Source organism: Globicephala melas, chromosome 1, assembly GCF_963455315.2.
Source record: "Globicephala melas chromosome 1, mGloMel1.2, whole genome shotgun sequence".
In the NCBI taxonomy this organism is placed as follows: domain Eukaryota; kingdom Metazoa; phylum Chordata; class Mammalia; order Artiodactyla; family Delphinidae; genus Globicephala; species Globicephala melas.
In genome coordinates this window covers 91,293,648-91,364,651 of record NC_083314.1, presented here as the reverse complement: position 1 = coordinate 91,364,651, position 71,004 = coordinate 91,293,648, and the positions used below count along the sequence as shown (strand labels likewise).

Below are 71,004 nucleotides of genomic sequence, written 5' to 3'. Positions count from 1 at the left end.
CCTGGATGCAGCTCATGCTGCCTGGACCCATATGCGGGGCTTCCCACTTGGTGGCCCAGATCGTCGCCTTAGAGTAGACTTTGCAGACACAGAACATCGTTACCAGCAGCAATATCTGCAGCCTCTGCCCTTAACTCATTATGAACTGGTGACAGATGCTTTTGGACACCGGGCACCTGACCCTTTGAGGGGTGCTCGGGACAGGACACCACCGTTACTATACAGAGATCGTGATAGGGACCTTTATCCTGACTCCGATTGGGTGCCACCGCTGCCCCCAGTTCGTGAACGCCCCACTCGGACTGCAGCTACTGCTGTGCCTGCTTATGAGCCACTGGATAGCTTGGATCGCAGGCGGGATGGCTGGTCCTTGGACCGGGACAGAGGTGATCGAGATCTGCCCAGCAGCAGAGACCAACCTAGGAAGCGAAGGCTGCCTGAGGAGAGCGGGGGACGGCATCTGGATAGGTCCCCGGAGAGTGACCGTCCACGAAAACGTCATTGTGCACCTTCTCCTGACCGCAGTCCAGAATTGAGCAGTAGCCGGGATCGCTACAACAGTGACAATGATCGATCTTCCCGTCTTCTCTTGGAAAGGCCCTCTCCAATCAGAGACCGGCGAGGTAGTTTGGAGAAGAGCCAGGGTGACAAGCGAGACCGTAAAAACTCTGCATCAGCTGAACGGGATAGGAAGCACCGGACAGCTGCTTCCACTGAGGGAAAAAGCCCTCTGAAAAAAGAAGACCGGTCTGATGGGAGTGCACCCAGCACCAGCACTGCTTCATCGAAGCTGAAGTCCCCTTCCCAGAAACAGGATGGTGGGACAGCCCCTGCAGCAGCAGCCTCTCCCAAACTCTGTTTGGCCTGGCAGGGCATGCTTCTGTTGAAGAACAGCAACTTTCCTTCCAACATGCATCTGTTGCAGGGTGACCTCCAGGTGGCTAGTAGTCTTCTTGTGGAGGGCTCAACTGGAGGCAAAGTGGCCCAGCTCAAAATCACTCAGCGTCTTCGTTTGGACCAGCCCAAGTTGGATGAAGTAACTCGACGCATCAACGTGGCAGGGCCCAATGGTTATGCTATTCTTCTGGCTGTGCCTGGAAGTTCTGATAGCAGGTCCTCCTCTTCTTCAGCCACCTCAGACACTGCCACCTCTACTCAGAGGCCACTTAGGAACCTCGTGTCCTATTTAAAGCAAAAGCAGGCCGCCGGGGTGATCAGCCTCCCTGTGGGGGGCAACAAAGACAAGGAAAACACCGGAGTCCTTCATGCCTTCCCACCCTGTGAGTTCTCCCAGCAGTTCCTGGATTCCCCTGCCAAGGCACTGGCCAAATCTGAAGAAGATTACCTGGTCATGATCATTGTCCGTGGTGCGTCTTAAAGTCCATATGTAACTTGTATTTAGTACTTTGACATGGTTCCTGTTTTGTGATGTGTGATGGGATACAGCATTGGATGAAATTTTCTTTTTAATTAGTTGTTTAGTTGTAGCTTTCTTCTTTTTTATATTTTTATAAACCTCTTTAAAATAGAAGTCAGGAGAGTTTAGCTATTATTTTAAGTGAAAGGGATGCCCTAAAGGTAGCAGGCAAATGGATTTACTTTAATTAGGAGTTCCCACTCTTATGAGTAACTTTTTTCCTCTTTTTCTGCAGTTTTTTCTTTTTTAAGCTTAAGCTTAAAAAAATCCTCCAAGTTACAAAACCAGAAATTTGAAAAGTCAATTTGGAAAACAAAGAGCCCACTGACTATATAAAGATGATAATATACACCTGAAAATGGCTTGATTGGTATGTAGGTAAATAATTCCTGTACCAGAAATGTTTGTGTGGCTGAAATTTGACCAGGAATCTCATTAGTATAAGCTGGTAAATCATATAGCATTGTGATTATTTTATTCAGGTATTTGAGTATTTCTCTTAAAATACGTGGTTTATTCCCAGAGAGTTTGCTTTAACATACACATTTTTATCATTGGCTCTTGAGTTCTGTATCCTGTATATGCACTTTTGGTTTGTAGCAGTAACTGTTCAGTAAAAATTGAGGAGTATGTTACAAACCACATATGTCTTATGCTTACACTAGTATGCAGGAAGTGAGTAGGTGCTTTTAAAATCAGAATTCTTTGGTCAGTTGTTGGTGTGTGGTGGTGGTTTCACTGACTTTTTCAGAGAGATGTAGCAGGTACAGTTCTAATTTAATTGTGCATATTTCAAAACTTGTGTTTTTCATCAGAGATGAGTTTTTATTTTTGTATCCATTCAAATTTCTGATTTCAATAATAGAAAGAAGAGTTGTCTGCAGGCTCATAAGTCATCTTTTGTTTCAGTGGGCATTAATCAGCCATATGTCATCGTGAAATGCCTTTGACATACTCTCCAAATTTTGCTTGTATTTTTATTTTCATATTTAAACGCTAGCAATGACATTACATTTTTGAAAATACTTTGACTATCTTTGAAATTTTGTGTTTATATTTTCACTGGTGTCCAACCACAGAAAATTGAAATGTCAGTTTAGGAAAACTCTTTTTTAGTGGTTTATTTTCTCAGACACCTGGAATGAATACAAAATAATTTAGCCCATCCTGACAGTTTTTTTCCAAAACTGAAGATTATATCAACTTCTGGTTCTTAACAAGGGTTTTTGCTGCTTAACAGTAATGGGTGTTTTCCTTGTTTGTCTTTTTTTTTCATCTACCCCCATCACCCCCACCCCTAGTTTCTCAGGTCATTTGTAGGTATATTTTCCCCTGTGATTTAAATGTTGAGGACTTTAGCTAAGGCCTTTGATATTTAATTATGATTAGAAACTTGAGGACCTTTGGATCATGGTCGTGTTTCTAGTCTGTGTAAGTGACTTCTTGAAAGCCTGGCAGAACCCAACTGTTTTCTTTCTGTTATCAAAGCTGATAGTTTTGAAATAGCACCAATAATAACCCAGGGAAACGTCATGTGATTTTTAATTGTCCGTTATGACAGGTGTCTAATGCATGTCAGCATGAAAGCCTCATCACTCTGTGTCATCCTTTTTGGTTTTCACTATGCATTTGTAAATTTTCTTTTTAAGTTTGGAAGTTTTTGTATTTTTTGTTTTTAAACTGGAAAAACTAGCCATTTTGAGAGAAGGAAGATACTAGGCTCTGAGCACAAAGGTCCTTGGTGTGCCTGTAGGGAAAATACCTGAAATCCTACAATTAAGACTTTTGGTCCTTTTTGCTTTTAAAAGGCTTTGCTTGACATGCTAATGTGGAGTAGACACCTGTTCAGAAACTTATGCAAGTGTGCAGTCTGTGCATAAGTGGGGTCAAAGTACAATTTGTGGCTAGATACATTTTTTCCAGTTTAAATAATCTCACTAACCATTAACTTTTGAATATCTTTTGATAAGATGGCTGGACAAATAATTTTACTCTTTTAGGGAGTGAAGTCCATGACATCTAATTTTACTCTAATCCAAAGTGTGTGTGGTTTTTGTTTTTTTTTTAAGTTGATGTGACATCTTACCGAAGAGCAGAGTACTGTGGGTTTTGCTCCATGTTTGTTTGAACCTTAATCTGACATTGTGGCTTTTGTTAGATCTGGGCAGTTTGTGCTTCAATGTTTTTGAAACAATGGCTTGATACCATTTCTAAATGTATGTATTATAACTATGTTTAGTTTAGTGTGTACCTGCAGAGTGCCATCATTCAGATGAATCTCTTAATTTGTGTTGCTCGTTCTGTTGTGCAGGTTCATAATATTGGTAAACTACTTAAAACTTCAGAGTGTAATGAAAACAAATGTCTAAAACTATCTGGTTCTAATTCTCATTAGCCAGAATTTCATAATCTCAACATTGGATGTTCTTTGTGACAACCAATTGTTTCTTTTACTTAAAAAAAATGTATTTGTTTAATTGATTTTTTTGGAACTCACTTCAAATGAATGGAAAGAATTTCTTCAGGATATCATTAAATGACTTATTAAGTATTACTGGTAAAAAAAAATAAACCATCAAGCTAATTTAGATTTTTAATCACAACTTCAAAGTTTATGAAAAATTAATCATTCAGCTCCTAGCCTATTTTTTTATATTATTTTGTTGGTTATAACTGGTATCCCTATAAAGAGTTTTCCATGCAAAAAATTTAAATTCCTGGTTTAAGATGTATATTTTGACTCTCACCTGAGGGTAGATAGAGTTTTCCCTTTAAGGATTCTATCTTAAAATGTCCATCCTCTGGCTGGTATAAGCTCTTGTCACATTTTGAAGGTAATATATATACTCTGGACCTTCTTAACTCAGATCATTTGAGGTACAATAGTAAAAGTAAGTTGGGTGTTGCTTTCTGAGTCAAACACTTGTTTAGGTTTATTTAAAAACTATTTTATGAGCAGGTTTTCACTGACAATTTTTGTGTTGTTTTTTGTCTTTTTGATTTTAAATCCACTTTCTTCAGACAGTGAAATTGCTCATTTGCAGATACAGCTTGAACTGCAGTTTGGTTCCCTATAGGACCCACTCACCAAAAACTGTGGTAATAGAACTAGGAAATCTTGTTGAGAAGAGGGCCTTAATGACCTTTTTTGTGAAAAAATTTTTGGAGAGAATTTCTGGACATTTTTTTTCTGTCTCTGCCACAGTGTTTGGTTTGGAGATAGGAGTTAGGTATGAGAACAAGAAGAGAAATGGAGCTGACCCTCTTAACATTCTGGTTTTAGTGATGTGCCTAAAGGGAGAAAATGATTTCAGGTAACCACGGTGAACTGTCTAGCTTAATGAAGAGTTTTACATGTATGATGTAAACAGAGTTGGAAAGTAAAAGTCGTACAGTGTTCTTTGGCTGTTTAGCGATTGTTTGTATGAGGGTTTTCTTAAAAGAAAATAACAGCTGCTGTCTTTGGTAACACAGATGAAGGTGGATTTTTAAAAGGCTTTGTATCTTGACCCCTTTGTACAGTAATGGAGTAGGTCTGTATTGCTCCATATAAATTACAGAATGAAAATAGAGGGGGTAAAAGTTTGACTAAACTCCACCTTTTTATAGTTTCATTTTTTAAGTTATATTTAGAATATATTGATTATAAATTGATTGTAAACTTGCTTTTTTCTGATATGTTTTACTCAGTTACATGAGTACCAAGGATATTTTCAGTCCTATAATCCTCACTTAATTGCAGTCTTTAAAAAAAAATCCACCCTATTGTTCTACTTGTTGTCTATTCATACAGTAAATTCATTTCAAGGTTTGTGCCAGTGGGTATTATTGGTGCTTTTTGAAGTCAAGGTGGACTATCCAGGAAGGTCTTGTTAATGTTATGTTTAGCTATAATGGCATAGGGGAAATATATATATTTTTAATATTGTAAACGTTTGTACTGAATAACCTTTTTCCCCTCCCCCCCCCCCCCCCCCCGCAAGCAAAACTGGTGAACAACGGATGAAGATACGGAATTCAAAGCTCTAATGGACCTTTTTGAAGAGAAGTTGTGGCTTATGTGGAGTTTACATGGGCCTCTTGATGGAAGAAAGCTAATCTGTTTAGTATTTGTGCATTTTACTAAAATGGCAGCTTAAAGTTGTGTATCTGCTATTGTGATGCCAATGCCGGTGTTTTAAGTGGAAAAAAAATGACCTTGCTTTGTGCTGTGTACACAAGATTTCTGGAAAAGAAAAACCCTTTTTATGGCTCACACAGCTTAAAAGTAGCTGTCACTCAAACGTGCGCTCACAGTTGAGCTGCTTTTGTTTTATTCTAAATAAATTGTTTCTTTTGAGGAAAATGTTTTTCTGCCTGGAAGTGAATTGACGGCAAACCTTTGACCCCTTTGTTTGCAGCTGAGGGGGTACTTGCTGCTGCTCAGATCTTGTATGTCTTGAGCAAGAAGCAGGGAGACCATCATTTTGACTATCACAGTGTGTCAATTCTGAAGGATCACTAGTGTTACTGTGACCCCCTTTGTTTGCAGTGAAGGGGATCGTTTGCTTCTCAGTCCTCAACTTGATGAGGAAATGGTGCTGTTTGCTGGCACGCAAGAAGCCGGGGCAAGCACCGTAAGCCTCACCACAGTGCACGAGTCGGGGGCTTTGCTGGTTTGAAGAGCCGGAGTTGCTGAAATTTAAGTTTTGATTTATTTTGTTCACCCATCACGTTTGGCCTTAGTTTCATTTTTAATTTGAAGAAAAGTTTGAAATTGCTTTATCTTGCTCTTAACATTTGCACCAAATTGCCAAAAGAAGGAGAAATGCTCCGCTTGCTTTTTAAATGTTAATGATGATGTTAATAAAGCCTTTCCTGACACATTTGAGGAGCTCCTCCATCTTCAGGGGCTTCTTACCAGAGTTATGCAGTGATGGGTTTAGTTCTGAATGGATGAAGAGTTCCTGAGAGCTAGCGTTTGTAATTAGAACCGTTACTTGGTATCTGTGCCTTATTTGACCTGTGGTTCCACATGCCTTGGATGTGCATGCACCGTGACGGTTTCATAGGTACGAACGCACACTCAGGCCCAGTCACTTCGGTTGGTAGTACAGATTGTGAGGAAAAAATGGAGGCATCCTTAAGGAGGAAAAAGTGTTTGCCTTTAGTTCCTGCATTATCCTGTACAGGGGCTCCTGAGCTTTGGAAGCTGTTTCCAGTACAGGAGAACAACTCCCCTGTTTGCAGCAGGAGACTTCGGTGCACAGTGACAACGCTGGAGTTCAAGAGGAAGCCAGCAGTGCTGCACCATTGGCTTCAGACACCATTGTTGTTTGCCAGTTTTAAACTTAACTAGTTGCAGACGAAGACCACCTTGAAATGCAGGCTTGTTGGGCTTGTTTTGAATTTTAACCTCGGATGGAAGAGGCCTAGTGCTGTCTGTCTCCATGCGGGATGATGATTACTTAGGCAACAGGTGATTATCAACAAAGGATGCCACGCTTATACTCTGCAAGGTGGTGTTCCAGTGGCAAACAGCTGTATAAACTCTTGTAAACAGGTAAGAGGGTTTTTAGAGGTCAAAATGCATTATAATTATTAGGGTGAGGGCTTTTAATGTTTTGGGGTATGTTTCTCTGATTGGAAGTCTTTAGGTACTCTGCTGCTGTTACTAGCTTCCTCCCCTCACCAAAGTGTTGTATTAACAAAGTTGCAGGCCAGAACTTTTGTTCTACTTGATATTTTGAGTTTTAAGTTTTAAAATTTGTTTTAACGTTTGAAAAAATTATTTTAATGTGAGAGCCAAAGTATTAAAATCCTGGTTATGGATTTGGATCTACAAAAAATTGACGTTTTCTTTTAGCCATAGCCTTCACCCTTAGTGGTGATTTAATGGTGCTGGAAGAACTCAGCTGGTGTAAAAATGTTGCTTATTACAAACACTGATTTCTAAACCTCCAAGTTAAGAATATTTTAGTATGTATAGCAAAAAAGTGTATTATCAGACTGGGAATGACAGATAACTTAGCCAAAATAGTTAATTTTGTTCTTTTTCCACAGGGAGATTTATTTAATTATAAAATTAGGTAGCTACAACGAACTTTAGGAGGTGAATGGGCAGTGTTGAGGAAGATCTAGCGCTTAACCATTTTCATTGTCCATTTAGCCCTGCCAGCCTTCTGAGCCCTTCCAGCCCCTCCCTCCAACATTAATCAAGTGTGAGGCTTTGGCCGCTTAATACAAGCACAACTTCTTGAATGTATAATACAACTTAGGTTTCCTTGCCTTATTTTAAATGGGATCAAATATTTTGAAGAGAATTTTTCTTTTTCATGAGATTTTTATCTTTCATCTCTTTCCAGAGGGGAAAAGTGAAGTGCGATGGTGTTTAGGTTCTCAGTATGTCATTTCAACAGTTTTTAAAACATGAGTTGGTAAATGATCTCTCATGTACATTTCTTTAAACAGTTTATTCCTGTTGGAAATGTTAATTTCCAGTGTGTTTTCTTTCTCTGACTACTGAAAGCCCGTTAAGTAGTTTTTACAATTAGTAAAAAAATATTTAAAATCACTGGCAATTTGAGGAAGATTTTGTTACACTCTACATATTTCTCCATGTTTGGTATCTTTCTAAGATCTCAGGCTTCATCTTTCAAGAAGAAGAAAAAATGTTGCAGACAGTGCATTTGTTTATTTGTATCTGAAACCATGTCATGCAAAATGGAAGGATACACAGTTTTTTGAAACTACTCATGAAATCATTTTATTTCCAGCTGTACCATGAAGAAAAAATATTAATTGGATTGAGTATTAGATCTAGAGTTCTGGTTTTATAAATTGGAAAGTGCCCTTTGGAATTATATGTGTGGTTTTTCCAGTGTCTTTTGTATGATCTAAATTTAGGGTTCTCCTATAAAGGAAATAGTTCCAAGAATACCCCTGAGTTGACTTGTGCTCATTTTGAAAAGTCTGGTTGTATTAAAATTGAAAATGGGGATTACCCTGAGTTTAGTAAAACAACCTAGATTTTATAAATTGCCACTTCAGTAGCTTAAGGCACATTATTATTTACAAGCTGTTTATCTGAGGCAATAAATTTAGTGCTTATGGCTTGTACAGCATCTATTTTTCTTCTTTGCAATAGGATATATGGTTATGGCTTATCTGACCATCACCACCATTTCCCATTCAAGTTTGCTCTTTTTAAGCTTTCCTGGTTAAAATAGGATTTTTACTTAAAAACTTGGATTATAACCTAGTTATACGTTCTAAGCAGAGGAGTTTATTGAGTAACAAAATTCCTTCAAACCTCAGACAAGATTGTTGCTAAGAAGCAACCAAAAAGAGATTTTGATTTTGAGGTAAAATTACTTAGCATGCTTCTGTACCCAAATGCTGTGATATTAAGCATTCAGGTAGGGTTCCTGTATAAATTAAATGCTGGCTGTATGTTAAGAACTAAGATGCTGAGTATGTAGAACAAAGTATCGAATAGTGTCTACCCCTGTCAGCAACTTGTACTCTAATTGGAGAAACTAGATATAAACAGGTAAATAGTTAAATATCAGGGGAAAAAAGTTCATAGTTTAAGACAACTATGAGAGATGTCACAGGTCAAATTTGATTAATTGAATTTTTACTGGCCATATGGGTATATGATTGAGTATATGAACTTTAAGCTGGGGTGGTCAAGAAAGGCTTTACAAAATAATTTGTTAGTTAGAGAAGGATATAGAATGGTGGAGGGAGGTTGGGATTGAGATGTCAGGCCAAGAAGCATGAATAATAATAGAAGTTGATACATGGAAAAGATGCAGGCTGAGCCTAGAAAACTGGTAATGTAGTTGGGTCAACAAAATAGGGAGTCCTGAAAGGCAAGCCAGTTTTAGGCAGGTGGGGAGTGAGGATGGATAATCAGTTGAGGGGTGCTGATGTAAAGCAACAATACTAATAGCAGTCACTTATTGAATAGCATTCTGCCAAGTCCTCGACAAACATTGTCTCATCCACTTTTCACCACAGACCATAATCTGACAGCTAGTAAGTGATAGAGCCAGGGTTCTAACCAGGCTTTTGTTCTAGCTAGGGCTCTTGGTCACTGTACTGTCATACCTCACTTTTTTTCCAGCGGCTGGGATGGGATTAAAGCTGCAAACTGGAGAAAATGTCTGGATAGTGTATTTCATACTATAGTGTATCAGCATTTGAGGTTCTTGGGAAACATACAGGCCCTTGGCTCCAACCCCAGAAATTCTGGGCTTTGTTAGGGCCAACATGGCCCAGGAGTCTTTGTTCTTTTGCAAGCCCTCCGGGTAATTCTGATGTAGTCTGTGGTCAGTGGCCATGGGTTGAGCAACACTAACCCACAGAGAGTAGAGTGTTGAAGTTATGAACTTGGGGTAATGTCATATTTAAGGCATGGGAAGGGAAGATGGTGCTAGAAAAGAGGCTCAGGTAGGAGAGCCAGAATAGTGTTCAGATTCTGAAGCTGAGAGGAGCTTCCAGAAGATAAATTCAGAGCTATTGAAGAGACAAGCAGAATGAAACTGCAAATGCCGTGGAATTTATTACTTAAAATTGTCACTTAAGTAATTGTTTTATAGTCATGTAATTATATCTCCCAGGAATTCAATCTAGCTTAGTATTTAATTTTACCTTATAACTGTCTGTGAAGAAGCGTTGCTGTTGAGTTTATGAAATGCTAAAGGGGTACCAGAAAAGTTTTATGACTTGGCTGAGGGGTACATAGCCAGAAACTGATTGAAGTATCCTTGAGTTTTCAGTTAATCTAAAAAATAATGTGATTGTAGTCTATCTTGAAATTGAAAGCAATTGTAGGATTGAGTATGTGTGTGTGTACACAACGTAAGTTGTTTTCCATCAATGAACCATCACTTTTCTCTACTACCTCCTAACTAGGTTACTAATAGGATTGAGATACAATGGAATTATAGGTAAAGTTGAGTGTATCTTTGACTTGTAAATGGTTGAAAGATTTCCCATTTTGAATTATCAATACTTGGTTTGTCTTTGATTGGTGTAGCTAATTATTTAATTCTTCAAATATTTAGCTACCTGTTATGTATCAGGTAGTATTCTAGGTCTTGGGAGTATATTGGTGAGGAAAACAGCTCCTTATGTCTCATGGAGCTCATATTCTGATGAAAGAAGGGAGGTAGGTAGTAAACTAAGTTAGGGCCTTGTTGCCAAGAACAAAGGGTTTAGATTGTATTCTAAAGCTGAATGCAATGGAAAGCCATTGGAGGTTTTAAGCAGGGGGATGAAGTGATTTGATCAAGATTTGACTACGTGTCTCAGGGAAGTAACAAATAAATGTCTTTCAGATTTCTTTCAATTATTCCCAAGATCTAGAATACTGCCTCGTATATAATAGGTACCCAGATATTTGAAGAATTAATTAATTAGCTACAGAAATTGAAGACAAACAGTATGAGTAATTCAAAACAGGAAATCTTTCAACCATTTACACATCAAAGATAAATGAACATTTCAAATTCTCTGCAAGACAGTGAATATGTTATTGCTCAGAGATAAGCAGTGTTCTTTTATTTAAATACTGTAATAGAGATTTTATTTCTTCTTCAGGCTCATAATTGTTGACTACCCTGAGTTCTTCCTCCTTGTACATCCTCATTTTCTCAACATGTCATTTTTTATTCTTTCTGCTTTCAGCAAACTGTCATGACAGTTTACACTATAGTCACATATAGTTTCTGCTATAACACACTGACCATGTTTTCTGTATTTCATAACTTGTAATTTTTCTAGTGGTGTCAAACCAAACTTCAATACTAAAAATCAATTTAGAGGGTTTTTGTGGAATGGCTATCATCCTATGCAAGCCAGTTACATGTGTGTATACAGTTTTAAAGTAGTGAATTAGTATCTGACCTTTCTCACGTAACCAGCAGATTTTCCTTTTACCCAAGCAAGGGGCTTAATAAAAAGCTGTCATGCATAAGCTTGTTATTGCATCTATGTTCAGGGTAGAAATATTATTACAGGTAAAATTAACACTTTGAGGCACCATATACATATATATTTTTATTACATATTTTTAAGGCATATTGAGAAAAGTGTTGTTTGATAAAATTGTATTTTAGCATATAGAAATTGACTGTCAGTAGTTTTACCTTGCTCCCAAGATAAGCATATTGTTTGTGTATATTCTTTTATAGAGAAACACTTCAATAAATACACTCTTTAGAATTTTTCTGCATTTTGTAGCAGAGGTCTCAAACCTGGCTATGCATTAAAATCACCCGAGGAACTTTTCAGTACCAATAGCTGGGAATCTCTCGTAGATTATTTAAATTGATCTAGGTACAGTGGGGCTCTGCCAAGGCCCCACTGTTGTTTTAAGTGCCCACGTGATTCCAGTATGTAGCCAGGGTTGAGAACCACTGCCCTAGAGACAAATCTTAAACATACGGACCAACACACGCACAATCAGCCTCTTAAAAACTGTTGGAACATCAAAGCGAAAAACTTTCAGAGTATAATTTGGGTTCAGTAGAGTATGTATATTGTTTAGTCTTCTAGAATTTCTGCTGTTGAAAGTGTGGCCCTCAGACCAGTTGTAATAGCATCACTTAGAAGCTTGTTAAGAAATGTAGAATTGCAAGGCCTCACACAGACCCACTGAATGGACTCAGATCCCTAGGTGATTCCTCTGTACTGGAAGGTTTGAGAAGTACTTATTAAGATGCAGATATATAAATGTCCTTTGTAATAAAAATGGGTGATTAGAATCTTATCCCTCATGCATAAGATTCTCAGATTTGTGCATTAGTCAATGACATTTACTTTAAAGATTTTAAAAAAATATTTCAATAAGAAAAGTAAGAACAAGAGTTCATAGGTAGTGAGCTTCTGGTGACCAGAGAATTACCAGAGGGTCTCTGCCACCAAGATAGGGGAGGGGTTATTGTTGTCTATCCTAGTTGGTTGGTTCTTGCTTATTTTGTTACACTTTTATTTTTTTCTCTCCCTCCTATTCTGTTCTAGCCCACTTTTTTCATTGTGAGATAGAATATGTTATTTTTTTATAGATACAGATGAGGATATTTGAGACACTGTACTGATAGGTACCCCATAATTTAGAAAATTTGGTAGAGGTAGGTTCAGAGCTTTCTATGGAGGGGATGGATATGGACAGGACTGAGGAGTGGTTCCTAATTGCTTTTGTTTTTAATTGTATGATAATAACTTCATTAATAAACTGATTTTCCTCACATAGCAACAAGAATCTAATTATGTTAAAGTTCACAGTGACAAATAATAAATATTAAGATTTGTATATATTGAAGGGAATGGACCAATGTGAATGTTCAGAAAATACTGTAAATTGCATGATATCAATTTAGATACAGAAATGCTATTTTTAATGCATAAGTTTTTATGATAAAAAATTCTAAAATACATTAACCAAGCAACCATGTTGATATCAAATAAAAAATTGCAGCCAGATTATTCTCATCCCACCATTTTTAAATTTTTAAATTGGCATGTGTTTTAGAGGGATTTTTCATTAAGCACAGCAATGTCAGCGTCTCTAGAAAACTTTGCTAGGGTGGTTTTATGATTTATAGATTTCTCCTGAGACATGAGAGGTGCTTTTTTATTTTTTAGTGGAGACTTAACCTGTATCATTTATTTCTCCTGACAAATTTCATTTGTGAAGTTTACCCTCTGCAGTGTTATTAATCTTACTGGAAATTCATTCCACGAAAAGGATGAATTCATCTGAACTTTAAGGTTTGGTGGTTGAAAATACTTTATTTCTGTGATACATGAGTGTTTTTTTCCTTAATATTAATGGTTTAAAGTTATTTTGAACCTTCAGAGACGCCTTTTCTTCTATTTGCTGCTCCTTAAGTTTAGAGATATCTGAAGCCCTAATTTAAAAAAAAAATTTAACACATGGTATTGGATCTACCTCCTCTATTTTTTTTTAATAGCCAAGTTTAAAGGAGGGAACATTTCTAAGTATAGTAATTGGTTAAAATGTCTTTTTTTCCTCCTGGGTTTCTTTTTAGGAACTACTGACAATCAAAAACCTATAGCCGACTTTGGGATATGGCTTTATTATTCAGCAACTAAAAGATGAGTTCTAATTGGCAGACTTCTGGCACTGGCACTTGTCCTTCTGTTTCTATAGAAACTGGGTTGGAAGTCAGAGCTGCACAAAGGGAAAGGGTAAGTTTCTTTTAAACTCCATATTTATAAACCCGTATTAACTGTGGCATGGTATCAGTTTTCACATAAGGATATATACATTAGTGTACTAGAACGCAAATATGAACTACTGATTTTTACTTGAGTGGAAACTGACATCAAGTCATTAAATGTAATAGGAGGGTTTAAATATGGATTTATTTTTCTCGTGACTCTGACTTCACATTTCTTGAAGCAGTGAACTCAATATGATAATTTTCACTTTCACTTATATCTCATTTCGGGGTGATAAAATTGGTTTTTATCCTCTTAGATCTTTATTGTCGTTTTCTGGTAAGTGATATAAAATATGTACAGAGGACATTTAAAAAGTCTGCATGAATTGTAAGTCTCTTCTCTGGGGCAAAGTCTGATTCTTTCCATTATAAAACAAGTACTGTACAACTGACTAGTTTTTTAGCTTCTCTCCTCTCTTAGCCAAGCAGGACGAGGTCGTCTGTTGGGCACATACATGTGTTCTCATCCAGGCAGACACCCAAAAATCGTAGAACCTAAGACACCTGGCAGTTGGTGAGTTATCTTATTACTATGGCTTCAGAGGACTATGCTGCACAGCTGGGGCATTTAGCCTTGAAATGGTTTAATCAAGTGTGATAAACTCCTCTGATCTACAGGTTGGTGTTTGTAAATTAATTTATACTAAACTTTGACTAGTTGGGATATTGAAGGAAGGTAATATTAGCTCTTGTTCTTTAAAACTTATCTATCATTTCCTTGCTCATGAAATACTGCTCTTAAGGGATAGAGTTCTCTTTTCCTTACTAAGAGAACGTTGAAGTTGGTTGACACCAACCAAAGAGTGGGACATCTTGGCTTTATTTTGGCCCAAATTGTTAGTTTTGTAAAAATAGTGTAAAAGCGAAAGTTGGAAATTTTTCAATAGGGAAAGTTAATTCAGTTTTTAAAATTTCACTTCACAAGTCCTTGGTCAGTTAATGCCTGAAAGTGGATTTTCATTAAAACTGTATGCCTCCCTTCCTTAAGTACTACTGTGTATCCTCTTTGTTTCTATGTGTTCACTGGAGCTTGAATGATGTAAAAATAAATTGAATTTGTGACTGTTGGTAAATGTGGACAGAAAAAACTTTAGTCTCTAGCTGCCTGCTGTCAAGTATCCAGACATCCAGATGTGTCTTTACTCCTTAGTAAGGGTGGCCAGCTTGTCCTGCTTTTAAAACGGAGAGTCATAGGTCGCAGGAACTCACTGATTTCCAGTCAAGCCAGACAGTTGGTCACCCTGTCTTATTCTCTGCATGCCTGAAACAATGTCACTAGGTTGTTACTGATCATCATTTTGGATAGAAGTAGATTTTTACGTTATGTTAGCTTCTGTTGGAATGTACCAGAGAGTAAGTTCATCTTTTTAAAGAAATGATAGTCTTATTTGTCTCAGTGATCCTAGGTAATGCCAGCTTCCCTCTCATAGAAATAAAACATGAATTTTATTTTATTTATTTATTTTTTGCGGTACGCGGACCTCTCACTGTTGTGGCCTCTCCCGTTGCGGAGCACAGGCTCTGGACGCTCAGGCTCAGCGGCTGTGGCTCACGGGCCCAGCCGCTCCGCGGCACGTGGGATCCTCCCGGACCGGGGCACGAACCCGTGTCCCCTGCATCGGCAGGCGGACTCTCAACCACTGGGCCACCAGGGAAGCCCTAAAACATGAATTTTAAACTGACCGATTTAAAGGTGATTACAAGGACTTTTGTCGTTTTTCATTTGTGTCCCCATGTTAAGACCATGGGTGATAAATGTGAGACATTTAGGTAGATATTTGTGGTGAATGAGTAGCCAAATGAGGCAAATATTTATGTATATATGTCTTAAAGCCGTATACAAGTTGATTCTGTTTTAAGAGAAACCCTCAAGGCTTTTAATAAGTATTGGGCTTTGGTTTTATAATGAGGTCCTCAGAGGAACTAGGTTTGGATTTTTAAAAATTAGATCTAAAATCAAATATTAATACACAGTGTGCTTTTTTTTTTCTCATGGAAAAAGCCAGTTTTACAATTAGGCAAGTTTATGTGCTAAGGAGCTAATTTTTTGCAAACAAACATAGCATCACATATGTTAATATGCCTAGATTATTTGAAAAATATCACAAATTATTTCAGTCCATTTAAGTAATTGTTGCTTTTATTATACTTTTAGAAAATCATTAAAGAAGAAAAGCCAGGGGCTGTGATCTAATCAGCGTTGTTAATTAGTTTTCAGAATTGGCTCCATTAGGACTAGCTTTGTAACTTTAGGCAAATAACTTGGTCTTAATTTGCTTTTGTCCTTAGGTGTAAGACAGGAATATTAATACCTATCCATCTTCCTCATAGGATTGGCATGATGCTGATGAGGTAATAGGTGGGAAAGAACTTTAAAAACTTAAAAGTACTATAAGGTGGAGTTTTATTTATTTATTTATTTATAAATTTATTTATTTTATTTATTTTTGGCTGTATTGGGTCTTCATTGCTGCGCGCAGGCTTTCTCTAGTTGCCGCAAGCCGGGGCTACTCTTCGTTGTGCGTGGGCTTCTCATTGCGGTGGCTTCTGTTGTTGCGGAGCACTGGCTCTAGGCGTGCAGGCTTCAGTAGTTGTGGTGCACGGGCTCAGTAGTTGTGGCTCACGGGCTCTAGAGAGCAGGCTCAGTAGTTGGGGCACACGGGCTTAGTTGCTCTGTGTGGGTAGAGTTTTAGTATCAGAAATAGTATTTCCTGAACAACGTATATAGAAAATTCCTTTTACAGTGGTGGTATGACATTTTCTTAGAGTAAGAACAGCAAGAAATGGTATCTTAATTGTTTTAAATATCTCAGCAAGTAACTGTGAAGAAAGTATTATTGAACTTTTATGTTCAAGTTATGCTCTACTAAATATGTATATTTATAGATAATACTTTATATACTTTATAAACATTTCAACTAATATTTTAGTATTGAGGAATTATAAGTGGCACATACTTAGGCATTACCTTCTTTGGTCAGGGTTGGTGAATATTGGAAGACCTAAAAAAGTTCATTATCTTTAACAACTACATTATTATTGCATTGTAGCAGATGTGTTTTGTGGCTTTAATTTGTTTGTTTTGGTTCTTAGGTATTTTGCATCCTCATTTTCATTTCAATCTAGATATTAAAAGTTTATGCCAATTTGAGTTAGAACAAATTTATTATAAGATAACTGCTTACAATTAAATTAGCTTCGTAATCTTGTGACACTGCTAAGCAGCCAGGGTTGTCTGAAGGGGAAAGTGTAGGGTTTTTTGTCAGTTTGAGTTTGAGTTATGACTCCTCTACTTACTGGGTGTTTAATTACTTTGACCTTAAGTTTATTCATTTGTAAAATAGTCATCATAGTATTTTCTTCCAAAGTTTGTGAATATTAAATTAAGATTAAATATAAAATGTGTCTGCCTCAGTGACTAGTATGTATTAGATGTTGAAATAAAGTTCTTCACCAGCCTACTCCAGACACATGCTAAGCCTCTTTGTTTCCTCTTTGTCCCATGGGATATCTTGAGGGGGAAGGAGATAGAAAATCAGTGTACTCTTGCTTTTCTTGAAACCCTGTATCTGTCCGAGATAGTATTTGTAGATTATGGTTACTTAGAAATGTGTTAACATCTTATAATATTGTTCAAGGGCAGGAGTAAATGAATAGGAACATTTAAAGTTAATTGTTAATATAGTGAATACATTAGTTATGAAGTCTTTAGCTTCCTGTAGTCTAGGGAGTCAGTCTTTCTTGATCCATACCGCCCAGGTTTAGAGGGGCTGTTAGCATGGAGTAGGATGAAGAACTGCCCTGTTGTGTAAGAGTCATAAAGCCTATGTAAATCAGAATTCAACTTGGAGTTCTTTAGTTGGTTCTACTTTTACTGTTTTGTGGGTTATTTTATTTTATTTTTTTTTGGCCGCGCGGCTTGCAGGATCTCAGTTCCCCAACCAGGGATTGAACCCCGCCCATGGCAGTGAAAGCCCTGAATGCTAAGCACTAGGCCACCAGGGAACTCCCTGTAGTTGGTTCTGCTTAAAATGTATAGTTTGCTTTCATAGGAGGAAAGAATCTAGTTGCCCTAGGTAGTTAACGTCTTTTGAGAACAGTTATTGCTCAAGAGGGAAGGGGGGACGGATAGAGTGGTTCCTAGTAAATCATTGATTTTCTTAATCTTGTGCTTTGATGTAGAAAGAAGAAGAAAGGAAATTATCAGCTACTGTGTATGAAGGGTATTTTGCTTGGTACAAGTATGTTTTCATTTAATCCTCATAGTATAGCTGTGAGGTAGCTTGGTGGAATCCTCATTTTACAGAGGAGGAAATTGGGACTCAGAGAGGCTAACTTTCACGAGGTTACATAGTAACAGGTAGCAGAGCTTGGATTTATTATTATTTTTGCTGTTTGTGTGAGGCGGTACTGTTTCTGCTCTATTCATATTGTCTTACATCTGAAATGTAAAAAGAATGTTAGACATTTACATTTAAGTGTAAAACCTATACATTTTAAATAGGACCGACTGCAGTTTTTAAGATAACGCAGATTTGAACCCAGATTAATTTGGTTCCAGAATTGGTGCTGGCCCTTGGGAAATAGATCCATCTTGTTGATCTTGCAGACTGATGGAAAAGATTGACATGTCAGCTCATATATAGTGCTCTGTTAAAAGTTAGATGGGGAAAGGGTAAGCTGCGACAAAGCAAGAGAGAGGCATGGACATATATACACTACCAAACGTAAAAGAGATACCTAGTGGGAAGCAGCCGCATAGCACAGGGAGATCAGCTTGGTGCTTTGTGACAGCCTGGAGGGGTGGGATAGGGAGGGTGGGAGGGAGGGAGACGCAAGAGGGAAGAGATATGGGAACATATGTATATGTATAACTGATTCACTTTGTTATAGAGCAGAAACTAACACACCATTGTAAAGCAATTATACTCCAATAAAGATAAAAAAAAAAAAAAGTTAGGGCTTCCCTGGTGGCGCAGTGGTTGAGAATCTGCCTGCTAATGCAGGAGACACGGGTTCGAGCCCTGGTCTGGGAGGATCCCACAGGCCGTGGAGCAACTAGTCCCGTGAGCCACAACTACTGAGCCTGCGCGTCTGGAGCTTGTGCTCCGCACCAAGAGAGGCCTCGGTAGTGAGAGGCCCGCACACCGCTATGAAGAGTGGCCCCCGCTTGCCACAGCTAGAGAAAGCCCATGCACAGAAATGAAGACCCAATGCAGCCAAAAATTAATTAATTAATTAAAAAAAAAGTTAGATGAGATTACAGAGGAGAGAATGACAATGCTGGGGGAGGTTTTCCAGAGGCTTTTGGTGAGTCAGATTGTGAAGGATAAGTGAGACCGTGCCTGGTGGAGAATGGCAAGCCATTGGGATTGTAACTGGTGGCACAGCTTGTACAAAGGCACACGTAGAGAGTGAGAGGGTGTGGCATTTTGGAGCTAAAACCAGGCTTTCAGTTTAGGATTTTTCTCTATAGGGAATTAGTAGATATTTCAAAGCAGAGAGGAATGGAAAGATGGAATAATAATAGTAATAATAGTCTTGAGGACCATTCTGAAGGAGATTCTAGAGGAGGTTGGTATTGCAGAGAACTCTAGGGTGGTCTTTTTTTCCTTTTAAAATCACCCAGATAATGAAGAGCTCTCTATCCACATGTAGTTGCTTAGTCTAAGTGACATTAATTAGTTAACATAATTATTCCATATTTAAGAAACATCTTTTGGTTTATCTCCCGTTAAGAGCCACCTATTCAACTTTCATATAAAACTTGTTCTGAAGATATGTCTAGATATTTAGCTTGAACATTCCAGATAATTAGATATAGTGAAAAAGTAACATTGTTTGGATGAGTAGGAATACTATTCAAATGATCTTGCAATAAAGGTTTGTTGTTTGTGGGGTTTTTTCTTTTTTTAGCAGTTCTTATTTATTTTTTTATTACATAGCAATACATGTTTATTATAGAAAATTTAAGAAACAAAATAATGAAAGAAAACAAAGATTACCTCTAGTTAAGAAGCAAAGATAAACTATTTGGGGGGTGTATACTCTTCCAGTCACTAAACAATGTTTCAATGTTCATTCACATTCCAGAGTTCAATGACTCTGTTTAATACTGCTCTATATGAAGGAAAATGGTTTTCTGTCTTTACATATTTTTGCGACTGAATTACCATGGCACAGCTGAGAGTTTGGTTAATTTATTATTACAGTACATTCTGATTTTCATTTAATATCTAAAGTAACTGCTTCAACTGATTAAAATTTTAGCCTATTTGATTAAATACTAACGGAGTTTAATTTAAGTTGCTATTACTCTTTTCTTACCACCAGTTAGACATTCTTCAGAGTGCTAAAGCAAAAAGGAACCTTAAAAAATTATGTGGTTCACCTTCTTAGTTTACAAATGCGGGTACTTTTCTTCCATGCTTTTGTTTCCAGTGACTTTTAGTTTAGACTTTGTTTTGTTAAGCTCTCACTTGATTGCAGTCCTCTCTCTTTCTGGTCAGACTGTTTTTCCATCTCTCAGCCAATGGTACAAAGAAAAGGGAAACTGAAGAGAGGAGATAGCATATGCCCGAGAGGTAGAAGGAGCCGGTGTATGTCTGGGTATAATCATATAACCAGCCTATACGGAAGGAAGGATTTCTGTTAGTGATGCAAACCTTTCCATTAGTAGTTCCCAGCCATGAACCGTTCCTTGAAGGAAGGAGCCTCCTGTACTTACTAGTCTGTATTGTGACCCATTAGAAAGTTAGTCAAGCTGCTTACCTGTCTTATTTTCTATTGATGAAGTTAAATCAATTCCATCTGAGTTAGGGGTTTAAACGTTGGGTTAAAAGTAATCGTGAACCCAGAGCCCATCTCCAGTCTTGTAATGGAAGTTGGAGAAAATTAGGAACACGTACCATTTCATTTTACAATGAATTTTATTAGAAGACCACTATTCTTATGAAGAAAAGTATTGTGAATTACTGTTTTCCAAAGAAAAAAGTGAGAACTGATTATTATCTTTTTTTCCTTCACTGAACAGACATTTGAATTCTTACTGTGTTCCCAGCAACGTGCTGGGTGTTGAGGATATGATAATGAGCCAAAACAGACATGGTCCCTGCCCTCATAGACCATATAGTTTAGTGGGGATTTGGTATTAACCGCATAAATTACACCTGAGATAAAGGCTGTGAGGGGATGGATGGTTCAGGAGGTTATGAGAACAAATGAAAAGGAACTGACTTACTTGGCCAAGTGGGTTAAACAATGACGATAATTCCCCCTGAAATCTCAAAGTGCTCTTTTAAAAGCAAGAATTGGGAGGGTCCTCAAAATCATTTGGCTAATGGCACATACTAGAACTTCTTAGGTGAAACGCTTTTTTTAAAAAAAAGTGTGAGTTTGTGGTGGCAAAGAATATTGTGCAAGGCACCAATGTTTATACGTTATTGCAAAAGTCAACCCTGTGAAAAAGGCAAATAATGTCTCAATATTATTATGAAAATAGTTTTGACCTCAGGCTCCCTAAAAAGGGCTCAGGACCTCTCGGGGAGTCACAGTCTTTTCTAGATTATTGTATGCATGTTATGTTTGTAGATGCAAACTTACAATATGACTTTTATAAGTTTTTATATTTAAAATCTTGAAAAACCTTAAGTCAAGGATGTTATTCTGATCATTTATTCAAAAAATTTTGGTACTCCATGCCAGCACAGTTCTGGTTACTAGGGATAAACCCATGGACAAAAATGGATGAAAATATCTGTCTGCATGGAGCTTACATTGTACCTTTTGATTTTCACTTATGTCTTGGAACATGATTTCTCACTGGATGTGTAGAGTATACCCTTTTTTTTTTTTTTTTTGTCTGATTGTGTGTCTCTATCTCCTCTCCTTTTTATTCTCTCACTTGGCTGTGATAGAGACTTTCAATTTTTGTTTGTTTGCTTCATTAGCTTTTTGTTTCCTTTTCTTAATGTAATGAATGAATGGAATGTTTTATTTAAATTCAGCTAACTTTAACTTGCTTTTACTGTTTGATCAGTGACCTCAATTAAATGTTTCTTGGAGTTAAGCAAAATAGTGAAACCGACTGGGACAAGTCTTTGTATTATGTTGATTGACCTTTAGATATCTAAGAAACGGTTGACCAATCTGTCAGTTTTTCTAGAAATTTCTATGAAGGAGGAACTGTGGAAAGCAGCAGCACCCCCTCTTATCCTTTGTCATTCTTGCCTTCGTCCCTTAGTATAGCAATTTACCAGTTTATATATAACCTGTGAATTGTAAGACAGGGGTATTTGAAGTAACACTCTAGGAAAAGACTACAAATTCTTGGAGAGGGAGGTAGATAGTGCTGCTGAAAGGTCAGGAGGGTAAAGCTAAAAATAGTGAAACTGAGTTGTTTTATAAATCCTGGAGGGACTAAAACAGTTTAAGAGAAAACTGCTTATAAGCCTTTCATTTCACATACATTTAAAGTCAGAATGTTGTTTCTGAAATGTGAAAGATTAAGATATATTTAGTGTATTTTCTTACCAGGGCAGGGAATTACTTAGCATGCTTTAGAACTGTTTCCATGTATTTCCATGCAAAGTTTTTATTTATTTATTTATTTATGCATGTATGTATGTATGTCGTGTCGCACAGCTTGCAGAATCTTAGTTCCCCAACCAGGGATTGTACCTGGGCCCCTGGCAGTGAGAGCGCTGAGTCCTAACCACTGGACTGCCAGGGAATAACCAATGCAAAGTTTAATGAAATAATTTGTTTTAAATCTGTTTCTCCCATTCATGCTTGATTATTGAGAGATTAGTGTATTTTAAAATTCTGTCTCTAAGATCTAATTGCCATTCCATACGATAATAATGTGCAGTTGAGTATTTAGTTTTAAGATGTTATTTATAATAGCAAATATGAGGTGAAATGTAAGATGCAGGACTATAGTGTACTATTATTAATTAATTGTCCTATGAAAATATTAGCTTCATAATCAAGCTTAAATTTAAGTGGCTACTAGGTAAGTTAAATTCATAGCTTTGCTGCTTTAACCAAACATCTCTGTTTGGTTGGAATAATTAGCCTTTCCCCACCATTGAAAGTAAAATAAGACTGTATAGGGAATTGGCTGGCAGTCCTGTCGTTAGGACTCCTCACTTCCACTGCACGGAACGCGGGTTCGATCCCTGGTCAGGGAGCTAAGATCCTACACGCCACGTGGTGCAGCCAAAAAAAAAAAAAGAAGACTGTATATTTGATCTGATTTTATTAGGTCTTTGTACTTTTTTTATAATAGCACGAAATAGATGTATACAAATGCACTTTCAACCCTAAACAGTTTCAGGGTTATTGTTGGTAGTTCAGAAACCACTGCATTCTAATCATTTTCAAATGGAAATACACGCATAAGTTGACATTCAAAAGACTGGGTTTCTTTGTGGTCATAGCAAAAGCATTGTGAGTGGCAGAGAATACTAGCCACAGTCCAGGAAAGCGTGCAATGGATCTGAGCCTCCACTCCATGCTAAGGAATACTGTATGTAGCCAGCATTCTGAGGAGTACGCTGCCTACTGGTGCAGACTTCCTAAGCTGAAGTCCCCTCTAAGCATTTCCTTGGTGTCTCCAGACTACCTGCATCAGATTCACTTAAGATGCATGTTAATTGTGCAAATTCATTGGCTTCCTAAGCATACTTCCTCCTAGGTGGCACCCAGTTGATTCTTACATACAATAAAGTTGTTGTCCAAATTACTTCTTTATAGCTGTAACCCTTGTTCTGGGTAGGAATATCTAATAATGTTTCCTGTGATAATTTAAAACAACTAAGAAGATAGGCCTCAGCTTCCTTAAACAGTTTTGCAAACCAGTTTTCTTACAGTCAACAAAAAAGGGATTGGAATAATCTTTTAAGTTTGATGTTTAATATAGAATCTAAATTCATTTTTTTAAATGTCAACATTTTAAAAACGATACTCTATATCATTTTATGGGTTAAGCCATACACGTTTAAAAATGAGTTTAACATCTTGTCTAAAAAGTATTCATATCTGATATCTCAGAAGTTGATTTTTAGCTGATTTATGAATCCTTTTCAATAGGATTACTACTGTAAGTTTATTATTGGTCATCTTGTTAAGATTTGAAATACCCCTAGAAGGCCGTTAATTCCAAAGTTCCTTGATGGTAGTTCAAATTAGTTGTTGAGGATTCTGTAAGTGACTGGCCGGTGTTGAACCAGAGCTTCTAGCTGTTCGGCTGTAGAATAGTGGCAGACTTCCAAGGTGTGCAGAGACAATGAACTTCTCACATTCTTGGGGTCACTGGAGCTGCCCACTGGCTGTTAGCAGCCTTGTCATTTTACTTAGGGTGTGCTGTACAAATATTTCCTGTATGTACCATGAAGGGAAAAATCTTGGGAAACATGGTTTAGCAAATATAAACCTCAGTGCCTTTTAAGACAGGAGCTCTCTAAAGGCCTCATGATAGAAATTTGCCATAAGATTTACTGGTAGTGCTATAAGTATTGGCTCTGTGTTGTAAGTTTTATTAAGAGGATTGTGGTCTGTGTTAGGATTTTGAAACTTGATTCCTTGGCCTTGCAAGGAAAGGACTACCTCCCCCTTCTCCTTTTTAAACCACAATAGAGAGCTATTTGGAATTTATTTTTGATGCTTTTGTAGGGATTCATTAATCCTAGGAATGCTGTATCAAAGTAAAATTCTGTAGGTTTTGTTGCTTATGGGGAAAATAACCACTGGATAAAGAAATGATTTACATTGTTTCCTTTTGCCTCTTCAGGGTATAATATATTTCTCAGGATTTAAAGGACAGAGAACTTTGTTCTGCCTTCTTGTCCCCCGTATCCCCAATCTCCAAAATGGATTTATAGCAGACCAAAAGGTTGAGTTGCTTGTGTGTTTGTTTTCCAAATAAAATTTCAGGCCGTAGAGAAATTCTCAACTGATAGGCCAAGATGACTGATAAAACTCTAGAGGGCATGGTTGATAAAAGGTGGAGTGAGGACTGGGTGGAATATCTGTTTAACATTGTATCTGAAATGAGGATGTAATAGAGATAGGAAATGACCTGTCATTTCATGAGGAGATGAACTTGTCTGTGTTCATGGGACAGAGAGACAAGCTTAGATGGATGAATTTCCATTTTAGCCATTGTCTTTTCTTGTAAAAAACGCAGATGAAGAGTTAATGCAGGACTTCCCTGGTGGCGCAGTGGTTAAGAATCCGCCTGCCAATGCAGGGGACACGGGTTCGAGCCCTGGTCCTGGAAGATCCCTCATGCCGCGGAGCAACTAAGCGCATGCGCCGCAACTACTGTGCCCGCATGCCACAACTACTGAAGCCCGCGTGCCCAGAGCCCATGCTCCGCAATAAGAGAATGAGAAACCCACGCACTGCAACTAAGAGTAGCCCCTGCTTGCTGCAACTAGAGAAAGCCCATGTGCAGCAATGAAGACCCCACTCAGCCAAAAATAAATAAAACTACATAAATAAATTCATAAAAAAGAAAAAAACTCGGAAAAAGTTAATGCAAAATTACCAGTTTTGCCCCATGGTGTTTCTGATGAATTGTGAGGTTGAATAATAATAGCAAGAGGGCTTCCCTGGTGGCGCAGTGGTTGAGAGTCTGCCTGCCGATGCAGGGGACGTGGGTTCATGCCCCGGTCTGGGAAGATCCTACATGCCGCAGAGCGGCTGGGCCCGTGAGCCATGGCCGCTGAGCCTGCGCGTCCAGAGCCTGTGCTCCGCAACGGGAGAGGCCACAACAGTGAGAGGCCCGCGTACCGGAAAAAAAAAAAAAAAAAAATAATAATAATAATAGCAAGAGAGAGATGTACTTCTTCTTTAGGAACTAGTTACCTTTAGCTTATTCTGGAGTACAATCAACTTATAATTATTTGGCATTAGAAACAACTCTCCTTGAATTTATTGAAAAAAATTATTTTTGTGAAATATCTGCTTGATTGAGTGAAGCTTTACTATATTTTAAGGTCATTTTTATTATACCAAAGCTTAGGGTGCCTTCATTTAAAGGTAAGAAAATGGAGACATGGGTTACAGTGGCTCAACCGAATTTTCAATTAATGAAGTGGAAGAAGAATGCAGGTTCTAACAATTCTCAGTTTTAGACATTTTAGACTAAGTCCTAATGTTAAGCAGTGTATGTGGCTGACAGAGTGAATGCTATACCATGATCCAATAAGGTATGAAAGAACATTGAACAAATAATTTTGTCTTCTCTTTGTCCATGTGGCAGCTAGTAGAGTTCTGTGCTAATAAGTTGCTTAATAATTATTGAATGAATATTGAGTTACAATCAAATAATTATTTGTGAACCAAACAAAAACAAAATAAATGAACAAACCAAACCAAACAGACATGTAGATAAGAGAATAGGGTAGTTGTTATCAGAGGGGAAGGGGCAGGAGGGAGGGCTAAATGGATAAGGGAAATCACCTGTATGGATGGAAAATAAATTTTTGGTGGTGAAAACAAAAACAAAATTATTTATGGCATTTTAAGGGAGTTTTCAGAGATTTGTGATTTAAATTTTTTATATTAAAATAAATATTAGCATAATATATGCACTCATCAGTTGGGAAAGGGGGGTGTATGTGGAAGAGAGAGGAACTACATTCGGTGGTTTTGTTTTATAGGCAGCTGATATGGGCTGTTGGTGGTTTTATTTTTATTTGTTTATTTATTTGTTTGTTTGTTTGCGGTACGTGGGCCTCTCACTGTTGTGGCCCCTCCCGTTGCGGAGCACAGGCTCCAGACGCGCAGGCTCAGCGGCCGTGGCTCACGGGCCCAGCCGCTCCGTGCCATGTGGGATCTTCCCGGACCGGGGCACGAACCCGTGTCCCCTGCATCGGCAGGCGGACTCTCAACCACTGTGCCACCAGGGAAGCCCAAGTGGTTTTATTTTTAAATGAAACTGAACAGCCCTTAGCATTTTGAGCTCATATGTCAAATACCTCAGGTACAGGACTAGGAATTTAACATAAGTAACTTATAGCTGTCTTGTACATGGGAGAATACGACTGTATACTTGTTTTTTTTGCCAAAGGCACTATTTTTGTATTTAGATTGCTTTCTGCAGGTGTACTTTTGTTAACAGGGGTCTATTAGAAATGTATATTAAGTTTTAAAAATATTAATACTTTTTATTTTTCCACAACCTTCCAAGGCTTCCATCTTGGTGTCAGTGTATAGTTCTGGATGCCACCTACCAGCAAAAAACAGCATTTGGGTTTGGATGAACAGTGACATTTGGTCTACCCTTGGGTCTACTGACCACCTAGGTCAGGAAACTAGAAAAACCCTGAAACTGGTCCAGTCTGAAGCAGGCCATATTATTAACTAAAATTGAATTTGTTGCTGAGTATTGGCAGGAGTAGGGAGAGCTGTGGGGTGGAGCGGGCAGGGTGGTCACTTGTGGGGAGTGGCGGGGGATAATTTTTAAACTATTATTTATTTCAATGCCTGTCAATTTTAACCAAGATCTGATGGAGAATTTTGTTGCCACTGTATTTCTTATCATAATCACCATTACAAAAGATGTATAAATAATTTTCTTGCCCATATGCTCTATTTACGTTTTTTTTAAGAAAAAAGTAACTTTAAAAAATCTCGGTTATATGATTCCTTGGGTTTCCTGTGCTTTATATTCCCCTTTCCTTGAATTTTTAAAATATGCTGTATAGAACTAACTTGTTTTTCTTCTTTATTTCCATACAGGAAGGAGAAAATTATTATTCATGTACCATTTTTAACTAGTCTTTTGACTGAGGATTATTGTGAAACATTTTACTGTTTGCTAGATTCCTTATTTTAAATGCCTGTAATCTTTTATAGGAATTTCACCTTTTGTAATTTGGTAATAACAAGTCTAGGTAAGTAAAAAATGAGGATCTCATACAGTTCGGAAGATCTAAGTTTGGTTTAGAATTTGATATTTTATAACCAGTAAGCCTTTTGATTTAGTTAAAGCTAAAGACAGTAACGTAACTTGCCTGTACCAGTTGAGGGTTGAGTGGATCTGTAGCTCAGTATTTCTGATGTTCTTTAGTAGTTGCTGCTGGAGTCAGAAGTTAGGAACAAATCTAATGGCCTTTGTAAAACCCTCTTGTCACTTCACAGAGCAAGGACCTACAGCAAGGGCTCTCCCGAAGTCTCCCTTCAGCAAGAAGCCTAGCACTACATTGTAGTCAATGAGAAACCGTGGTACAGAGCAGGAAACTTAATTATATATTATTATCATAATCTTGTTTAAGATACTCTGAGCAACTCCCAGACTAAAAACCTGTACTTAAGCTTTCAGCAATAGCCTTATCACTTCCTTTGACTTTTTTGTAGAACTTAAAAAATTTATGATTGCCTAAATAACATTTTCAGAGTTAGCAGGTAAAAATTCTACCATGAGCTCTGTCTTTATCCTCACATACAGTGCTAGGGTATCATGGATATTGGGTAATAAAAGGCTTGTAACTTTTTTTTTTTTGACTCACTAATAGTAAGAAATGTGTTTTACATCACATATGTTTTCTGTTACATAGGTGTGTGTGCGTGTGAAATAAGTTTCACAATAAAGTGATGCACTCTGATTTGTAATCTGCTCGTGGTCCTTTTTTATTAAAAAAAAAAAATTTTAAAGATCATGACCAACAAATTGGTTTCAAGACCCACACATACATCTATAGCTTTTTCCTTTTAAGTAATACTCCTCACAAAACTTGCTTTGTCTTCTCATACATTGAACTCTTTAAATATTTTTAAATGTATACAAAAACATTTATCTCTAAACATGTTGTAGTTTTGTTATTTGCCTTCATCATTTGAATAAGATATTCTGTGCCCTGGTATTTGTTACTTCCCTACACTTTTGGCCTAATAGGCTTGAAAAGTTCCAAGGCATCATTAGGACAGCCAGTGAAGAAGGGTCAAAATTGAAAAAAAATCATCAGCAAACTGTATTTGAACTCTGTATTTCACTGACCTGGATACTAGCCATAGAGTAGCTCTGCTAGCCACCTCTGGTGCTTGGTCTTTTACCACTCCCTGTATAACAATTCTGGGCTATAAAATTCTAGCCTGTTTTCCAGTTACGAAGTATTGGCTGAGTTAGAGCTCATGGGAAGAGGTGTGTTCATAAATGCAAATAAGGACTTAGTTGTGTATTTGTGTAATTTTTTCCTTTAGATAGGTATACCTAAATTGAAACTCAGATAGTGGTACATTGTTTTACCTTCAGTAATAATTTCTTTTATTAAGTTTTTATACTTTTGATATGTGCCTTTAAGTCTTAAGTTCATAGAGGTGTAAATCTAATGTCATTATAAAACTTAGTTTAAAAAAATGATAGTGGGACAAGATCAGACCCTTTTTCTGTCTTCAGGACTGAGGGAAGCAGAAGTAAGTTTTAGGCTGAATTCCTTTTTGTGGATGATTGGAAATGCTGTACTAATTTGTAATTCAACTATATTGAGAACCTATAGTGTAAGATACTAAAGCTTAAGTCTGTTTCCTAAAGAAATTTGTGTGAGTAGGCAGTCTTTTAATAGTCTTAGATTAAATGTTCAGCAAGCACAAAATGTCCCAATAGGTAAAAAGTGAATGTAAAACAATGCTTCAGTCTTAAAGTTGACTTAAAAACAGAACTCCCCCAAGTTTTACTCTACTTGTATTTAATGTTCTCCAGTGGCCCCACATATCCTCTCCACAGATTCTGGCCTTAATCCAAGACAGCTTTTGTTTGTTTTTGTTTTTAACCATCATAGGTCTTTGGGCATCTGATAAAACTCTGGATTGTCTCCCCAGAGAAGTAGATATACACACAATCCCTGCTCTAAGACTCCCAAGAGAATGTAAGAATCTGCCTAGTGCACATCTGTTGAATTAACCCTGAGATTCTCCTGGATTAGTGATGGAGTTGTGAGCGTTGGTATAGGAACAGCAGAGATAATCATCAGTTTCTTTTAACCTGATAACGTCATTACGTGTTACCATTAATCATGGATCAGCATTTTGTTTCATTGCTTTTCAAGTTTACTCAGAATGTGGGTAAGCTGTTACCTGCTAAAGGTGGTCCAGAAAGGACAGCCATCCCAGCAAAGAAACTGGCAAGCCCCAAGAACCTGTGTACCATAGAATTCCCAGACAGATCAACCTGCAGGGATTAGAATCCAATGTTAGCCATATTGAGGGTGAAATTCTGTGGAGACCTTTGCCTACAGAGGGGCAAATACTGTGTATGTCATCTGAAACTGTGAACAGTTGACTTCTGAGGTGATTTGGATGGCATTTTACTCTGATATTATGAAAGAGCTGAGGCAGATAAGGAATAGTAATTTCAGTAGGCAGACAGTGTTTTCATTTTATTAGTAAGGAACGTTGGTTTTTGTTTCTTTTTAAAAATCTTTTAATTGGTTCAGGGATACTTTTTTCCCCTGAACCTCACTGCTCTTCTCTGTTAGGAAATGGTATTTACAGTTGGAGCTGACAGTGGTATTATTGAATCCACCTATGGCTGAATACCAACCATTGGTTTATAAGAAATCAGATATCACAGGAGTTGATTTCAGCTTTAGAAAGTTTGATTTTTGCTTAAGCCTCATATAAGATCCTGCAGCACTTATGCTAATATTGATATCAGGTCAGAAGATTCCGGGGGATTCTGTTGCAGCACACTGGGTACCTAGTTCTAAGAACCCATGGGGTTCCAAGAAAAACCCAGAAGTATTTGTATAACTCAGTTCCGTTCAGGTCTAGGACTTTATGTCAATTTGGGGTAAAGATGGAGAGGAGTTAAAAACACAATGTCCTTATTAAAGTATACAGAACTTCTCTCTACAAAAGAGAAGCCAGTGCTGGTCAGGAAGCCCTTTTTTCTTTTAAGGAACTCTTCCAAGATGTGTCTTAGAACCAAAGAAATGTCTGGACCTGAAGGAAAGAAGTGAACAGAAGTCTAACCTGGGAGACTGATAAGCAAAATGGAATCCTTCTGATCCCTATTTTGCTCTTCTTTCCTGTCCCACGTCCCATGGGGGGATAGTCCTCTCACCCCCCCCGGCCCCACCCCCCCAAGGTGAGATGAATAGCTGGATAAGATATAGCTACAAGGTTTCTGAGTATGTTTTTAATTATAAAATTAATACAAAATATGTTTTCTCTTTTGGGGAGGTGATTGTTAACACTTTTACTAAATGGTGTAAGAACATTAATGAGTACGTCTACTCACCAGTACAGGAAGTATCAATGCCAGGTAACCACCGGAGAAAATGGCAAAGAAGGTGGTATAGGTCATAAGTAGTGGAAATGTGGTGGCAAAAGGAGCAAGCAGGTTAGTGATGCCGCAGAGGATGAGGTAAGACTTGTGGTAATGATACTTCTTGATCCAGTTTTGATCAGCAACCCATCCGGAGATAATCTGACTGACTGTCTCAATGATACCTGGAACAATATTGAAAAGGTCTTATGAAATCCTAATTCCATTTTCCTAGCCCCTTTGAAAACTGTAAATGCATAAGGCATCTTTTCCTAAGTAATATGACTTCATCCTGAGGCTGGGACATAAGAGAAAAAAAAACGGTTCCATTTGTCTATCAATAGATTCTGTCATTTACTTACCTATTCCAGACACATCAATAAAATACCAGAAAGACTCCTTCAGAGTTGGGTAGAGGACTCACCAGGTATTTTTTCTCACTGTGTTTGGGAAACTCATACCACCAAACTGGGAATACCAGGTTATAGAGAACGCTGGGCTCAGTAGGCCTCCCTTGAAGTGGTGAGGAAGTGAGATTTCTTGAAGATTAGTAAACCCACAGGTTAGTGTCCTGGGGAAGTCATATGGTGGACGACTGGAGTATAAATAGTAAAGTCTTATGGTGAAGAAAAAAAAAACAGATGTTGAGACTTATAATTGTATGAGGTTTTGGTAATTAAGTCCTTCTCCAAAGGCTATTATGTTTAACTTGAAAATATGTAGAAAGTCTGGAAATGGGACATCATCTCTTGAACACTGGAACTATGGTGTAACTTGAATAAAATTTAAGAATAACATTTTTCACTTAGTTTTATGATAACAGAACATTCTTATCCTTTATCCTATTATATGTTAATATAGCAGTTAAATACTGAAAGAGATTTTCACCAAGAGGAGCATGAGCTGCAGTTGTTTTATACTTAAAATTCTCCTGTGGTTCAAACATAAATTGCTCCACAAAAAGGAATTAAAAATTCATACTGCCATCTCTATATTTTTACAGTTATTTCTAGGATACATATTGAAACTTTATTATGTTCTTTGGTCCTGCTGTAAAGCCCTAATCTGATCTAAATTGATACTACCAGACACTTTAGTGGAAAAAAAGTCAGTTTAGCTATGTATCTTTTTCTTGTGTACACAAGTTTTATTTGACTGAAGCAGTTGGAAATGGGGTGCAGTCAGTTTTGCAAGGGCTTGGTAAATAGGCTTTTCCAGAAATTAGCAAGAGAAAAGTTAATGTTGAGCTACTGAGAATTTCCAGATAGAGCAAACCAGTTCCATTTCATTCATTTTCATTTTTTTAGACTCCCTATTTTGTCAGTTGAAAGAATCCATATCTTCTAGATCAAGCATTCTGTTTCCATACATTTTTATAAGTACTCAACTAAAATGATTTTTTTTTTCATTCTAAATGTCAGCCTACCCATTAATGACTAGCCTTAGTATGCTTATTTATCTTATCCGCTTACTTTGAGTTAAAGGGGGGAAAATTCTTAGCTACGAATACTACTAGAACATTATTGAATGCTTACAGTAGTTCATGTACTATTCTGAACTCTACATGCATTACTTGCTTAATCCTAATAACCTTCTGAGAGTAGATGCTATTATTCATATATTACAAGGAAATTGAGACACAGAGAAGGCAAGTATCTTGCCCAAGGTCACACTGTCATACACTGCAAAAACTTGAACCTGGAAAGTCTAGCTCCAGAACCAATCCTTTCAACCACTGCACTGTACAGCCTACCTAGGATTGTTTTTGCTTGCTAAAATGGCTGTTGTCACTGAGAACCAGCTTTCTAAAGTTCGGTATCCAACAAATACTTAGATACTGACATATGAAAATAAGACTTGCTTTGGGGTCTGCTGTCTGGTAGGGAAGAGCCTGTGTGCAAGATGCAGTGACAGGTTGGAGGGAAAGTCCTGCTGCTCCCACCAGCCTCAAAAAACTTGCTTTTCTGGCCTTCCCACAACTCTTTTTTTTTAAAAAAAATATTATTCTTAAGCTTTTTAAAAATTAAATTTAATAAATTTTTGTGAAATTAAGTTCATTTCTCCTTTTGAGGGTGAGGTTGAAGTAGACTTTCTTACCAGCTACAGAAACGAGGTAGGAGGCGTCCATGATATTAATCCCCAGTGTTTTGGCTCTGGCTACCAGGTGAAAGGTAGGGATGAAATATGCCAACTGACTGAGGAGAAAAGACCACGTAAATATGTAGAAAAAAGGATTCTTAAGAAGAGAAAAATCAAAGAGTTTTTGTTTGCAGCTCCACAAAATAGTCTTATTGCCATAACTTTCTTCATTAGTTTTTTGGAAGAGTCTGTTCCTGTTAGGTTCATTGTTGAACTCTTCATTTTGATTTTGTGAGACTGTTAAACTTATACCAGGTTGTCCATCCTGCATAGTATTGTCCCTGATGGCAGACTCTTGTATCTCATTGCGGCATGATGTTTCTGTCCCACATGCTGCCTCTGGACTACTTGCAGAAAAACTGCTACTTTTATCTTTAATATCGGAATTGCTCTCGCTTTTGATATGGGTGGGTCTCAAGAGCATACTAGAAGGCACCAAATGCAATGTGATTGCTCCAAATAATATAAGGGCACCTAAACAGGAGAGAGAAATTGAGAAGTTAAGCTAAAAATTACCTCTCTCATTTCACAATACTCTGTATGCTTAGGCTCAGAAGAGGCCCCACCACTAAATATTCAGTCATAGTGCAGTAATTCCTGAAAACACTGCTTTGTCCTTGTATTTAGCTGAAAGCATTTAAATCCATTGACTTAACTGTTAGCCGTACACACTGCTGTATCCTTGTGAAAACGGAGTCCTTGCAGATAGAAAAGGGGAAAGCTGTGCCACTAGGGGGCATGGAAGGAGAGTTATTTGTGCTAAAGGAAAAAAATGGTTTGGGGTGGGGGGAAGTCATTTCAAATGTTAGAAAATTACAGTGTGTTTTAAATATCCTGAAGGGAGGGTGTAGATTTAGGTACAGAAAATACAGAATTAGGTAACGGGAATCATTTGGAAACTGCCTTAGAAGAGGAGATAGCCTGTCATCCCGTGATGTTTTAAATGTCCTAGAAAGAAGACATGCCAGTGTTGCCTTTGAAGCTGAGTAGTTGCTTGACTTCAGCATGTCCTGACCAAAGCTGTGACTTGGGTGTGTTGCTTCTAGAGATAGAATTAACTGTAGGTTCTGCTATCCTGTCTTACGGATTTGTCAGCTGGTCTTGTTCACCATGAGACTACTGGTGGTTTTTTTAATCAGGAAAGGAAAAGTTCAACAAAACTGCTCTGTAGATAGGAATAGGCTTATATATTCACATATATGTACATATACATAGATTTTTTTTCCCCAATACTTTGAGGTTATTTTAATCCAAATGTTTTATCTCAGGTATGAAGAAAATTGTGGAGTGAATGGTTTTTATTCGTGAAAATTTATAGTTGACAGTATATAAAAGATTAAGTATTAAGGAACATAATCCTCTTTTCACTCAGTTTTTTTCCGTCTATTTTAGTGAATCTGATGGAGGAGACTTTTTTAAATGCAGATTTTTTTCTTAAAGAGAAAATTTGAAGAGAATGCTTTGAGTAGAGGATCCTTGTTTCCGCAGGAGTACCGCTTTCCCTGCAAAGGTGTGTTTCCCCAGCCGCATAGATTGCCCTCCATCCCCTCAGACTTGAACTCTATGGTGAACTCTGAGTTGCCTGCATGGCGGGCAAAGCCTGCAAGTAGTTCAGAGTCTCTTTTGCCATATATTCTCCAAGGAAGAATACTTTACTTTAGAATCATGCTCACTTCCTCTGTAGTCATCATAGAGAGGGCTCAACATTAAATCTTACAGAGTTGATGGTTCAGAAACTTAGAATGACTCACCTGTCCAGTCATATAGATCTATCAGGACTTTTGTAAAAGGCGCTAACAGAAATGTCAGTCCCATCCCTGAACGGGCAATAGCTGTAGAAAGAGCTAATCGTTTTTTGAAGTATTTGGTAGTGACCACAGCAGCGACTTGGTACAAGAAAGCAGAACCCAAACCTAAAAGAAAAACATAATAGCTTGGAATCACTTTCACATTAAGTGGCTTGGTACTGGACAAGATATTCTCCTGGACCTGAGATAATATAAGTAGGTCTTTTGAACTCATGGAGAGTAAAAGGGAAGGTTCCTGGTTCCATTTTTTTTTTAAGTCTTAACTTTTACAATGGACTCACCAGGTAAAAATCCCATAGTCACACAAAGAAAGGGAATGCTTGTAGCCCAGCTGCTGATCAGATATCCACCAGTAACAAGGAAAGCCCCAAGAATGGAGGCAGTTTTCTCTCCAATTATGTCACAAGTAACAGCAACTAGGGGACCTTGGGAAAAGAAACAAATGCTAGTTAAATGTGCTCTGGCATCCCTTGTCTTCTGGTGTGCAGTTTAAATGGGCAACTGAAGGGAAATAAGAGGACTCTACATTTGTGTATCCTTCAAAAAGGTGTCTGTATTGAGTTTCTTAATATTCCCAGCCCCACACTATTTTGCTTTTAGGAAGAAGTTTTGTTGATTTTTGTTTGTTTTAAAGAAAAAATTGTAAATAAGCAGGTTTGGAAAGGAAGCTTGCTGAAAATGCATTATGAAACCTCTGCAAAAAAAGGTTGCCTCTAGTGACCTATGACTAGAACAAAGTTCAATTATTTATCTACACCATGTTCTAGCTCCAACTAGAACTAAAGGAAGAGGAATTGGTTCTGTCTTTTAGAGCTTTATGGTCAGAGCTTTATGGTCGACATTCCAGTTGAGAGACTGGCTCACTGGACCTATATTAAGACAGTGTTGAAAGAAACAAGGCATGAAAATTGAATCATGGAATTAAATAGTTGGATTCTTCACCTTTCTTTGTTTAAGCACTAATTTGTCTAGTTTTTCCAAGTCAAGCGGAGGCTAAACACTGCAAGTCCTTTTCTCAGCTTTACATGTTGATAAATGAACCTGAATTTTAGCAAAGCTTCAGTCTTGATTGACTGACAGGTGAGTCTTCTTGGAATTGCCCTTTGGTGGTCCTTTTCCTTGGACAGCAAGCTTATTGATGGCTTTATACCTGCAGAAAAACGAAGCGATGACATGATGGATCCAATCCAACCAGTTTGCTCTGAGGTGCCTTCAAACTCTTCTTGAAAAACCACAAAGAAAATTGCAAAAGTCTTGGTCATCCCCATCACGAATACATTTACCTAAATCAAAGCAGACCAAAGAGTCCAAGTCAGGTGGTGAGTAAGCCATTACAGGGGAGGTTGGAACTGCTGGAGGCTCTGATTCTCTGTGTAACCTGTATTTTACCAGTTTGTTTGCCAGTTCCTCTTTGTAACATTTTAAATTTTAGGGGCGGGTTGTCCACTTAGAGTGTCTAATCACTTTACATGAAGGCATCTCATTTAATTCTCATTACAAAGGCATGGAATAGGTGTGTCAATATTGTATTAGAAATTCAGAAAATTGAGATTTAGCTTAAAAGTTGCTCAAGTTGGGGATGCTGGAGCTAAGACTTGAACCCAGATAGACTGACTCCAGACCAACCACTGTACCATCCTGTTACAGTAGCATGTGTTAAAAACAGCTAATTCCAGTTACCTTTGTGAGAGATGTGTGTTGATCCAAAAGAATTGTTCTGTCAGTCCTTAGGTTAGCTTTGCTTTAACTCTGCTTTTGAGCTGAGTACCCTCCCTCACCTGGTATATAAATACGGCAACCATAATAATTTATCACCCAGCTGAAGCTCTTTGAGAGTGAAAAGTAGTGCTATTAATTGATGCCTGGACAGCAAGGGTAATGAGGATGTATGGTCACCTTACGGTTGGGTCATGTGCCCCCACCCTTTTTTTCTGTCCCATCTAACCCTTTTGCCCGCACCACCCTCATTCCTTCCACTAGGCGGAGCGCCTCTTTTGAGGTCAGGTTTTCTTTCAGTGGAGTACCAGCATTTGTTTCTTGGAATTCTGATTAGAAGGGGGGCAGTGAGGAGCAAGGGTCTGAGGGGAACTAGAAGGGAGGCCTAGCCAGGCTCTGCAGTCAGTCAAAGCCCAGGAGCCACATGTACTCACTCTTGTCTCCAGGGGCTTCTTAGTGGCCCCTTTCCTTTCCTTTTTTTCAGTGGCCTTGGTGTTTCAAGGCCACTTTCTCTGCTGTCAAGCTGGCTATGCATTGTGGAAGGACCACAGATCCTGGGTTCCTTTTCACTGATTCTTTCTCTGTTCACCTGGTGAATATTTCCCCCTGTGGTTCTGCAGTCATCTCATTTTATACCTGCCCCATAGACAACCATTCAGTCTCAAGGTTTTAATTACCACCCTTGAACTCATGGTGTAGTTGTGAATACTGTGTTCCATCTGCAGTCAGCCTGCCTCGGCCAGAATCCTGGCTCTGCTTCCTGTTAGGGGTGTGACCTTGGGCAAACTACGGAAGTTAAGCTTCCTCTTTTATAAAGTAGAGGAAAAGTAAATGTCACCTAGCTCATAGTACTGTGAAGACTGAGAAAATTCTGGTAAAGTAATACTTAGCACTTAATACTCAAACTATTAACTATGTTTTTGTTATCTTGTGTAACCATTCTGCTCTCCCAAGAGCTCGAGACTCATATTAATGTCTACCATATCTTTCTAACTCAGGTTAACTTATCCAAAACTAAACTCATCTTTCTCTTATCCCATGCCTACTCTTCCTTTTCATTTCTCTTGATTAGTACCATCCACCCACTCACCCAAATCAGAGACCTACCTCCACTTAGGAACCTCCTTCCCTCAGCCTCTACCTACTGAATAAAATAACCAAGGCCTTCCCCTCCAACCTCTCTGCTAGACTCTTACTTCAGACAAGTATTATTTCTTGTTTGGAATAAGGGACTAGGAATCAGTGGTGGTGCTCCAAGGTTGCAAAAGATGGGGTGGTGAGGAGGAAGTCCCTTAATGTTCTTTTTCCCATTCTGATTTGATAGAAGCTACAAGACTTTCCTTATTTAGAGTGAACAATGCTATGGACACCAGGGCTATATATTCAAAAATGGAAAAAGCATTTTATCAAGCACTTTGTAATCATAACGTGCCTTAAACGCACCCCTATCAGGAAATGAGGCTAGAGAATATACATGAACCTTAAATGACCCAGACTTGTTTCTTTCAGTTTAAAATACAGGGCGGTGATTGCCTCCTCTCATGAGCAGGGAATGTGACAATGAGGCATCATTCTGTAAAATTACCCTTCCTCTTTTTCTGTGGACATGGGTTCTGTGCTGGCATCTACACGATGCTGGCCTCTATGTTCTTAGCCATCTGAGTTTGGCTAGCTACTGGTCCCCCCAATTTAGTACCTTTCCTCTCTGGTCTTTCCCTGGTGTCTGGGCATAGCAGCTGTAAGTGGATATGACTTGTCTCTAATAACTGGGTCTGTGCCTACCACTGTGTATATCAAGAAAGCCAAGGACATAGCCTTTTTAGCCACCCTGCCTCCCTCCCTTAACTTGTAACCTTCCAACTTTGTTTCTGTTTTGACTCAGAGCTATTAAAAATCTTTTCCCCAAGGTCCAGATATTCCCTTAGTTAACTAAGCAGACTAGATAAATCTATATTATACTATTTCATCTCGTGTTTTGGACCAAGGTTGATGGGTTTCAGTCCTGTTCCAGAGTCCACATCAGACACTGTACATGGGCTTACCCCGTCATCCATCCATCCATCCTCCCATCTGTCAACAGGTATATATTGAGTGCCTACTGTGTTCCAGGCTATTTACTAGGGCTTACAGTGGTGAGCAAACAGACTTGGCCCCTGTGCTCATGGAACATTCAGTCCTGGGACACAGGCTGAATACAGAAAACAATCATGCAAATATGTAGTTATAAAGTATGGTAAGTTAGAATATGAGTCATTTTTTTAAAAAAAGTAGAGAGCTCCTGAAGAACATGTTGTTATTGGGTTTTTCACTCATCTTTTCAGGAGCTCATCTATTATAGAAAAGTAGACTTGTAACTTATGCAGACACAAAAGCATCGTCATCTTAAGTACCCACATTACCACTGTGGGTGATTGGCCTGAGTTAACTGTTAACATTTTGAGGACCCAAAATGTTTTTTTTGTGTGTGTGCTTTTATAAGTAGCATCACACCCAAAAAAGTGGGACATTGTTTATTAATCTGGTTGTTAGACAGCTTTTCTTACCAGCAACTAAATTGATCAAATAACTTCCTATCCTCAGAGGATAATACAGGAAAAGGAGTTATTGGGGAGAAAGGTGGGAGAATTAGAGATCCTCACCAACAATGCCAGGTCTGCAAAGCCTGTGATGTGGGGAGGTGGCCCAGTCACAGGAAGGCTCTCAGACCTAGGGTGTCCTTAGTTTCCTTTTTAGTAACACTTCTGGGAGGAAAAAAAAGATTCCACATTCTTTGGTAATGAAGCTAATGTTTAACAAATAGTCCTGTGGTTCGGAGTTTTGTATTATGTATATCCTGGCTGAGGACTTCTTGCCCTCCTTTCCCCTTCTCTGTCATAAGGGAGGAGGTGTGGTATTTCCACATTGTGGGCTTCAGGGTAGTTAGTAGTCACCAGGACCTGCACTCCCTTCCCTGGGAGCTTCTTACTGTAGGGCTGGGCTGGGGAGGAGGATCAGGAGGGAAGGGTGTCTTTGTGAATACATCTCAAAGTTAACTTACTTGGGAACACTTAAGAGGAATTGGGGAGCTGGTGCCATTCTCAGGGTGGTTTGGGATATAGCTGTGATGGGATTCACCAGTCCCATCAGAATAAGCATGCTGAGTCACATCACCACTGCCTCACATAACGACCCCAAGAGCTTCTGGGAGGAGGAAGGAAAGAAGTTAATTAAAAAACAGAGTGCGGAGTCCAGCTGCTTATGGATGAAGGAGAAAAATCAGGCTCCAGTTTCAGAATCCACATCATTCTCTCCCTTTCCAGACATGTCAGAAATATACATTGGGCCTAACTCTAGCATAAGTTATGGTTGGCGGGGATGGGTTGGGAAGTGGACAGCAGGCAGAACAGAAGAAAAGTCCCTGCCCCCTAGGAGAGACGGAGGATGCTTCCAGCAGGGTTACGTCTATGCTGGGCTGAGCTGGGGAACCCCCTCCCCACCCACCCCTGCAAAAGCACTTTTTAGTGGTTTCCAGTGCTACTTCTGGGATGGTTAAATGTACGATTGTCCCCAAATCCTAATTGCCATGCAGCGAGGGCAGAGCTGCTGATGGTAACTGGAGCACTCTGTAGGTTTAAGGAGGGGTGGGAGACAGGATGGAATGCTTCTGCTTTCACTCAAGGAGGACATTTTCAACTTTCTCTTGGGTTCATTGGCAGTTCCTGGCCTTGCTCTAACCCCCTTTCCATTCAAATGTCAAGGATTTCATAAGTGATCTTAGTCTGCTCTGAGCCTTTCTCAGGGAGCCTTCTTTCAGGCAGTAGCAAAGGGGAAAGTAAATTCTTACCAGGAAGAAATGAAACACAACCATCCATCCCCAACCTCCATCCAGGGTTTTCGTGTAGGGTCGGACCTTCCCCTCCCTCTTCAGCATGATGCTTCGTTTGTTTTAAATGCAGAAGATTCCTGTGACGAATCCAAGACAGAGTTGACTCAGTCGACAAAATGATCTTAACTTTTATTTCCTCTGTGGCATAAAACCACTTGTACTGTAATTTTTTTTCAGCCCACCTCTGAAACTAGATGATTTCTCCTCATTTCTAAAGTTTACAGACTCTCTGGAGTTTATAGACTCTCTGATCTCAACCTCAAAAATACAAGCAGGGCTTTGTACCATTTGGGGGATGTTTGTGGAGGTCTGCTGCCTGGCTTCCCCTGGAAGTCCACAGGGAGCTGACAGTTCTCTTGGAGTATGTCCTTAGTTACATATAAAGTCTGCCCCACTAGACTGTCCCCTTATCCTCGTTTATTCCATAATCATGATCCAGGCAGAACCATGGGAGAAATGAGAAAAAGATAACAAAAGGCTGTGATGTGAGGGACATCAAAGCCACCACATAAATCTCTCTTCCACCAGTTTGAATGGCCTCTGAAAGATGACCACTCAGTTCACTTCAGGCAGGAATAGCAAAGGAGTTGATCGCAAAGCCTGACCTCACTGATTGTGGAGTGGCCATTCCTTGCACTATTCTCCCCCCAGGTCTGCAAACCAAATCCTAGGGCAAACTGTGCACCATCCTCTGGGTAAGCTCTTGACTTTAGAGAGATAAAAAAGGGATGGGGAACTTCAGGTTTGGAAATTCCCTTTCACAGCACTTGCTAAAATGAAAATATTCTAATGGACTAAATAGACATGACAACAACATGTTCCTCGAATGGATCCCAGGCCAGAAAAAAGTTGGAAAGGACTTTAGGAGCTGCGTTGGGGAAATTGGAATGAGGACTGTGTAGCAGACCAGGTTAGATCTCTTAGGGGTGATGGTGGTCTCGTGGTTCTGCCGAAGAATGTGCTTGTTCTTAGGAGGCGTGTGCTAAGAAGCTCAGGAGTGAAGTGTCATAGAGTCTGCTACCTTCTCACAAGTGGTTCAGTAAAATAAATATATAGAGAGAGGAAAAGCAAAGAGAAAATGTAGATACTCTGAGAGAGAGGGCGGCATTCTTTATTTGCCACCGGCAGGTAGGCAGGCAGGCTCTTTCTTCCTGGGAAGGAGAATCTGCCGGCATGGCGTGTGGTATGGCCGTCTGTCTGGTGAGCAGGCCGCGCAGGGAGAGATGCCGGTTGTTCAAAACACTATAGAGGACCAACCCCAACACACAGTCCCATTTTCATCCTACCTTTGATGTGGTGTGTAGCAAGGGAATCCTCCACAGACTTGAGACAATCTGGGAAGAAAAAGAAACTATACAATTTTCCAGAATGTTGCTCTTTTTCTAAGGCGTTTCATTCTTCTGCCCTGTGAAAACAAGCAAGCATTGTGAGAGCCCAGGGTTAGAGCCAATTTAGGCACTCCTGCCAGTGGACTTTACTTCCTGAGGGGAGGAGGAAAGACTGTAATTTGACATCATCCTAGGCCCTCCCTCCACCCAAAAGCAAGCATCAGAGTAAACCAAGTAGAAAATCCTTTGGGTAACTGTTGCTGATTAAACCTGGAGGCCGTCGCACTAAGGTGGCTCTAATGCCAAGTTGGCCTATGTTAGCAAACCAAAATCAAAACAGGGTTATGAAATGGAAACCTAAGGATGACCAGTCACAAACAGCCAGTCAGGAATTAAGCTGTGGCCCATTAATGACTTCCTTGCTTCGCTTCTGCCCTCTCTATAAAAGCCTCTCCCTGAGCTCCCGTTGGTGGAGCGCTCCTAACATCTTCCAGTTTGACACTGCCCGGTTTGAATCCATTTTTGTTCAAACAAACTCTTAAAATTTTTAATATGCCTCAGTTTGTCTTTTAACAGTTCTGGTGTCAGAAGAGGGAACAAAGGAAGGAGACCCCGAGCAGCCAGAGATAGGTATGTGCTGAGCCCCTTGGCTTGCTGGTTTCTAGCTGCCTCTGGAGGTGTGGGTAAGTCCCTCTCCCACCCCAGCTCCACAAGCTTTTGCAGTATGAACTGTCAGACTTTAGTTGAGCCTTTCTTCTTCCAGACTGGGTCCAGAAACTGGCTGGAGTCAGCCTGGGTCCGGGGTCAGATGGGTTGGACTTAAACTGGGCTGGTCCTGTGTGAGGTCTCAGGTGAATGAAATTTTGTTTTAAGGGTGAACAAGTAGGCTATCCTTACCAAAGACAACCTTGTACTACAGTAGCCACAGTTTATCCACTTATGAGGTGCCCTAGAGAAAAAGGGACCCCAGCCAACCCTTACAATAAGGGTAGAGGGAAAATTATTCTTCCTCCTCTACAGTTTCTGGTGACCAGGATGACACCTGCTGGGACACTCCACTTGCTTTAGAGCCTGCTGATGGGATCCCGGGAAAGCTGGCAGAAGCCCATAAAGGGTGAGAATTCTTACCAAAGGCAGTTCTCCTGGACCTCCACCTGTGGTGCCTGGTTGAGAGAGCAAGGTACAATTTCACAGTGTTCCTTCCATTCTAGATTCAGATTGGCAGGAGAAAAGTGTTTGTAAGAATTAGATCTTTGGGGGCTTCCCTGGTGGCATAGTGGTTAAGAATCCGCCTGCCAATGCAGGGGACATGGGTTCGATCCCTGGTCCAGGAAGATCCCACATACCGCGGAGCAACCAAGCTCGTGTGCCACAACTACTGAGCCTGTGCTCTAGAGCCCTCGAGCCACAGCTACTGAGCCCATGTGCCTAGAACCCATGCTCCGCAACAAGAGAAGCCACCACAATGAGAAGCCCGCGCACCGCAATGAAGAGTAGTCCCCACTCACCGCAACTAGAGAAAGCCCGCGTGTAGCAATGAAGACCCAATGAAGCCAAAAATAAATAAATAAAATTTATTATAAAAAATAAAAGAATTAGATCTTTGAATGGTGGCTTGTGAACTTTCATTTAAGTCCCCACTGGTTCTTGGACTTTTTACTCCCAGGGACAGCTATAGCTTTCTCATTTATCTTGTTATGTCCTGAGAACTTGGCTTGGCTTTCTGCCCATCAGGGCACACAGGTTGGCAGTTCTTATGTGTGCAGGCAGCTCAATTGTCACATTGGGGACCCCCAAAATATGGCTGGACAGAAATGTGGGTCACCAGCCACCAGGGGAATTGTCTTTCTTTCTTTCTTTTTTTTTTTTTTTTTTTTGCGGTACACGGGCCTCTCACTGCTGTGGCCTCTCCTGTCGCGGAGCACAGGCTCCGGATGCGCAGGCCCAGTGGCCATGGCTCATGGGCCTAGCCGCTCCACGGCATGTGGGATCTTCCCGGACCGGGGCACGAACCCGTGTCCCCTGCATCGGCAGGCGGACTCTCAACCACTGCGCCACCAGGGAAGCCCTAAGTCTGTCTTTCTTTGATTATCTTTGGGAATGGCTCTGGATCTTGGGGCTGGGGGAGTAATATCTTTTGTACTTTCTTTGGGGATGCCTCTTGCATCCATGGTTAAACTATGGTTTTGTTTTTGAGTCATTTGATAGGGATACCTTTGGTTTAAAAGTAAAAGAAAAGTTTGTTTAGTATTGCCAGGAATAGTTACTGTTTGTCCCACCTAAAACGTGTTAATAAAATATTTAAAAGGATTTTCTTAGTGATCTTTCTGGTTAGAAGTTGGCCACTCTGGGGAGTTCCTTGATGGCCTAGTGGTTAGGATTTGGTGCTTTCACTGTGGAGGCCGGGGCTCGATCCCTGGTCGGGGAACCATCCCACATGCCATCCCGCTTGCTGCGTAGCGCGGCCAAAATGCAAAAAAAAAAAAAAAAAGTTGGTTACTTTGGAAGCTGATATTCAGAGCCTGATAGGAACTGTTTTTAAGGGCTTCTCCACGAAGCTGAAATGAAATTATGTACCCAGAGGGAAAGAAAAACATTCTGAGGCCACTGTGGAAGAATTTACTAAAACATTCAAAAGATGCACAGCTCCAAATCTGGAACATAGGAATCTTTTAATTTTCATCTTAGTTGGAAATCTCCCTGACATAAAGAAGCAAATTGAAGATAATATAGTTGGATGGGTGGGTTCACTGGGCCTCAGGTGGCAACCCAGTTCTTTGAGGAATAAAGAACAACTACTTGTCTTACAAATCGAGTTTTGACAGGAACAGAAATGCAGCTCTAGAAACAATGAAAAGTCTATCCTTTTTACCAATCTCAAAACCTCCTCTATTCAGCTCAGAAGGCTTACAGATATTATAAAACATCTGGATTTAGGGAATAAGAGTTCTTCTTGGTGGAACTTACATCCTTTTTCTGTGCCTTTGAGCTTTGAGATGTAAGCGTTCTGCATCTCGAGTATTTAGAGCCATTTCTTTGAAATGTGGACTTCAGGGAGGTGATTCTTATTAGAAGGACAAAAACAAAAGTATGTGGGGGGCGATTTGGAAACTAGGTGAAAGTTCTACTGAGTTAAATTATGGATATTCATTGACTAGATCATTTCCAAGTAAGATAAAATACTGAAACATTAATTACTGAACACAAATTTATCTACTTTTGGCATTTTATCTACTTTGGCTTCTTATTACAGAGGAACTAAAGATATTTGGGTTTATTGGTAAACGTGTTTTATGCCATATGGAAAAATTTACTGTGAGGGAGAATATACTTCTGGAAATTATGAAATGTATTTATAAATGTGCCAATCCACAGAATGCTAGTGTAACAGTCCACAGTTGCTTGCTTCTTAGTTTTCACTAGGAAGTAAGGATTCTAAGGGTTACGAATTCTAATCGTTATATGTAATTTAAAACTACTAAAATATAGGGGTGAAAGGAAACAACTGTGTGAAAAGTAGGAAGGAAAGTAGAATGTGTCTAGGGGGTAAGGAAAGGTATGGAAAGACTTTATTAAAAGTCTTTGTCATTTGCAGAGAGTTATTGTTTTACTCTGATGCTTTCACAGAAATGCTTCTTTGTCTTTAGAGATTCATGGAAAGATCTAGAATACAGATTTCTGATAAGTTTAAGAGCATAAAAGTGAACTGGGTAAGAATTTTCAGAGCTAATGAAAAAACTGGGTTCATCCTGAACAAGAATTAATAACATATGATTAAATGAACTGATGAGGATGATTATAATGTTTTTTACAACTTTTTCTTTGAAACACTGCTGATTCCTTAATGTTTTGTTTTCCAAATTTAAGGAAACCTTTCTGTCTTAAGGCAGTTTGGTAAATTATACCTTTGTAAACAAAAGTGAAACGTTTTTTTCCCTACCTGATCCCTCCAGAATTTGGAAATTTGTTGTGTAGTCTTATTTTCATGGCAATATAGTGATTTATATAAGCCCAATAAGAATATGTTCTTATAACAGGACACAATTGGAAGCCTTGGTTATATTACCAAGGCTTTGACTAGAATGTCATATTTGAGAATATGCATAAAATCAGATATGACCAGACAGTTTTAAGGAACTAAGGCTGACTTTATGGAGGCAATAAAGCTCCTAAGAAAAACTGGCCTGGCATCTTGTTTATAGGGTTCCAAGAAACCTTACCAGGTGAGTAAGGAAGGTCACTTCCTGGCAGGCCCGAGAACCTCAGGATATCTTAGGGACCTTGAGAAGAGAGGAATTCACCCAAATCTATAGGTATTCCAGATGAAGTCTGAAATGACAAATCCTTGACTTGACTGCTTAATCTGGAGGGCCTTTAAAAGTTCAATCTAAGATTCCTTATGAAAAGTCCTAGCAAAACAGATTTAAAAAGAGCCTATACGGTCAATTACTCTTCCTACTGCACCTCTGTAAATAACCAGCCCAAGTTTTATGAGACTAGACTTATTCTGCAAACAAATTAGCCTTACTGTGATTATCTTTGATAGAAATGGGGGTGATTATAAAAAAAATTATGTTGTAGTAGAAAATTATAATACGATCTTGTGGATATCAGATTCTAGTCCTATTCACTGTCTTTGAGCTTTTGTTATATACCTGTAAACCGGACTGGATCCTGAATTGTTCTAGTTTTCTCAAATATCTGGCTACTCTCCAAACTAAGATTTCCAGTTTTCTCCTACCCTTCTGATTTGAAATCACTAAGAACAAAGACTACCCTTGAACCTCCTTAGAAGGGACCGTACCAAGTCAGCAGTCAAACTTCAGGGCCTTAAACCTTGGGTCCATATCTCCCAGTTAAAAAGGGCTCCTCCAGACTCTTGGAACTGTACAACTGGAGACCTAAAATTAAAATTGGCTTATGGAGGTTCCTCTCCAGAAGCAGATAGCATCTTGAGATGGACAGCTCTCCCGAGATCACGGATCAAGATCTTTATTTCCTATTTGAAAGCTTTATTCGTTTTGCCTTTTCACTACTTGCTTTTTTCTCTCTGTTAATGCACGGTAAGACAATGCTTCTCTGGCAACTATCGCTGGATCTTGCTAAGGCCATACCTACAGAACAGAAGTCCCTAGGTTTTCTTGGTAAGATAATTTGAGATAGTAGAATTGCTTTAGATTACTTGTTGGCTAAACAAGGAAGAGTCTGTGCCATAGCAAATACCTCATGCTGTAGCTGGATCAACACCTCTGGTAGTGTAGCAAATGCAAGAAATTAACAAGCCACTTGGCTGAGGCAACAGGAGGCCATTAGACTAAGGTGGCTCTAGTGCTGTGTGGCCTACATAAGCAAACCAAAACCTAAGCCTGTCAATGCCTCAAGGTTATGAAATGAAAACCTAAGGACAACCAGCCACATACAGCCAACTAGGCTTTAAGCTGTAGCCAATCAATAATTTCCTTGCTTTGCTTCTGCATTTTCTCTGCAAAAGCTTCTTCTTGATCTCCTGAATGGAAGAGCGCTCCTAACCTCCTCTGGTTTGTCAGCACCAGCTTCACATCGATTTTTGCTCAGATAAGCTCTTATCGTTTTTAATATGCCTCAGTTTATCTTTTAACATTATGCTCAAGGCAGGGAGTGAGGCCCCAGAGTTGGGCAATACATTTCCTGGACTATAAATGGCAATCTGCAGCACATTTGTGTACCTTCTGTGTAATGACTGAAGATTCTGGTTAGTACCTTGGAGTTCCAAGCCCTCTTTTAATTCCTTTTCTATACATGTTACCTTAACTCCAAACACCTCCCATGAAAGGTGTATACTTATATTTAATTTTAATGAAACTTTTTTTTCTATTGCATTTTGGAAATGGTTAAGGCTGAGTCTCCTAGAACATTACTGGGACAATTCAGTTTTCTTATCCCATTTCCTTCCTCTGCTCCACCCTCCACATCAAAAAAGAAAAAAAGTCAACAGGAAATTGCCTTTCATCTTCCCAGCACCAACGTTCCAGGTTTTAAACCAGAGTGTATTTTAGGCTGATGTGTGTTTTTCTGGTTTTATCTGCAAAATCTGCACATATTTATTATGCATGTTTCTTAAAAGGTAAGGGGCTTCTCGGGCTCTTAAAACCAACTCTATAATATTTTTGATTCAAGCGCTAGCAGAAGCACAGCTTAGTGGTTTGGGAAGATGGCCTCTAAGTTAACAATGGAAAAGATTACGCAATTACGTGGGCCTGGTGGTAAGGATCAAACAAACCTTCAGCAGAAGACAAAACCCAAAAGAGGGAAGGTGAGTGTTTTTCAGAGAGTTATATGTAGTTACTAACGTAATCTAGAAAACATTTTTTAGTAAACATCTGTAAGACTTTGTTTTTGGTAGGTACTTGTTGCTCTTTTAAAGCAGGGCTATCTATGATTCTGATCACAGGATGACGTGAGGCTAGCTTTGTATTGCCAGAGAGCTCTGATGCTGAGGGCTGGGTCAGATTTGAAATGTGGCAGAACAATGAGTCATTCCCAGAGGCTAGGAAAGCTGCAAAGATGCTGTCAGAGTTGAACCCTTTGAAACATGTCTTTCATACAGAAAGCTTTGAGGTATAGTGGGAAATGCAGACTTTGTTAGAATCTCAACTTTGCCATTATTTAAGCCTGCACACTCTGGGCAAGTTACCCTCTCTGAATCTGTTTCCAAACCTGTAAAATGTGGCTAATATTATTTACAAGTTTGTTGTGAGGACTGTGTATATACAGTAACTGCACATTAACAGACCTGCTGTTGGTACTTAGTTCATTAAAAATGGTTCTTATTAATCATGTGGGGCTTTATATCAAGAGCAAAGAGTTCTTAAGCCACCATTGGGATATTAGTTAAATTTTGACATCTGTACCCAATCGACTTAATAAAGCTTATACGATTTTTAACTAAAATAATTCCCTCAACCTCTGACTTTCTAACTCTTGGCCCTAAAGTTATTCAGCAAGGATGCAGCATGATTTTCCTGTCACCACTATTACCCTCACCCCACTGATAAATACAGTCCATGAAACTTTTTGGCACTTAGGGACTTAGAGTATAATACGAGCACTACCGAGATTTTATTTTCCCTGTCCTCACTCTTTGTGAAGAAATGAGTTAAGATTTGGGGAGGGTTCCCACCATTCCTTAAATTATAAGAGATCACTGTGCTTAAACTAGCACTTTATATATTTGTAGTTGCTTGATATTTTTGAATAAATGATATATATTCTTTGTATACTGTCAAATATTAAATTGCTAGACAGCAATACGAGCTGCATTCAAATTCAACAAAATGAAGTCTTTTGTATCTTCTTATGCACCATTCTGTTGAGAATGATAAAGTCTGAAGAGAAGATAATGTCCTATACTTTCAAACTGGTAGATTTTCTTCTGGCCAAACATACCTACTTCTGTAGTAGTCTGGCTGTTAAAAGTAAGGCTCTGACTTGGAGGCTTGGGTCCAAATGGTGACTCTGCTAATTCCTTAGCCTTAGTTACACAAATGCAAAATGGGTCAAATTAGAGTACCTACCATATAGGGTTGTTTTTGACAACTATGTATGAAACTTTTATGCTTCCCTGTAATATTAGAAGAGTTTGTCAAGTTTACAAAAAAAAATTCCTACTGCCATCTTTATTACAACACATTGAATTCAGGAAAAATTCTTTGCAGATTTGATATCCTTTTGTTACATTGTATTCAATATTTTGTATTTATTTAGTTCTGCTCAATTTTTAATCCTTAAGAGTTTAAACTTTTTCTCCATACAGGTTTTTTTCATCCTTTATTAATTCCTAAATGCATTATTGTTTTTGTCGCTATTGCAAATGTTTTCTTATTTTCTATTTTGAGGTATAGAAGCTTTTTCACTTTTTGTAAGTTGATCTTCATCTTGTAATTCTGCTGAATTTTTTATTAGTTCAGGTGGTGTTTTTATTAGTTCATGTTTTTTAATTAAAACTGTTTTATTGTGGTAAAATACATAAAATCTACAATCTTAACCATTTTTTTATGTTAACCATTTTTAAGTGTACAGTTTAGAGGTTTTAAATACATTGATATTATTGTTGCCACCATCACCACCATCCATCTCTAGAACTCTTTTCATCTTGTAAAACTGAAACTCTGTACCCATTAAACAGTAGCTCCCCATTTTTTCCCCTCACCCTAGCAACCACCATTCTACTATGTCTATGAATTTGACTGCTCTAGGTACCTCATATAGGTGGAATCATACAGGATTTGTCTTTTTGTGACTGGCTTATTTTACTTAGCATAGAGTCCTCCATGCTATAGCATGTGTCAAAATCTCTTTCCTTTTTTAACACTGAATAATATTCCATGGTATGTATATACATTTTGTTTATTCATTCACCCATCAACAGACATTTGAGTTGCTTCCACCTCTTTGCTATTGAGAACCCATATAGGGTTGTTAACGAGAACTGAATGTGTTCCTGGCATATAGTAAGTACTTATGATATCTATTATTATGTTTTTATTATGGGGTAGGCGTATGCTTGACTTGTTTTATATATCCATGGATGTTTCTGTGAGAATCTATGTATTTCAGGAGCTTCCGAAACAGAATGGTTTGGAGCAGTTACCTTTTTAAGAAAGATTACAATTTGATAATTGAAAAAATAAACATTTGATAAGAGTTTAAAGAATTCAGAAAAGATCCAAGCTTTCCTCCAACCAGTTTTATTAAACATAACAAAATTCTGTATACAAAGTGACCTAAACTTGCTTCAAAACATACTTCCCTTAACTAGTATTTTGATAAGTCAATTTTGATAAGTCAGAGTGTCAAAAAGCAGCTTACTCTAAAATTAATAGAAAAGTGCCTAATGCACATTACATGAATGGCCTAATTACTGGAACTCTAATAGCTCTATAAGATAATTAACATAAGGTACGATTGAGTCCCCATGACAAGCTGCTGGAGAACTGATACAAGATGTCAAGAGGCCATTTTGTGCACTGCCACTGTGATGCCATCGTGTTTCTGGATCATAATGTTCCTGAAAGGCAAAGTGGAAGATATTCAGTAAAGTGTTGCAAGTGGGAGTCGACGTAAGATTAAAGATGCTGTTTGGTTTAGGACACAACTAAAAAAATAATACTTACTTTTCTATGTATGAAAGCAATATCTAAATACAATAAAACATTTGGGAAATACAGAAAAGTATAAAATATAAAAACGAAATTAATTCTATAATCCTGTCACTCAAAGACAACCACTATTAATATTTTCCTTTTTTAATATGCATGTATACCATATATACATTTTTTCTCACTTTACAGAACTGTGATCATAATGTCCATAGTTTATTTATTTATTTAAAATTTTTATTTATTTTTGGCTGTGTCAGGTCTTAGTTGCAGCACAGAGGGATCTTTCATGGCAGCACGAAGGTTCTTCATTGCAGCACACGGGCTCTCTGGTTGTGGCACGTGGGCTCAGTAGTTGCAGCGTGCAGGCTTAGTTGCTCCGCGGCATGTGGGATCTTAGTTTCCTGACCAGGGATCGAACCCGCATCCCCTGCATTGGAAGGCGGATTCTTAACCACTGGACCACCAGGGAAGTCCCTGTGCATGGTTCTGCTTTTTTCATTTACTATTATTCTGAGGACCCTCACTTGGAATGTCTTTGGTATTTCTATTACTACAGACATTGTTTCTGTTCTTTGTTTAGTCTTCCTCTGTGTTATTTATTGCTTCTTTTATTGATAGTTCATGACTCCTCTTACTCTTCATTTAAATGTCTTTGTGGTATGAAAGCACATTAGCTTTAGAGATCAATCCATCTGCTCCTGTGGTCCAAAGGGTAGAACCTTCCTCCACGTACTTTGAGAAATCACTGATGAACACAGGGCAAGCCCCAGTCAAGTTTCCCAGGGATTGATTTTTCTGAATGAAAAGGAAAGGAAGGGATCTGCTGCCATCTACTCACCCATTATCTGATTCTAGACACACCACAGGAATATCAGTGGGGTCTGAGGTTAGCTTAGCTGCTTGCTGGGCTAAAACAGATATCACCCCAGCATGCTCATCTGACAGGGTTCCGCGGCCTGGAAGACAGAGATGATATCAGGTTGCCTGACTGTCCAAAAATGAGTATAGACGTATAGTAGAACTGAATTGAATTATTCACAAAAAGAAGGTTCAGCTCATGGTCTCTTAGGTTAGGTACTGACATAAAATGATTCTGCCCTGATACTCAGTGGTTCCATCAGTGAGAAAGCCAATAACAGCTTTTAAGTCAGTAAAAGGCCATAACACTCAATTTTCCAAGTCATTCCCATCACCATCTCTAAACACTTTCTCAAGCATATAAGGAAGCTGTAATTCAAGTCAATCTGAAAGCAAACTGAAACGAAGAAATTCATAGGTGAGACTGACAAAAACCAGTAAGGGCAAGAGACTTGTTGAAACTAATTAATTCCTCATGGAAAATCTGATTTCCTTTTACTGAGATCAACCTCAAAGGATATAAAGATCTTTACTCAGGAGTTTGGCTGTAAGATCACCTTAACGGCATGTATAAATATTCTGTGAGCAATTATTTCCACTAGAATAAACTGGTTTTTCAAATAGCAACAGAATTGGCTTTTTACTAATGTTTGTTTTAGCCTGTAGATAATAACTAAATCTTGGATATCAGGTACAAAACGTAATTACTAAGTTTACAATATCTTTCTGTATATAAAGGCAACACAAGCCCATCTGCCTGAAACTAACTCAGGTAATAGACATGCCAGTATGGCAGAGTTGATGGATTTACTGTTGTTACATAAAACATTAACTGGACACACAGTGCAGTCTTTTGGGTGAAGTTTTCTTGAAGGAGTACATTTAGTTTTACATTTCTGCACTTGAATTTCAGCCTTTCCTTTGTGAGCCTGGCAAGTGCCTCAAAAAAAATCTGCCTTTTTTCTTCCAACTAAACTGATTTGTGTGTAAAACCTGAGTTACAGACTACTTCCTTCAATTACCCTCCCAGCAAAACTTCAGAGCTTTAAAAAGTCCTGCAGTACAGAGGAGTAAGGAGCAAGGTGTCCTGGGTTTACTAGTTCTGACATTACTTAGCTGAAGGCTTCCATTGTTACCTTTCTGGATTTATTTTCTCATCAGTAATTGTTACCATTTATTGAGCATTATGTCTGGGTTCTGTGCTGAGTGCTTTACATATATAATTTTATAGTATTCTGATTAAGAGGCTTCTGAGCCAGACTCAAATCCTAGCTCAACTACTTACTAGCTGTATGGCCTTAGGCAAGTTAGTGAACCTCTGTGCCTCCATTTCTTTATCTGCCTAACAGGGTAGTCATGAGGATTAAATGACTTAGTATACACAAAGCACTTAGAACGGTGCCTGGCACATAGTAAGAGCTCAATAAATGCAATTCCATAATAATAATTCTTATTAAGCAACAGCTCAGTAAAGAAACTGAGGCTCAGAAAGGTTCTTTTTGGTCCAAGCTGACACCACTAGTAAATGGAAGAGCAAGGGGTTGAAGCTAGGTGTGTCCAACCCTACAGCCCCCATTTTTACTACCTACTCACTCTTAAGTGAAGTTGGACTAAAAAGTAACACCACCCATCTAGCAGGGTTATTGTGAAAATTAGAGATAATGTATACAAAGCTTCACAGTCCCACCATATGGCAGAAATTCAATAAATGGTAACTGCTGTCATTATCTGAAGTCCTTTCTAGACCCAATTTAAAATGATTAAAATACTACTCTAGTAGAAATGACTCTGTAGTGCTAGAACTGCAAGGAACATTTCTACCTTTATAGAGAAGTTTCAATTTCCTAATTTTGTTATTTGGGGATGATCTCTACGCTTGCAAAAGTCCCCAGAAAGTGGCAGGGTAACAGGAAATAAAAACTAGAGAATAATAGCACACTAGGCTCCCAGTCAACATCAAATGCTGTGCAATCCACCAAAGGGTTGATGTGAGATACTTACAGCCCAAATTGAGTCCTTGTGAATCTGTGCACAGGACTCCAACAATGGATGGATTCTTCATTCTAATTCCAGGAACGCAGGAAGAAGAAAGCAAATGATGTGGGAAAATGAATTTAAATAATTATAACACAAATATGCTTTCTCTGTACCAGGCATTGTTGTAGTACTTGAAGTCAGTGTTAATCTTTTTTCACTATCGCCCACCCCTGTCCCAGGAAAAATTAAATTACAATTAACTGAATTAAATAGTTAAACCAGTTTCTCTCTCATGAGAATAAAGACCGTGCCCAGGTACTGTTGAGCTCTGGAGGGCCACAAACATTGCAATAGTTGGGATTTTGTTGCCTTCGTTAAAAATGCATATGTTAACATACTAACTCACTTGAAACAACTGTTGACAAACTCTTAAGTAACACGGGCTTTCTCCTGGAGGGGTAGTGGGAAGCTGAGGGGCACTGATGCGAGGGAGGTGTTTCCCTGTACGCCTTCTATTTTTCCAACTTTGGATTTTCCGTAGATATTACTCATTCGAAAAATTTAACGGATGCCTTTCAGCAAGTAACTGGTTACACCCGGAAGGAAATAATACGCTGTGTGTGTTTACGTTTATAAGGCAGGGCTCTGCACAAGTGGTACTTCCTTCTCCCAAACGAGCCCGGTTCCTAAAACTCCCGAAGAACGACCCTGTCCGGACAATTTCAGCACGAGAGTCGGGTTTGGGCTCGGGCCGCGGAGACCCGCTCAGGAGGGAGTGTGCGGAGCCCCGGCGGGATTTAATTCCGGGTCATTTCGCACCCACACCGGAGGCCCCGGGACAGGGCGTCCCCAAGACGCCCGGCCGGCGCTCGCAGCTTGCGCCCTCTGTCCGGTTCAAATCCCCCAGCCGCGACCCCAGGACAGGCCTACGAGAATACTACTCACGTGTCCTCCAAGTGCTGCTCTAAAGTTGCCTCCATGCCGCCGTGAGTCGCCTTCTTCTTCGCCGCTGGTCTCGGGTGCCCCTCGGTCGTTCACATGACGCGAGAGGGCCGTGGGCAGGAACGGTGCCTCCAAAGGGACAAAATTCGTGGCGCAGCCTTCGCGTTGTGTCCAGGATGACATCTTTACGCGCCCGCCACCGCGAGCCGGGCGGAGGTTCTGCTGCCTGTGCAACAGGCGAGGGGACGGCGCGGAATGCCGCCGTGGGAGGGAGGCCTGCGGTCGTCCCTCGGAGCCGGCCTCCTGGCCTGTCCCTCTGTCTCCTCCATACAGACCTTTGGATTACAATTCCACCGACTCCAAGAAGTCGGGCCAGACCCTGTTGAAGTTTTACAACAACCCGGGCGGCCCGACGGGGTCTCATCCAGGCGGTGGGGCAGAGAGAGACAAGAGAGACACAGGACCCCGGTGAAAGGCTTACAGGGGAAAAGACTGGACACAGGGACTAGAGGACGAGATGGAACAATGCTAATAGGTATGGGGAAAGTGTCGGGATTTTAACGAAAACGTTGGTTCTTCCCCTTTGGCGAGGGCTTGGGAAAGAACGTGTCACTTGTGATAAATAAATAATCTTTAAAAAAGTTAATTATAAAAGCAGTTTTAAAAAATAAGGAAAGAAAGCCCACCCATAGCCTCTGTCCAGAGTTGACTCTTAATCCCTTGGAGAATATTCTTTCAGCCAATTGTCTTTGCAGATGTATGCTTTTAATGTTGTTGTTGTTGTTTCTTTTTTAAGCAAAATTGACACACATACTGGACATACAATTCTGTAGCTGACCCTTTTCACAGAATTTAGCATAAATGTCTTTTCATGTCAGTAAGTATTCATTTACACAACCTCTGTAACACTTACAAAATAGTCCATATTATAACTGTTAATTGATTTAACCAACCCATATCAATGTGCAGTTAGGTTGCTTATAGTTTTATTGTGATTTTGGGTTCTTTGGCTATTACAAATGCTGGATGAATATCCTTATAGCCAAATATTTGTGCAGTTTAAAATTTTCCTTATGAGTTACTAGAATGGAATTATTGGGTCAAAGGATATTGACATTTTTAAGGCTTTTAAAATACACTTACAAATTGCCCCGAAGAAAGGTGGTAACAATTTACACTCAGATTGGTAGCATTCTGATGAAAATGGGAGTATGTCCAGAGGTCACCCATCGCCCATAAGCCAATACCCACTCCTTGTGCTTAAGTCCTCCTAACATCACTCCTGGAGCTACCTTTTCTCCAACCCTCTTACCTCCAGCTTTTACTCACAGCCCACCTTCTGTTCTGGGGCCCAGCTTCAAGGCTTCTCTCGACTTGAATTCACAGTCCCTCTTCATTCCCTAGCTGTGATGGTGAGAAACTTGCAGCTGCCTTAAAATTCCAGTCTTGAATATTGTAATTCAGGAGTGTTAGACTCCTGCCCTAGAGAAATGATTTATATTAACCTCGGGGTCACATAATATGGGCCATTTAAATTTTAGAAAAAGCTGTTTAAAGCTACCCTTAAAAGATAGCATCAGAAAATGTGAGGAGCCGGCCTGCTTGCTGCTGAAGTCCTGCCCCAGGCAGCTCGGCACCACAGTAGCGCCGCCTTGTGGTCCCAATGTGGTGTAAGCTTTGCTGCACTGGGGCATCTCAGCTCTGGCTTTCTAACCCTCAGGGCAGCGACGTCCAATAGCAACGGAATGTGAGCCAGCCACAGCTGTAATTTTAAATGGCCTGGTAGCCACGCTAAAAAAAGTAAAACAGGTGAAATTAATTTTAATAATATATTTTATTTATCCAAATACTATGTCCAAAATATTATCATTTCATGATGTAATCAATTTTTAAAATACAGAGATGTTTTGCATTCCCCTGCCCCACCCCGGACTAAGTCTTCAAAATCCGGTGTATATTTTACACTGACAGCGTGTTTCAATTCAGACTAGCCACATTTCAAGTGCTCAATAGCTATGTGTGTGATGGGTGGCTACCATTGGTTAATGCAGCTCTAGGATATCTGTGATTATCTCAAAGCCAGATCAGTGATTATAGGATTCCCGGAAAAGCTGGTGATCACTTTTTACGTGCTAAGGAAGGCCTCCAAGGGGAAAATGAGCACGTAGGAAGAGGATGACCGCTGGCTCAAGCATCCTTGTTGCTCCGGAGGTGGGAAGGCAGGCTATTCCACACCACCCCCTCTTTCTGTGTCTTCTTGCTGTTTTGTCCCTGTAGAAGGAGCGGTGGCTTATGTAAGCTGGGGAAGTGCTGTTGGCTGGAGTGATGGTTAGTTGGACAAGGTGTCTGACCCCTAATTGTTTTCTACTTCAGCTTGTGAGGTATTTGATGATTCTTTATTCTCAGTTTTGAGTACTGATAACCATCTTGGGTGTGACAGGAGAAGTCCCAGGACACCCATATCAGAGTACTCGCCTCATTGCATTGTAATTTTTCATATGTTTACTTTCCAAGACAGAAAGGCTGTTTTCTCCATTTCTGCATCCTGAGCGCTGTGGAGCACAATAGGACTCCAGTAATACTTACTGAAGAATCTTGATGGGTTTTTTGAGAAAAAGACTGTGTTATGTAAAGAAGCTTTTAAGTCCTCAACTTTAACCACCTTTATCCTCTTCTCCCTCCCCCACTCCATAAACAAGCTCTTGGAAAATGGAAATCCCAGGAGGGTGCTGCAGAGATTGCCCATGCCCACATGTCCTGACTGGGAAAGGGGAGATGAGAAGCTGGGTGGTGTGAACCAGACCTTGTAGTTCATCTCAGGGCTGTTGGCCTGAGACCCTAAGCGCTCTTCTTTGACCTATCAGGAGCAGAATCCTCGGGGCGGGGGCGGTCCATTTAAAAAGTGACACTCTAGTGTCACTAGCCCTTCCCTGGGTGCAGAGGGCCCTGCTGCGCCAGGGCCAGCCCCCTTGGTCACTCTTTCAAGTGCTTAGGGGTCGCAGGCCTGCAGTGGAATGAGCCTGAAGCTGGGCTGGGAACGAGCCCTCACATGCCACCAGGGGGCACCAAGGCCATGGAAAACTCTGCTCAGGCTGGAGGATCCTAAGTGAGTTACAGGGACCCACGAGCCTCCTGAGCTGGTACAGCTTGCAGAGGAGAGCACTAGGCTAGACTGGTGGCCTCGGAGTCAGGCGATGTAGAATTGGATCCTGGCTTAGCCACTGCCTACACATGTGGCCCCAAGCCTCAGGGGCTCATCTGTGACATGGTAACACCATTACCTGCCTCATCAGGTTGTGGGGAGGATGATATGAGATTTTTCATGTAAGAGGGCCGATGCATTGTGGGAGTCAATCAGTAAGGTTTGCTAAATCTCAGTAAGAAGACCCATATGTCTCCTCAAGTTGCCTACAGTCTAGGCGAGGACACACATGAGCAAACAACTAACAGTTCAAAGATGATAAGAGCCGAATGACCACTACAGACCTCAAGCAATCTAGTGTTCATGTGGGTGTGAGGTCGCAGGGCTGCATTTAAACGAGATGATGAAATATGTGTTATTATACTTTTCTAGGGTGTGTAAAATTAATAAAACAGTGAGAAAAAAAATCACCTGAAATCCTAGCCCTAACCCTAATGACATGAACGTGAAAAGCCAAATGGAATGGGATGGGATTTGGAAGGTGGAGATGGGGAAAGGCATGTCCCAAGGTTCACAAGAGTCCTGCCAGCTAAAGCCTCTCACTCCACATGAGCTACTGGATAGGACACTGGGGTGCAGCCCCCTGTCTTCCGATCGTGGACACTGCCTGAGAGCTGAGTCCTAGATCCAAAGCCTAACTCCTGATAGTAATAAGAGCAGTAATACCCTTAGCAGTTCGTACACATGGAGGGACAGCTGCGTGCTGGGCATTTCACAGGCCTCATTAGTCCTGAGAACCTTTTTGAAGTAGCTACTGTCACTGTCCTCACTTAAGAGGCTCAGAAGATCAATCCTTGCTCAGGATCAGCCTGCTTGTGAGTGGTGGAGCCTCACCATTAACCTGCCCCCTGTACTGCCTCAACTTCTCTTATGTCGTCAGCAACACAATCCTGGAGACGTGAGAGGGTTCTGGAGGCCCAGTCCAGCTCTCTTATTCTCTAGAGAAGAAATCTGAGGCTCAGAGAGGGGAAGTGGCTAATTTAGAACTTGAACATGGAATTCTTAACCCTCCATGTGGTGTTCTAACTATATTGTGTTGCTACAGGTTGTCTTAAAGCTTTAGTTAAACCAGTTTTAGAGACACTCGTGTTGAATTGTGTCTCCTCAAAATTCATATGTTGAAGTCCTAGCCCCCAGTACTTCAGAATGTCACCTTATTTGGAAACAGGGTCTTTACAGAGGTAGTCAAGGTAAAATGAGGTCATAAGGGTGGGCCCTAATTCGCTATGACTGATGTCCTTATAAAAAGAAATTTGGACACAGACATTCATAGAGGGAAGACAATGTAAAAAGACAGAGGGAGAAGACAGCCATCTCCAAGCCAAAGAGAGAGGCCTGGAGCAGATCCCTCCCTCACAGCCCTCAGAAGGACACCTTGATTTTGAACATCTAGACTCCACAACTGTGAGGCAATAACTTTCTGTTGTTTAGGCCATTCAGTCTGTGGTACTGTGTTATGACAGCCCTGGGAAACCAATATACTCATATATCCATAAAGTCTACAAGTCAATGTCTGTGATCACAGGTGTTTGGCAGCCCTTAATTATAGAGAAACTGGTTGGGAGGCTCACCCTCTCAGAGGCAAAAGGATAGAGCAGATAATCATTCCAGCTTGCTCCCAGCCTTGACACTTGGCTAACTAAGATGTTTTTCTTGCATTGGCCAACAGTGGTGGCATGACCCATCTGACTGTGGCCTTCTAGAGCCTGTTTTATATCTCCCTGAGCCTGGCCTATAAAAGGTGCTCAATAAATGTGTGCAGAGGGGATAGTGGGAAAATAGGCTTCTGGCCACTCTGGTCCAAGCCTCTCCAAGCAATGGGTTGGGCAGGGGAGTAGGGTACAGGCTATCAGTGGATGGAAGTTGAAATTGAGCACTGCCTCCTAAAGTTTATAGCTAAGCCCCAATTTTGGAAGACACAAGCAACATATATTTTAGATGACTCAGCGTGGGCCAAGGACATTTCAGTTCAGGAAGCTGTTTTCCTGCTGCTTTATTAATTTTGCTACTGAGGATAGATGAGATGCAGACTTCCATATCCAAGTCTTCATTAGATGCCCGGTTGATGCAGCCATGACAAATGGGAATGAAGCCCTTATGAATAAAAAAAAGATCAGCCCAGTATAAAAAATTGTAGACTAGAGAAAAGGAAATTTAGAGGAGCTGATAAAATACCCTATCCTTAATCAGACTGTCTGCATCACACATCAAATCAGCCTTAATGCCAAGATTTATTGGCCCTTGGGATTGTGTAAATGAAATAAGTGCTTGAAAATGAATGGGAAAGGAATTACCTGTATTAAAATGTATTTGCAGTGCCGACCTGCACACTGATGCTTTTAGTTAAATGCAGGCTTTCAGCTTCTTTGGCTACCCCTCACTGTCTACCCAGCATGGACTCCCTTAGCCCCTGGGGAGTTTCAGAAAACATGCTTGTGGGGTAATAATGTGTCCCCTCGTCAATCATGTCTGCCACTGTCCTGGAAAAATCCTTCTTGGGCAGTGAAATATCTTCGTGTCTTTATTTCAGCGTCTACGAACTTGGTGAAGTGTTACTGGTCCTTACTTCAGAGTAGAGAATGTCGTGAAGACAAGATGACCCATCTAGTTCTGCACACCCTGCCGTGAAGAGCGGAGCGAGAAGATTTTTTGTCGGCTGCCACCGTCTCTCATGGAATCTGAATTTAGCTTCGGGAGCTTACCTATTGTTACCACACTGAATTACCCTCTTGTAAGACCTTGGACAAGTCCTCTAATGCCTTGATGTCTCAGATTTTTTTCAATTCTCCCTGAAGATAAGAATAGTATCCACCTCATAGCAGTGGTGAGGGAACTCCATGGGACGATGCATGTGAAGCCCCTCACACAGTCTCTGGGGCCACCGCAGACAGTGAACAGGTGAGAGCTGCTATCGTTGCCAGGACCTCAGGAGATGATAGCTGAGGCAAAGTTGAACTAGACTGTCATTCAGGGCTCTTAGTTGCAAGCAACAGAAGCTGACTTTGGCTTATAGAGTAGGAAAGGAAATTTTAAAATGACACTGGTAGCTCAGGGTTACCCAATTGTTGGGAGGGCTGGAGAGCTCAGTCTAAGCTTCCAGTGACAAAGCTCCAAGCCCACCACGCCACCCCTGCCACTGGTCTTGTGGCAGCCCACAACAGCTTGCGGTACCAAGGCCGTTACTGTGGCAGGAACCTAACCTTATGCTTGCTATGCCCCGAAGCCAGACCCCCTCTGCTGCTGCCCTTGCCAGCAAAGTGGAATTTTCCCAGAGCCTCTGAATTGAAGTCTTGTGTGGGTAAGTTTAAGCAATGCAGCCTGAATCACATCCCTGGCTTTAGTTGCAAAGGAGGCTGAAGAGGAAATGTCTGCTTTCTATATCTGTTCTGCAGGTGCCTGAGCAAAGCAAAGGTATTCACCTGGGGCCGGGCAGCAAGAAAGCATTTCAAGTGTCTCCTACGAGGAGGGGGCTTCCTTCTTTGCGTGAGGGAGAGCTCTTAGGTGAGGCACGCACAGCTCCTTCCATACCTCAGAGAGCAACTTTACCAGGCAAAGTTCCACGCCCTGGCAAGGGGAGGGGAGAGCTATCTGCCCTTTCTTCTGCTTGAGTATAAGAATATGAAATTTGAGAGGTTGGTCATTTTGCTTTGTGCTTCTAGAGATAAGGGCCATGAAATGCATCTCAGAGTATGTATGTCCACCAGCTTCGTGCCGTGTCCTCACTGTAGATCTGTAGTTTCATTTTTAAAAATTGATTTCTCACTCCTAGTTTGCCAAATTCTATGTGGGTAGTAGTAATAAATCAGGCGGAGCTTCCTCACTCAAGGAGTTTATGTTCTATACAGTAAATAAGCTAGAGATCATGGAAAAAACAAAACAAAACCCAAGTTTTATTTTGGGTAAGAGAAGCTGTTCGAACCAATGATCATTACCAACAACAACCTGAGTGTCTGGCCCAGACCCGAGTCTGGGGCCACATTGTAAGGAAAGGACTCAGTGGGGCAGGCAGAGCTGCTTCTGGGAGGGAGAAGACACACGAACGAGTGAGTGAGAGAGAGAAGGATGAAAAGAGAAACACCAAACCCTCAGGGTCAAGGGCTTATCAGAACTTGAGTGTGTTGTCTTTGCCCTCCATGGTCCCTAGGAAAGCATCTAGCACACAGAAAGTGTCCAGCAAATGTTCTGTTAGGCGGGGAATCCCTTTGAAAATCTCAGGAAAGTGACCCTCTCCAACCCTTCATCTGTCCATTATTCTAGCTCCCAAGGAGCCAGTAGAAAGTGGGGGCAGGGACGCAATCACAGTGTCAAAAGCAGTGAAGGCAGTGGACAGTCTTCATAACTTACCTGACTGAAAATGGATTTCAGGGCTTCCCTGGTGGTGCAGTGGTTGAGAGTCTGCCTGCCGATGCAGGGGACGCGGGTTCGTGCCCCGGTCCGGGAAGATCCCACATGCCGCGGAGCGGCTGGGCCTGTGAGCCGTGGCCGCTGAGCCTGCGTGTCCGGAGCCTGTGCTCCGCAACGGGAGAGGCCACAACAGTGAGAGGCCCGCGTAACGCAAAAAAAAAAAAACCCAAGGAGGAATGTGCACACCTGAGATCCTCAGGGAACACAAGTCTCAGCGTTAAATTCAAGCGGGACAGAAGCACCCTGCAGAGTAAAGATCCCCAAAGAGAGGGGCTTTGCCGCCAGCCGTGGCTGGGGACACTCCGCCAAGGCAAAGGTCACTTGAGGGTGGCAGTTCTTATCCTCTGTGGCCAGAAGTTAGGGTTTCTAATTAATACCACTTTGGATCAGACAGAGGTGGCTGCTCTGTCCCGGGCTTGTTTGCTGTTTATCCCTGTGATTGATGCTGGTAACCTTTAGAGTCTGTCAGGGAGATATTTCATGGAGGCCCCATGTGGTGGGATGGAGACAGCCAGGAAATGCAATTCCCTAGTTAAGGCAGAATCAGAGATGAATCTAAAGTATGGATGGAAAGGCCTAGGCCCTTTCTAGCCTCTTGTCAGGTAGGGGAAGGGGGTGCGGTGGAGGTGGAGGCTTGAGAGGACCTGGAGCTGTAGCAGGGACCTGTCCTGAAGAGAAATGACATATGAAAGAGGCAAGAGGCTTTTTTTTCCCCTAAGGCTTTCTCATGGAAAGTGTCACATCTGTGTTGGCCAATAGACTTTGCTGGCTAAGACACACAAGAAAGGAAGCAAACAGGAAGGAAAACACTCTTCCTGCTGTTTCCACGGTCTTTAATGTTCGCTCCAAACCACCATGTCTATCTGCCAAAAGTCTACCCATTAATCATAAGGCTGATTTCAAAAGTGAAAAGGTGTTTGAATCCCTCGATTAGAGATGATCTTCACCCCGACACCCACAGCACTTTGTATGTTACTGTCAAAGCATAATGTTCACACATTTAAAAACATGGCTCTCATAAAATATGGAATGGGCAGGTGTCAAAGATTTAGTAATTCATGAATGAGGGAACCAATAAGTTGGCAAAGCTGGTTCAAAGAGCATTTTGAGGAAATGGGTATTTACAAGCACTTAAAAGGAAATGTTCAAGTAAAATATCTAGGTTAAGAACAAAACTGGTTGCCCTCACATGTATGGCCAAATGATTTTTGGCAAGCATGCCAAGACCATTCAATGGGGAAAAGATGGTCTTTTTTAACAACTGGTGCTGGGAAAGTGGAACACCCATGTGTAAAAGAATGAAGTTGAATTCTTACCTTATACCATGTACTAAAGTTAACTCTAAGCAGATCAAAAGACCTAAATGGAAAAGCTAAAGCTATCAAACTCAGAAGAAAACATAAGGGAAAAACATAAGGGAAAATCATTGGATTTGGCAATGATTTCTTGGATATGACACCAAAAGCACAGGAAGCAAAAAAAAAAAATAGATAAGTTGGACTATATCAAAATTAAAAACTTTTGTGCATGGAAGCAAACTATCAACAGAGTGAAAAGACAGCCCATGGAATGGGAGAAAACGTTTGCAAATCATGTATCAGATAAGGGGTTAATATCCAGAATATATAAAAGAACTCCTGCAACTCAACAACAAAAAACCCAAACAACCTGGTTTAAAAAATGGGCATAGGACTTGAATAGACATTTCTCCAAAGAAGATATACAAATGGCCAATAAGCACATGAAAAGATACTCAACATCACTAATCACTGGGGAAGTACAAATCAAAACCACAATGAGATACCTTATACCCATTAGAATAAAAAAACCAAAAAGTAGCAAGTGTTGGGAAGGATACAGAGAAATTGGAACCTTTGTGCACTGTTGGTGGGAATGTAAAACAGGACAGCCACTGTGGAAAACAGTATGGTAGTTCCACAAAAAATTAGACGTAGAGTTATTATATGATCCATTAATTCCACTTCTGGATATATATCCACAAGAACGGAAAGCAGAGTCTCAACAGATGTTTGAACGCCCAAGTTTATAGGAGTATTTTTCACAATAGCCAAAAGGTGGAAGCAGCCCAAGTGTCCATGGACAGACGAATGGATGAGCAAAATGTGGTGTATATGTACAATGAAATATGATTCAGCCTTAAAAACGAAAGAAAGTCTGACACATGCTACAATATGAATGAAACTTAAGGACATTATACTAAGTGAAATAAACCAGTCTCATGGACAAGTACTGCACGATTCCACTAATAAGAGATATGTAGCATAGTCAAATTCATAGAGACCGAAAGTAGACTTTGGTTGCCAGGTGCTGGTGGGAGGGGAGAATGGGGAGTTATGGTTAATGGGTGTAGAGTGTCAGTGTTGCAGGATGAAAAGAGTCCTTGAGATGGATGGCGGTGATGGTTGCACAATGTGAATATAGTTAATGACACAGCTGTACACTTAAAAATGGTTAAGATGGTAAAATTTTATGTGTATTTTACCCCAATTAAAAACAAAACAGCTGGTTAATGTCTTACAAGGCAGTTAAAAAAATCAGTCTTTAATGTTATGCTTTCTATTGAATAGACATTATTTATATCTTTACTGGACATGATCTGCAAGTTAACATGTAACTTCACAGAGTCTGAGCCCTTAATTAATGGTAAATAGCCATTAAACAAAGATACCTTCCCCTGGGTGATTAAATAATCCTTGGGTGGACTTGCGAAACAATGACCAAATGACATTGGAAGGACTTACTGTCCTCTTGTGGCCATATTTCCAGGTTTTGAATTATTAGTATTATTTCTTAACATCACAGTCATGTACATCCTTGCTTTTCCCACCAGTCCCTCGAGGGTAGGGGCTCTGTCTTATTCAGCTTTGCCTTCTCACTGTGTGCTCTGGTTTGCTGAATGGACCTGAAGAAGGACCAATGGGATAGAGCCACTTGGGAGCAGAAGACCTGCATTTAACTGTGTCTGTGACCATGACCATAGTCTCACCCATCAAATGAGGACATGGCACCTGAGTGCTGGGTGCAATGCTGGGCACTGGGGGTGCTGTCTAATCTCAGGGTTTCCGTCCAGCTCTAAGATGCTCGGATCCTAGTTTGGTCATCATCACACAAGAGAGGATGCAAACACATAAATGAAACATATAATGAACACACACGAGTGCCTTTTTCAGGTGCACATAATACACAGAGGCATTTTTTTCTAGCTTTTCTTAGAAGAGCCATTCTTGATGCTGCGTGATGTCTGTGGCTCTGGCTCCTGGGTTGGGAGGTGCACAAAGATGTGCTGTTTGTAGCTTTGCTAGAGAGGGAAGAGCTACAGTTTGCTGGAGGCAGGAGCACCTCCTCCCAGCAGCTGGGGGGCCCTGGGTCAGCAGGCCTCAGAGGGACAGTACCCGACCTCCAAGGCTGCCCTTGAGAAAGGAATTATATTGTCTTATTTTGCTGTTTTCAATTAATTTCTTGACAGATTCTGGCTGTTCCTCTTCTTGTTTTTCTTAGGACAGGAGGACTCCCGGTGATTTATTAAGAAGGTGAAATTATGTGCCCGGTTGGGAACTCTGGGGAGCTCTTGCTGAAATTGAGCGTTTTGGAGCCGGATTTACAAGGCAGAATGGACCTGGGACTGCTCCTTGTGGCAGAAGCTGCTGAGCCACTGTGGATGATCTTTCCCACATTGCACGATGTCCCCAGAGCCCTTGGAGCCATGCTCAGCCCCATCCTGGTATCCCCTGTGTCCCTCGTGCCTCTGCCATGGAGGTCCAACCACTTTACTTGGCTGTGGGTCTCATCAACTTGCAGGTGAATCCATCTATCCCCCCTCCCAGCCTGGCTTGGCCCCTTACTCATAAGCACTTACACAGTATTTCACAAAGAAAATGTCTGCTGGCTGTGTCCTAGACTCTTGAATGTTAGCTCACATTAGTCATGGCCATAGATGCGGCTGGAATCTTGCTGACCAGGTCCCCAAGGTCTCTGCTGGTCTGTACTCCCCATGCTTGGGTTGGAGGCACTGCGGAGGGTTTGGATGGTGAGTGTGGGCACCTCCCAGCTGCACCATTTCCTGGCATCCACCAGGCTGCCTCACGTCCACTCTAGACCCTCGGTCTCAGCAGGGGAAACCAAAAATCTCTCCCTAGCACCACAATCATCTTTTGCTGGCTGCTAAGCACCCTTGCTCTGAAAACAATAACCAACCACCATAAAAACAGTAGGTCTGCCTTCTCTGTCTAAGCACGTACTGTGTACGTGCTTTAGGGAGAGCACCAGAGGCCAGGGAGGATAATTTGTCCAAGGACACCAGCTAAGATGGGACAGAATGAGGATTATTATTAGTTCTAAATAATGCCAATACTCATGTTCTTTTTTATTATTCCCTTTCCCACTCTTTTCTAATTATTCTAAAGTAACATTTACTTCATTTTCTATTACCGAAAGAACGTGTGCGCAAATAGAAAACAGAAAATGTAGAAACGTATGAAGACAAAAGAACCACCAAGACAAATAAACCAAACCCAGGGTCATTAGCAGTTCCTCCTTGCCAAGATAAAATGTGAACATTTTAGTTCTTCTCTTTTCCATCTTGTTCTTTGTGTGTGTCCATGCCTTCACACACACACACACACACACACACACACACGTGTAAAATGGGGATTACATTGTAGATTCTTTTTTGTTTCCAGCTTTTTCCACTTAGCCATATAATGTTAACATTTCCCCACATCAATAAAGGAGCTTCAGTCCTGGGCTCATTAACTCATCCAAGGCATGTTCTGCCCAACTTTGTTTTCTTCTGTGTCCAGCCATATGCCTCCTCTCTGGGCTGCACCCCAGGGGGACACAGAGCCTTTTCCAGCAGACTGAGCTTGTTGGTACTGAGGGGCTTGCTTTGCAAGTGACACATACTCCTTTTGTCTGTAAATCTATCGAACTGTATGCAGGATGGGCCTGTCATCTTGTTCAAATCCTATGAGAGAGAGAGAGAGAGAGAGAGAGAGAGAGCGCCTTTTCCACAAGGACGCTCCAAGGCTGTGTGCACACCCCTCTGTCCATGCTGGATTTGGAACCGGAACAGCAAGGGCAGAGAATGGGGCTCAGCCCTGTTAGGACGGCTGACCCCCTTCCAGCCACTCCAGTCCTGTTTCCTAAAGGGAATTAATTGTTGGCCTCGGGGAAAGAATTCTCAAAGGACTGTTGCATGGATGGTAGGAACTGTTGACCTTGAGACCTGTACATGCTAGGTCTTATTTTCAGCTGAAATGAACCACTAACTGAGGGAAGAGTATTTCACTTTGTGGTGAATCCTCTGAGCCTACGGGAATCATCTTGGCCCATGTTTATGTGTCACCTGGCCTCCTCCCAGGGTGGCCACCCAGGGGGGCCACGTCCTTAGAAAGGATTGGCAGTCCAGGAGGCAAGGTTCCTGGGCAGACTTTCCAAGGTTCAGCCCTGACCTCTTTGCCAAAAGGTGTTTTTGTTTGTTTGTTTGTTTGCGGTACGTGGGCCTCTCACTGTTGTGGCCTCTCCTGTTGCGGAGCACAGGCTCCGGACGCGCAGGCTCAGCGGCCATGGCTCACGGGCCCAGCCGCTCCGCGGCATGTGGGATCTTCCCGGACCGGGGCACGAACCCGCATCCCCTGCATCAGCAGGTGGACTCTCAACCACTGCGCCACCAGGGAAGCCCTGTTTGTTTGTTTTAAGCAGTTTATTTCATGAACCACTAGAGCTGGGGAAAACGTTGATGAGTCATAACCCCATTCCCAGCACCAACAATCTATAGCTCTCAAGGGAAGAACTGTAATTCCAACTCGTTGACCTGAACCAGGAGGCTAAATGCACTGCTAGAATTCATTTCTGTGAGTAGAGACAAAAACATAACTGGGGCCTCCTACTAGGAGTTGAAACTCCCTTGATCCTGAGCCTTCGGCTGTTGTCTCACTGATATTTTCAAGGATAAATCCAGTATAAATGGATTATTTCTGAACAGAGTCCCGTGATTAGAAAATACATGGCACGTGTGCCAACAGTTTCCCATCCTGTACGCATGACAGACATCACCATTCAGTGCTGGCGCTCCCTCCCACGGAGCCCAGAGATGACTTCAGACCCGGTCTCAACACTCCTCTAGGCAGCCATTATAATCAATCAGCATTGGAGTATGGAATGAAATCATTTGACTTTCCTGAATTAGTTTATAATCATAGGCAGGATTTCCTTTTTTGTTTGTCTGTTTGTTTTTCCCAATAAGAATGAGGGCAGAGTATGGAGGTTCCTTAAAAAACTAAAAATAGATTTGCCATATGATACAGCAATCCCACTCCTGGGTATGTATCCGGAGAAAAGTCTAATTCAAAAAGGTACATGTACCCCAATGTTCATAACAGCACTATTTACAATAGCCAGGACATGGAAGCAACCTAAATGTCCATCAACAGATGAATGGATAAAGAAGATGTTAGATATGTATACAATGGACTATTAGCCATTAAAAAAAGAATGAAAAAATGCCATTTGAGGTGACATGAATGGACCTAGAGATGATCATGCTAAGTGAAGAAAATCAGAGAAAGACAAATATCACATGATATCACTTATATGTGGAATCTAAAATATGATACAAATGAACTTACAAAACAGAAACAGATGCACAGACATAGAAAACAAATTTATAGTTATCAAAGGGGAAAGAGTGGGGAGGGATAAATTAGGAGTTTGGGATTAAGAGATACACACTACTATAAACAACAGGGTCCTACTGTATAGCACAGGGAATTATATTCACTATCTGTAGTAAAGAACATAATGGAAAAGGCTATGAAAAAGAATATGTATACACCTTGCTGTACATCAGAAACTAACCCAGAGAGGTGGAGGGAGATGGAGGAAGTTGGGTTAAGGAGAGCCACGCGTCTTTTTCTGCTCTTACCATTTTCTGATTTAAGACTTGATATGACTCTTCTCACGTTGCCACAGGCAGCCTCTGTTCCTGCCTGTTCCTCAAGCAGCCCTAGGACTTCTTCCATCTCTAGGCAGGGCGGCTTGAAGCGGGGCTGGGGTTTCCTTCCTCCTGAGGGTAGGCAAGGGGCAGAGCTCTGTCCCTGGTGATTTGCAGCTGGCCCATGCCCTCGGGTCGAGTAGTGACCCCCGGCTGGCTGTGCTTCCCAAGACCCCCTACTTTAAATGATTCAAATGTGCCACTCCATACCCTGCTGATCTCAAGATGTTCTCAAGAAAAGTTATGTTCATTTGCTAACTCTTATTATTATTATTAATTGTTTGCGGTACGCGGGCCTCTCACTGTTGTGGCCTCTCCCACTGCAGAGCACAGGCTCTGGACGCGCAGGCTCAGCGGCCATGGCTCATGGGCCCAGCCGCTCCGTGGCATGTGGGATCTTCCCGGACCGGGGCATGAACCCGTGTCCCTTGCATCGGCAGGCGGACTCTCAACCACTGCGCCACCAGGGAAGCCCCAGTCGGTAACTCTTACATGAGAAAAAAAAATAGAGGAAAGTAGAAAATGTCCCTCGGCTGAAGAGGGTCCCCAATATGCCACCAAGAGAATTATTTGTTTTTAATTTAACTGCTTTTATTTAATGCAATATTTCAACATGGGTTGAAGAATAATATGAAAACAATCACCCACATACTCTCTGCGGCTTCAGAAATTGAAGGATTATTCTTTCATGAGAAGAAGAGAGTCATGCAGGGCCTGCACTGGGCCAGGGCCCCCCGGGGCTCTCCAGGAGGAGGCAGCTGACTTATTTCAGTGGGAAATTGGCCAGCTCAGATTTATGACCCAATGTAGAGCAGCTTCCATTTATTGTATTGTTCAGTCAGCACCGGCTGGAAATGATACCTGCTTCCTTTCTGTGAGCCTCTGTGTCCTCACGGGCTGCGCGGGCAGGTGGCTCCTGCAGCTGTCTGCTCTGATGCTCCATCATCGCCGTGTTCGGACCACCCTGAGTTTTTACTTTCCATGTGTTTCCATGGCTCATCCTGTGTGAGGGACTGTGGAGCTCACTCTTTTCCGGGGACTGGGAAACAACCATTTGCTTCCTCACGGCAACTCACAGACCACAGCCTTTTGGATTTTTAATGGCAGAGCCCAGAGCGGGCAGGAGGGCTGTGTTGGGTCTTGCGCTTATATTAGCTCTTCCAGGTGGATGGGTTCCTAGTAGGAGAAGACGAACTGTTTCATTTTTTCTTTCTCGTGTTTTCGCCCTCACCAGGGACCTGGACTTTGCATCCCAGCCAGGTGGGTTGGGACCTTGCTAGCATCTGCAAGTGCAAAAGCTGCACTCAAAGAAGGTTTTCACAGTACGTATTGTTATAATGACCATCTGGGTGATGCTTGCTAACCTTCCCTCTGCAGCAGGCCACTCAGAGCACACCTGACTATGTTCTTCTCCTCTCAAAACCCTTCAGGGGTCCCCATTGCCTTGAATTTGATTAAAAGTCCAAGTTTGGGCATTCAGTTCCTTCATGAACTCCTGCCTGCTTACCCACCGAATCTGGTCTCTCACTCCTTCTTGCATTGAATTTTTAACTAAATTAAAAAAAAAACTTTAAACTAAACACTAAACTGAGTTCATTTCTGCACATTCCCCCGCACGCTCCCCCCTCCCTCCAAAATCAGGCTCTGCTCATTCCCAGGATGCTTTTCAACTTCCCTCACCTTCC

General features: G+C 40.6%; 3 protein-coding genes and 1 long non-coding RNA gene across 9 annotated transcripts in view; 2 read left to right on the top strand and 2 right to left on the bottom strand.

Moving 5' to 3' along the window:
• Positions 1-5,845, top strand: part of RBM15 (RNA binding motif protein 15) — a 7,344-nt gene extending 1,499 nt beyond the window's left edge. The window contains exons 1-2 of the mRNA XM_030868979.3: positions 1-1,367; positions 5,401-5,845. The exon at positions 1-1,367 is cut by the window's left edge and continues 1,499 nt beyond it. Of these exons, the coding sequence (XP_030724839.1) occupies positions 1-1,367; positions 5,401-5,423 (1,390 nt within the window). The 3' untranslated portion in view covers positions 5,424-5,845. The remainder of the gene's footprint in view (positions 1,368-5,400) is intronic.
• A 9,993-nt stretch (positions 5,846-15,838) lies between these two features.
• Positions 15,839-42,079, bottom strand: SLC16A4 (solute carrier family 16 member 4). Of its 5 annotated transcripts, XM_030868982.2 has the most exons (10): positions 41,743-42,066; positions 40,415-40,533; positions 36,026-36,158; positions 35,157-35,300; positions 34,819-34,980; positions 33,026-33,541; positions 30,902-31,113; positions 29,737-29,830; positions 20,045-20,281; positions 15,839-16,326 (listed from the first exon to the last, which is right to left on the bottom strand). In XM_030868982.2, exons 2-9 carry the CDS (start codon positions 40,499-40,501, stop codon positions 20,121-20,123), a joined length of 1,509 nt encoding a protein of 502 aa, XP_030724842.1. In that variant the 5' UTR covers positions 40,502-40,533; positions 41,743-42,066; the 3' UTR covers positions 15,839-16,326; positions 20,045-20,120. The 5 variants fall into 5 exon arrangements, with proteins under 5 accessions (XP_030724842.1, XP_060157419.1, XP_060157422.1 ...); XM_060301436.1 differs by lacking the exon at positions 35,157-35,300 and having other exon boundaries at positions 41,743-42,079; XM_060301439.1 differs by lacking the exon at positions 33,026-33,541 and having other exon boundaries at positions 41,743-42,071.
• Positions 42,080-50,489: 8,410 nt separating this feature from the next.
• Positions 50,490-54,846, bottom strand: LAMTOR5 (late endosomal/lysosomal adaptor, MAPK and MTOR activator 5). Its single transcript, XM_030868981.3, has 4 exons — positions 54,705-54,846; positions 53,784-53,845; positions 51,763-51,880; positions 50,490-50,830 (listed from the first exon to the last, which is right to left on the bottom strand). The coding sequence occupies exons 1-4, from the start codon at positions 54,737-54,739 to the stop codon at positions 50,770-50,772; spliced, it is 276 nt and encodes a 91-aa protein (XP_030724841.1). The 5' UTR covers positions 54,740-54,846; the 3' UTR covers positions 50,490-50,769.
• On the top strand, positions 54,408-70,540 carry LOC115859717 (uncharacterized). 2 transcript variants are annotated; one of them, XR_011377672.1, is made up of 3 exons: positions 54,408-55,236; positions 60,434-61,404; positions 65,832-70,540. It is a non-coding gene; the product is annotated as an uncharacterized lncRNA (long non-coding RNA). The 2 variants fall into 2 exon arrangements; XR_009564449.2 differs by having other exon boundaries at positions 65,827-70,540.
• Positions 70,541-71,004: the final 464 nt, after the last annotated feature.

Coding starts and splice junctions, on each gene's coding strand:
- SLC16A4 (XM_030868982.2), bottom strand. CDS start 40,501: ATGCTGAAGAGGGAGGGGAAGGTCCGACCCTACACGAAAACCCTGGAT. Junction 36,159..40,414: donor TTGTGTTTCATTTCTTCCTG/GTAAGAATTTAC, acceptor GCTTTGATTTAG/GTAAATGTATTCGTGATGGG. Junction 29,831..30,901: donor CATTGATACTTCCTGTACTG/GTGAGTAGACGT, acceptor TAATCCCTGCAG/GTTGATCTGTCTGGGAATTC.
- LAMTOR5 (XM_030868981.3), bottom strand. CDS start 54,739: ATGGAGGCAACTTTAGAGCAGCACTTGGAGGACAC. Junction 51,881..53,783: donor ACAAGGACTCAATTTGGGCT/GTAAGTATCTCA, acceptor TCTGTCTTCCAG/GCCGCGGAACCCTGTCAGAT. Junction 50,831..51,762: donor TGTCTAGAATCAGATAATGG/GTGAGTAGATGG, acceptor TTTGCCTTTCAG/GAACATTATGATCCAGAAAC.